The 72,089-nt window shown below is 43.3% G+C and overlaps 3 protein-coding genes and 1 non-coding gene across 7 annotated transcripts; 3 read left to right on the forward strand and 1 right to left on the reverse strand.

Annotated features, from left to right (window-relative positions):
• The first annotated feature begins 22,285 nt into the window (after nucleotides 1-22,285).
• Nucleotides 22,286-25,646, forward strand: LOC125544894 (factor of DNA methylation 1-like). Of its 4 annotated transcripts, none has more exons than XM_048708680.2 (8): nucleotides 22,286-22,477; nucleotides 22,673-22,860; nucleotides 23,169-23,323; nucleotides 23,809-23,991; nucleotides 24,109-24,324; nucleotides 24,416-24,675; nucleotides 25,029-25,080; nucleotides 25,332-25,646. In XM_048708680.2, exons 2-7 carry the CDS (start codon nucleotides 22,686-22,688, stop codon nucleotides 25,057-25,059), a joined length of 1,020 nt encoding a protein of 339 aa, XP_048564637.2. In that variant the 5' UTR covers nucleotides 22,286-22,477; nucleotides 22,673-22,685; the 3' UTR covers nucleotides 25,060-25,080; nucleotides 25,332-25,646. The 4 variants fall into 4 exon arrangements, with proteins under 4 accessions (XP_048564637.2, XP_048564638.2, XP_087403740.1 ...); XM_048708681.2 differs by having other exon boundaries at nucleotides 23,812-23,991; XM_087547614.1 differs by having other exon boundaries at nucleotides 22,287-22,477; nucleotides 22,651-22,860; nucleotides 23,806-23,991.
• Nucleotides 25,647-29,247: 3,601 nt separating this feature from the next.
• LOC125544892 (uncharacterized) lies at nucleotides 29,248-34,497 on the forward strand. The gene is made up of 9 exons (XM_048708678.2): nucleotides 29,248-29,434; nucleotides 30,732-30,895; nucleotides 32,340-32,428; nucleotides 32,518-32,653; nucleotides 32,744-32,818; nucleotides 32,946-33,067; nucleotides 33,161-33,236; nucleotides 33,867-33,926; nucleotides 34,016-34,497. Exons 2-9 carry the CDS (start codon nucleotides 30,758-30,760, stop codon nucleotides 34,142-34,144), a joined length of 825 nt encoding a protein of 274 aa, XP_048564635.2. The 5' UTR covers nucleotides 29,248-29,434; nucleotides 30,732-30,757; the 3' UTR covers nucleotides 34,145-34,497.
• A 271-nt stretch (nucleotides 34,498-34,768) lies between these two features.
• LOC125544891 (uncharacterized protein At4g15545) lies at nucleotides 34,769-37,014 on the reverse strand. Its single transcript, XM_048708677.2, has 9 exons — nucleotides 36,565-37,014; nucleotides 36,403-36,471; nucleotides 36,264-36,317; nucleotides 36,058-36,121; nucleotides 35,865-35,951; nucleotides 35,441-35,761; nucleotides 35,274-35,319; nucleotides 35,091-35,169; nucleotides 34,769-34,997 (listed from the first exon to the last, which is right to left on the reverse strand). Exons 1-9 carry the CDS (start codon nucleotides 36,871-36,873, stop codon nucleotides 34,905-34,907), a joined length of 1,122 nt encoding a protein of 373 aa, XP_048564634.2. The 5' UTR covers nucleotides 36,874-37,014; the 3' UTR covers nucleotides 34,769-34,904.
• Nucleotides 37,015-37,755: 741 nt separating this feature from the next.
• TRNAD-GUC (transfer RNA aspartic acid (anticodon GUC)) lies at nucleotides 37,756-37,827 on the forward strand. The gene has a single exon. It is a non-coding gene; the product is annotated as a tRNA-Asp (tRNA).
• Nucleotides 37,828-72,089: the final 34,262 nt, after the last annotated feature.

A 72,089-nucleotide genomic window follows, 5' to 3' on the forward strand; every position in this document is an offset into this window, starting at 1 on the left:
TTGTTCATGGCTCGATTGGCGAAGCATCTGAAGACATCCTGCAATTCAGTCTTGTAGAGGATTATATGCACCCAAGTATATCTTGAATAATCATCAACAATGACAAAGCCATAGAGATAAGCACTAGTAGTAAGAGTTGAGTAATGAGTGGGACCGAAAAGGTCCATGTGGAGCAGTTCGAAGGGTTGAGTCATTGTCATGATTGTCTTCGAGGGATGCTTGGCCCTCGTCATCTTTCCTGCTTCACAGGCACCGCATAAGTGATCCTTCTTGAACTTGACGCCCTCGATGCCTATGACACGCTTCTTCTTTGCAAGGGTGTGCAGGTTCCTCATGCCAGCATGCCCTAGCCTCTGATGCCAGAGCCAGCATTCAGAAGCTTTTGCTAGAAGACATACGGCAAGTTGAGGTCCTGCTGAGAAATCTACCACGTACAAATAATCTTTCCGATACCCTTCAGAGACTTGCTTTTACCAGTGTCGGCAAATGTGATGTGACTTTTGTCTGATGGACGTAAGGTTGAGTCCATGAGAAGACTTCGCTTGCCAGTCATATGATTAGTACACCCACTATCAATAACCCATTCTGAAGCAGCTGGTGTCGTACCCTACAGTGTAGTTAGGGGGATAGGCTTCACGAAGAGAATTGTGAAGCATAAACATTTGACGAGCAAGTGGATTATGAAAGCTTAGATCGAGGTTAGGACTGATAGGGCAAGTAGCAAGCGACTCAGGAACAAAATACATAATAAGACTATTTGGGCATTTGATCTTGCGCCCTACAAGATGTTTAAGGTCCCCAGCAATAGCTTCAGACGAATTTGATTGTCGGTTGGAGACCTTTCCCTGCAAAAGAGAGTTAAGCTTTCTTAGCCACCCACATCTTCAAGGGTGGCTTCGAAGCAATGAGTCTAAGTGCAGCATCTGAGAATTTTGGCTTTGGAGCCCTAGCAAAAAGTCTTGCAGGTGGACAATAGTACTCATAAGTATAAGCAGAGTAGTTCTTGGTCTTATGAACATGGCGGTTTGTTGAAACGCGCTCATATTCATAGGCTTGAGTATGGCTTCCCTGCAAAACATTTGCATTAGTGCGACTCAGGTGAGTCCTTTGTCTGTATGAAGCCTTTGGACCATATGAAGCCTGTGGTCTGGGGTTTGTCTTCTTCACTTGTGGTGTCATGATGACATTCATAGGAAGATTCTCCAGCAACCTTTTCGGCACCCAGACTTTCTTCACAGGTGGCCCATTCCTGCAGTTAGTACCAATATACCTGGCAAACACTTCACCATTCTGACTCTTAAACAGTTTATAGTTTGCATCAAAGGATTCATCAATAACAATGGGATTAGCACAATTGAAGCCTGACAGGGTGGATGGATACACTGAGGGTTCCTTTGCAGCAACCCATGTGGTTTTGGGGTACTGCTTAGGTTTCCAGTAAGAGCCATCGGCATTCATTTTCCTTTCGAACCCAAGACCCTCTTTCCTAGGGTTTCGGTTCAGGATCTGCCTTTTGAGAACATCACATAGTGTCTGATGCCCTTTGAGACTTTTGTACATCCCTGTTTCAAGCAATGTCTTCAACCTTGCATTTTCATCAGCAATAGCAGTGGTATCCTCAGCAGAGGGGTTAGTTACCACATCAACAGTTGAAGATATTGCAATAGTAGCAGCAGTAGAACATCTAGGAACAGAAGTAGCGTTGTCACGCTCAATGCATTTAAGACATGGTGGTTCAAATCCTTCCTGAGCGGGACTGATCTGTTTGGCCCGAAGTGACTCATTTTCCTTTTGAAGATCTTCATGAGCCGCTCTCAATTTCTCAAGATCTTGCTTCCTTTGAAGATAATCATAGGAAAGCTTTTCATGAGTTGTTGAGAGCGATTCATGATGACTTTCAAGTTCCTCATACTTAACATGAAGATTTTTTATGTCTTCAATTAAGGACTGAGATCGAGTCATTTCAGCGTCTAACAGGTCATCGCTTTTGTCTAATAGTTTTTGAATATGTTCCATAGCTTTCTGTTGTTCAGTTGCAATTTTAGCAAGTGTTTTGTAGCTGGGTTTGGAAACACAATCAGAGTCATCTTCACTGGATGTTTGATAGTGAGTAGTGCGTGTGTTTACCTTGGCACCGCGTGCCATGAAGCAGTAGGTGGGAGCGGAGTAGTCCTTGTCATTTGCAATGGTGTCGGTGATGAAGTCATTGTCTTCAGTGTTGAAGATGGACTTGGCAACGTATGTTGTAGCCAGACTTGCGACGCCTGAATCGGACTCCTCCCCAGACTCCACCTCCGCCTCCTCAGAAGCGGACTCCTCCTCTGAATCCATTTCCTTGCCAACAAACGCACGTGCCTTGCCAGATGAGCTCTTCTTGTGTGATGAAGACTTTGAGGAAGACTTGGAAGAAGACTTTGAGTATTTCTTCTTCTTCTTGTCGTCAGAGTCATATTCCTTGCTCTTCTTCTTTTTGTTCTCATTGTCCCACTGTGGACACTCAGAGATGTAGTGGCCAGGTTTCTTGCACTTGTGGCATGTTCTCTTCTTGTAGTCATGAGTAGAAGCTTCATCATTCCTTGAGCTTGATCGTGAAGACTTTCTGAAGCCTTTCTTCTTGGTGAATTTTTGGAACTTCTTCACAAGCATAGCAAGCTCCTTTCCGATGTCTTCGGGATCATCAAAACTGCTGTCAGATTCTTCTTCAGATGAGGAGACAACCTTTGCCTTCAAGGCACGAGTTCTCCCATAGTTGGGACCGTAGATGTCTCTTTTCCCAGAAAGCTGAAACTCATGTGTGTTGAGCCTCTCAAGTATGTCAGAAAGATCGAGTGTCTTGAAGTCAGGACGTTCTTGAATCATCAGGGCTAGGGTGTTAAACGAGCTGTCAAGTGATCTCAGGAGTGTCTTGATGACTTCATGCTTGGTGATCTCAGTAGCGCCGAGGGCTTGAAGCTCATTTGTGATGTCAGTGAGTCGATCAAACGTGAGCTGGACATTGTCATTGTCATTTCTCTTGAAGCGGTTGAAGAGGTTGCGAAGGACACTGATTCTCTGATCTCTCTGGGTTGAGACGCCTTCGTTGACCTTGTAGAGCCAGTCCCAGACTAGCTTAGATGTTTCCAAAGCACTCACACGGCCATACTGTCCTTTGGTCAGATGACCACAGATGATGTTCTTGGCAGTGGAGTCCAGTTGAACGAACTTCTTGACATCAGCAGCGGTGACACCTTCACCAGCCTTGGGAACGCCATTCTTGACGACATACCATAGGTCCGCATCAATGGCTTCAAGATGCATGCGCATCTTATTCTTCCAGTAGGGATATTCAGTTCCATCGAAGACTGGGCACGCAGCGGAGACTTTGATTATCCCTGCAGTCGACATAGCTAAAACTCCAGGTGGTTAAACCGAATCACACAGAACAAGGGAGTACCATGCTTTGATACCAATTGAAAGTGCTAGTGATCGACTAGAGGGGGGGGTGAATAGGTGATTTTTATGGAAGTCTTCAAAACATGGAAGTTTCAAAGACAAACGATAGAAATAAACCTATTATCATGCAGCGGAAGATAGACTACCCTAAGCAAGCCATAGTCAAGTATTCAATGAAGTGAAAGCACAACGACTAATAGCAGATAGGCAGTATAGATCAGGTAGGAAGATAGTGTGAAGCCAATCAGAACAAGCGGTCACTCAGTGAAGACAAAAGATAATGCAATCATACAATGACTTCACTAGAGCCAACAGTAAGTAAAGGAATGAGAAGGATGAAACCAGTGACTTGTTGAAGATAATGATTTGTTGGACTAGTTCCAGTTGCTGTGACAACTGTACGTCTGGTTAGGGAGGCTGAGATTCAACTCAAAAGACCATGTCTTCACCTTATTCCCCTTGGGCTAAGGACACCCAGTCCTCGCCCAATCACTCTGGTAAGTCTTCAAGGTAGACTTCCAAACCTTCACAGACTTCGTTCATCGGCGATCCACAATGACTCTTGGATGCTCAGAACGTGACGCCTAACCGGCTGGAGGATTCACAGTCCTCAAGTGTAATAAGTCTTCAGATCACACAGACAGGAAGACTTCAGTGATGCCTAACACTCTTTGGCTCTGGGTGTTTAGGGCTTGGTCCTCGCAAGGAATTCTCTCTCAAAGGCTTCGAGGTGGGTTGCTCTCAAATGACAAAAGCCGTACACTAACTCTGAGCAGCCTACCGTTTATGGTTGTAGGGGGTGGGCTATTTATAGCCACTAGGCAATCCGACCTGATTTGTCCGAAATGACCCTGGGTCACTAAGGAACTGACACGTGTTCCAACGGTCAGATTTCAAACACAAGGCAACTTTACTTGGGCTACAAGCAAAGCTGACTTACCCAGCTCTGGATAAGATTTTCTCTCATTGTCTTCGCTCGAAGACATAGGATTTTTGGTTAAGCATCACTTCAGTCATTCTGACTGGTTCACTTGGACCCCACTTAATAGTACGGTGGTTCCTATGACTCAACAAAGAAGAAAAAGAACGACGAAACAACTAAGTCTTCGCGCTCCATAGTCTTCACACGTTGTCTTCTCTTGTCATAGACTTCAATGTGAATGTCTTCACATCCCACCTTTGACTTCAATGTCTTCATACATTTTTAGGGGTCATCTCTGGTAGGAAAACCGAATCAATGAGGGACTTCTACCTATGTTATCCTGCAATTCTCACAAACACATTAGTCCCTCAACCAGGTTTGTCGTCAATACTCCAAAACCAACTAGGGGTGGCACTAGGTGCACTTACACTCCTTGGCCGAGTTCTTGGCAAACTGAAAGTTGCGCTTGAACAGATTGTCATCCCGACACCATAGCAGAGATGTGGGATGAGCATCAGTAGGTTGAGGTCCACGAACCATGCAAGGGAAGAAACCCTAAGCAATGGCTTCAGTTCTGGTCTTGGGTTGAAGATTTTTATAGAGAATATCTCCCTAGGGACGCTTGATAGCATTCTTCTTAGCATACTCCTTGGTGACGAATCTGTACTTAAACCATTGCTCGGCCCAATATCTTCGAATCCATTGGATTCGAGTTTTGCGTTCATTATAGGTTTCTTCAGGATCAGTTTTGTACAGTTCATGCAGATCAGCTGACAAAGGCTTCTTGGTCAGACAAGAACTGGCTTCGGGAGAGTTGATATGATGTTGTAAGAATTCTGCAAATGAATGCAGACTATGAGAACCAAGGGATTCTCCCATGGACATGTGTCTGTGACAGCAGTAAAGATGTGAGGGAAGGGGAAGAGGTCATATGCATTCTCAGAAGATTTTGAAGATAAATCAGCTTGAAGACATTGACCTCATAACGCGAAGACATTCACTTATGTGTTTGAAGTTGGTTCCTGATTTGTACGAATCCAAGAATAGGTACAAGTGAGGAATCTAACTAGTTTAGATGCATAAGTGAAGATGCTAGGCACAATATGAGATGCAGAACTAGATAGATCCAAGTTTGTAGTCACAGAAACCACTTTTGGTGAAGAAGGATGAATCGATTAGATCAAAAGACGGTAAAAAGTGAGATTTTAATTACCACACGATGAACTGCTAGATGGGAGGAGTAGGAGACCGAGCAGTTCGATCCACCGTGCCCTAACTTGGCGACGGAGGACACCTACGGCGACAGCGGAGAAGACGATGTCCGCGGCCGGCGTGAGGACGGCGTCGGTGAAGTCGCGACAGCTAAGCGCTTCGTCGCCGGCGTCGTCGAGGGTTAGCCGTGGCGCTAGGGTTTGTGCGAGAGTGGAAGAAGAGATAATGACTGGGGTGAGGCGTGTATTTATAGGGATAGGGACGGCACAGTGTTATTACACAGGTGCCCCTGGCGGTTCACATCTGAAGGACACGTGGCGATCATGCACCACATTGAAAGCAGTTCCATGTTCCCACGCCCGTCTGGATTGTCGAGCGGTCGTTCCGGCTTCTCCGGGTTTCAGGCAATAAGGATTAAGCATTTAAAACAGATTAAATGTTTGTCTCTGTGTCTTCTGCTGACAAGGACGCAGAGAAGACATTCGACAGTTTCAATAGAATGCATATGATTTGGATAGATAGATTTGAGGGAGAAGCATAGAGAGGTTAGGGTCCGATCACATTCACTTAGATCAAAAGATTCAAATGAAAAGACATAGCTATAAGTGAATGCTGTAGAGGACAGAACACTTAATATATGCATATACCAAGTCAACATTGTGAAAATAATCAAGAAAGCAAATCAATGTTGAAGACAAATCAAGTGTGAAGACTTTGCAAAAGTAACGCCATGAGAAAAACACTTCTAAAGGAAGAATTTGGTGGTGGCATTACCCACCGTATAGGAAGTATTAGACCCAGACACGGCGCACAATTATCGTGGCGCTCCGAAGTCAAATTCCACGTTAATGTATTCACACTCAGAATGTAAGTCTTCATTGATTGAAGATATACTTTACTTCGTGTGTTGCACATCTAAGTCATCAACATGCATAAGTGTTAGGATGTGTGCCTGATCACAGGACATTTGAGGATTCCAAGATATTTAGCTCACACTGTAAATTGCAAAATCTTTTCTCATCCAAGGGCTTTGTGAAGATATCTGCCAGTTGCTCTTCAGTGTTGACGTGTATGATATCAATATCTTCCTTCATGACATGATCTCTGAGAAAGTGATGACGAATTTCAATGTGCTTTGTCTTCAAGTGCCGAACTGGGTTGTTGGAAATCTTGATGGCGCTTTCGTTGTCGCAGTAGAGTGGCACTTGCTTCAGATGAATGCATAGTCTTTGAGTGTTTGCTTCATCCATAGAAGTTGAGCGCAGCAAGACCCAGCATCAATGTATTCAGATTCAACAGTGGAGAGAGATACACAGTTCTGCTTTGAAGACCAACATACAAGTGATCGTCACAGAAAGTGACATGTGCCTGATGTAGACTTGCGATCCACCTTGTCACCAGCATAATCAGCATCCGAGAATCCAACTAGATCAAACTCTGAGCCCTTTGGATACCATAATCCTAGTGTTGGGGTGTGAGCCAAATATCGAAGAATTCGCTTCACCGCTAAGTGATGCGATTCCTTTGGTGCCGCTTGGAATCGGGCACACATACAAACACTAAGCATGATATCTAGCCTAGATGCACATAAATAAAACAAAGAACCAATCATGGAGCGGTATACCTTTTGATCGAACTCTTTACCGTTGGCGTCAGAATCTAGATGACTCTTGGTAGGCATTGGCGTCGTGTAACCTTTGCAATCTTGCATTCCAAACTTCTTCAGGCAATCTTTGAGGTATTTCTCTTGAGATATGAAGATGCCATTTCTTTGCTGACGAATTTGAAAACCAAGGAAGAACTTCAGCTCACCCATCATGGACATCTGATATTGCTCTTGCATCATGTGTCCAAACTCATCACTATATTTCTGGTTGGTGCAGCCGAAGATAATGTCATCCACATATATTTGGCACACAAACAGTTCACCATCATATGTCTTTGTGAAGACTGTGGGATCCAGGGAACCAGGTTTGAAGCCTTTGCTCTTCAGGAAGTCTATGAGAGTATCATACCAAGCGTGAGGAGCTTGTTTGAGGCCATACAGTGCTTTGTTTAGCTTGTACACCATATCAGGATGTTTCAGATCTTCAAAGCCAGGAGGTTGTGCGACGTATACTTCTTCTTCAATCTTGCCATTGAGAAATGCACTTTTCACATCCATTTGATATAGCAAGATGGTGTGATGGTTAGCATAGGCTAGCAGTATGCGTATAGCTTTAAGCCTAGCCACATGAGCAAATGTTTCATCGAAGTCAATTCCTTCAACTTGAGTGTATCCTTGAGCAACGAGACTTTCCTTATTTCTGACAACTTGACCATGCTCATCTTGCTTGTTGCGATATATCCATTTAGTGCCTATGATATTGTGCTTACGAGGATCAGGACGCTTGACCAGTTCCCATACATTATTCAGCTCAAATTGTTGAAGCTCTTCTTGCATAGCTTGAATCCATTCAGGTTCCATGAAGGCTTCATCAACTTTCTTGGGTTCAGATATTGAGACGAATTTGAAGTGCCCATAGAAATTTGCTAGTTGTGTTGCCCTTGAACGAGTGAGTGGACCAGGTGCATTGATGCTATCAATTATTTTCTGAACTCGTACTTCATTTGCAACACGAGGATGAACAGGACGAAGATTTTGCTCTTGCTGATCATTGTCATCGTTACAAGGATTGTCTTCAGGCTGAGCATTGTCTTCGGGTTGATCAGGTGCAGAAATGATGAGCTCCTCTTTGGGCTGTGCTTCAGACAGTATGATTTCTCCAGTTCCCATAAGCTTGATGGATTCACTGGATGGAACTTCATCTAGCACATTTGGCAGGTGCTCTCTTTGCGAGCCGTTAGTCTCATCAAACCGCACATCCACAGTTTCAACCACTTTATAGTGAAAGAGGTTGAAGACTCTGTAGGAGTGCGAATCCTTTCCGTATCCAAGCATAAAACCTTCATGTGCTTTCGGTGCAAATTTTGAAGTGTGATGTGGATCCTTGATCCAGCACCTGGCACCAAATACTCTGAAGTAACTGACATATGGCTTCTTACCAGTGAGGAGCTCATAGGATGTTTTGTTCAGAAGCTTGTGAAGATAAACACGATTGATGATATGGCATGCAGTATCAATGGCTTCAGGCCAGAACTTTCTTGGAGTCTTGTATTCATCGAGCATCGTCCGGGCCATCTCAATGAGTGTTCTGTTCTTGCATTCCACGATGCCATTCTGCTGCGGCGTGTACGGAGCTGAGAACTCATGAGTGATGCCCAAAGTATCAAGATAAATGTCGAGGCCGGTGTTCTTGAATTCAGTGTCATTGTCACTTCTGATGTGCTTGATCTTGACGCCATAGTTGTTCATGGCTCGATTGGTGAAGCGTCTGAAGAGATCCTGCACTTCAGTCTTGTAGAGGATTATATGCACCCATGTATATCTTGAATAGTCATCAACAATGATGAAGCCATAGAGACAAGCAGTAGTAGTAAGAGTTGAGTAGTGAGTGGGACCGAAGAGGTCCATGTGTAGCAGTTCGAAGGGTTGAGTCGTTGTCATGATTGTCTTCGAGGGATGCTTGGCCCTCGTCATCTTTCCAGCTTCGCAGGCACCGCATAAGTGATCCTTCTTGAACTTGACACCCTCGATGCCTATGATATGCTTCTTCTTTGCAAGAGTGTGCAAATTCCTCATGCCAGCATGCCCTAGCCTCTGATGCTAGAGCCAGCATTCTGAAGCTTTTGCAAGAAGACATACGGCAAGCTGTGGTCCTGCTCAGAAATCTACCATGTACAAATCATCTTTCCGATACCCTTCAAAGACTAGAGACTTGTCAGATTCCATTAGAACAAGGCAACGATATTTTCCAAACATCACAATCATGTTTAAATCGCAAAGCATTGAGACAGACATTAAGTTGAAACCAAGGGATTCAACAAGCATCACTTTATCCATGTGCTGATCCCTTGAGATTGCAACTCTACCTAGACCCAATACCTTGCTTTTATCAGTATCAGCAAATGTGATGTGACTCTTGTCAGATGGACGTAAGGTTGAGTCCATGAGAAGACTTCGCTTGCCAGTCATGTGATTAGTACATCCACTATCAATAATCCATTCTGAAGCAGCTGGTGTCATACCCTTGGCACCGCGTGCCATGAAGCAGTAGGTGGGAGCGGAGTTGTCCTTGTCATTAGCATCGGCGTTAGTGATGAAGTCATTGTCTTCAATGTTGAAGATGGACTTGGCAACGTAGGCTGTAGCCAGACTTGCAACGCCAGAATCGGACTCCTCCTCAGACTCCACCTCCGCCTCCTCGGAAGCAGACTCCTCCTCTGAATCCATTTCCTTGCCAACAAACGCACGGGCCTGTTGGGGAACGTAGTAATTTCAAAAAAATTCCTACGCACACGCAAGATCATGGTGATGCATAGCAACGAGAGGGGAGAGTGTGATCTACGTACCCTTGTAGATCGACAGCGGAAGCATTAGCACAATGCGGTTGATGTAGTCGTATGTCTTCACGGCCCGACCGATCAAGCACCGAAACTACGGCACCTTCGAGTTCTAGCACACGTTCAGCTCGATGACGATCCCCGGACTCCGATCCAGCAAAGTGTCGGGGAAGAGTTCTGTCAGCACGACGGCGTGGTGACGATCTTAATGTACTACCGTCGCAGGGCTTCGCCTAAGCACCGCTACAATATTATCGAGGATTATGGTGGAAGGGGGCACCGCACACGGCTAAGAATATGATCACGTGGATCAACTTGTGTCTAGGGGTGCCCCCTGCCCCCGTATATAAAGGAGCAGGGGGAGGTGCGGCCGGCCAGGAGGAGGGCGCACCAGGAGGAGTCCTACTCCCACCGGGAGTAGGATTCCCCCCTTTCCTAGTTGGAATAGGATTCGGGAGGGGGAAAGAGGAGAGAGAGAAGGAAGGGGGGGGGGGCGCCGCCCCCCTCTCCTTGTCCTATTCGGACTAGGGGGGAGGGGCGTGCGGCCCAGCCCTGGACACCTCTCCTCTCTTCCACTAAAGCCCACTAAGGCCCATATACCTCCCGGGGGGGTTCCGGTAACCTCCCGGTACTCCGGTAAAATCCTGATTTCACTCGGAACACTTCCGATATCCAAATATAGGCTTCCAATATATCAATCTTTATGTATCGACCATTTCGATACTCCTCGTCATGTCCGTGATCACATCCGGGACTCCGAACAAACTTCGGTACATCAAAATGCATAAACTCATAATATAACTGTCATCAAAACCTTAAGCGTGCGGACCCTACGGGTTCGAGAACAATGTAGACATGACCGAGATACGTCTCCGATCAATAACCAATAGCGGAACCTGGATGCTCATATTGGCTCCCACATATTCTACGAAGATCTTTATCGGTCAGACCGCATAACAACATACGTTGTTCCCTTTGTCATCGGTATGTTACTTGCCCGAGATTCGATCGTCGGTATCTCAATACCTAGTTCAATCTCGTTACCGGCAAGTCTCTTTACTTGTTTCGTAATACATCATCTTGCAACTAACTCATTAGTTGTAATGCTTGCAAGGCTTATGTGATGTGCATTACCGAGAGGGCCCAGAGATACCTCTCCGACAATCGGAGTGACAAATCCTAATCTCGAAATACGCCAACCCAACATGTACCTTTGGAGACACCTGTAGAGCTCCTTTATAATCACCCAGTTACGTTGTGACGTTTGGTAGCACACAAAGTGTTCCTCCGGCAAACGGGAGTTGCATAATCTCATAGTCATAGGAACATGTATAAGTCATGAAGAAAGCAATAGCAACATACTAAACGATCGGGTGCTAAGCTAATGGAATGGGTCATGTCAATCATATCATTCTCCTAATGATGTGATCCCATTAATCAAATGACAACACATGTCTATGGTTAGGAAACATAACCATCTTCGATTAACGAGCTAGTCAAGTAGAGGCATACTAGTGACGTTTGGTTTGTCTATGTATTCACACAAGTATTATGTTTCCGGATAATACAATTCTAGCATGAATAATAAACATTTATCATGATATAAGGAAATAAAATAATAACATTATTATTGCCTCTAGGGCATATTTCCTTCAGTCTCCCACTTGCACTAGAGTCAATAATCTAGATTACACAGTAATGATTCTAACACTCATGGAGCTTTGGTGCTGATCATGTTTTGCTCGTGGAAGAGGCTTAGTCAACGGGTCTGCTATATTCAGATCCTTATGTATCTTGCAAATCTCTATGTCTCCCACCTGGACTAGATCCCGGATGGAATTGAAGCGTCTCTTGATGTGCTTGGTTCTCTTGTGAAATCTGGATTCCTTTGCCAAGGCAATTGCACCAGTATTGTCACAAAAGATTTTCATTGGACCCGATGCACTAGGTATGACACCTAGATCGGATATGAACTCCTTCATCCAGACTCCTTCGTTTGCTGCTTCCGAAGCAGCTATGTACTCCGCTTCACATGTATATCCCGCCACAACGCTTTGTTTAGAACTGCATCAACTGAAAGCTCCACCGTTTAATGTAAACACGTATCCGGTTTGCGATTTAGAATCGTCCGGATTAGTGTCAAAGCTTGCATCAACGTAACCATTTACGATGAGCTCTTTGTCACCTCCATATATGAGAAACATATCCCTAGTCCTTTTCAGGTATTTCAGGATGTTCTTGACCGCTGTCCAGTGATCCACTCCTGGATTACTTTGGTACCTCCTTGCTAGACTTATAGCAAGACACACATCAAGTCTTGTACACAGCATTGCATACATGATAGAGCCTATGGCTGAAGCATAGGGAACATCTTTCATTTTCTCTCTATCTTCTGCATTGGTCAAGGATTGAGTCTTACTCAATTTCACACCTTGTAACACAGGCAAGAATCCTTTCTTTGCTTGATCCATTTTGAACTTCTTCAAAACTTTGTCAAGGTATGTGCTTTGTGAAAGTCCAATTAAGCGTCTTGATCTATCTCTATAGATCTTAATGCCTAATATGTAAGCAGCTTCACCGAGGTCTTTCATTGAAAAACTCTTATTCAAGTATCCTTTTATGCTATCCAGAAATTCTATATCATTTCCGATTAGTAATATGTCATCTACATATAATATCAGAAATGCTACAGAGCTCCCACTCACTTTCTTGTAAATACAGGCTTCTCCAAAAGTCTGTACAAAACCAAATGCTTTGATCACACTATCAAAGCGTTTATTCCAACTCCGAGAGGTTTGCACCAGTCCATAAATGGATCGCTGAAGCTTGCACACTTTGTTAGCTCCCTTTGGATCGACAAAACCTTCCGGCTGCATCATATACAACTCTTCTTGCAGAAATCCATTCAGGAATGCAGTTTTGACATCCATTTGCCAAATTTCATAATCATAAAATGCGGCAATTGCTAACATGATTTGGACAGGCTTAAGCATCGCTACGGGTGAGAAGGTCTCATCATAGTCAATCCCTTGAACTTGCCGAAAACCTTTTGCGACAAGTCGAGCTTTGTAGACAGTAATATTACCGTCAGCGTCAGTCTTCTTCTTGAAGATCCATTTATTCTCGATTGCTTGCCGATCATTGGGCAAGTCAACCAAAGTCCATACTTTGTTCTCATACATGGATCCCATCTCAGATTTCATGGCTTCAAGCCATTTTGCGGAATCTGGGCACACCATCGCTTCTTCATAGTTCGTAGGTTCATCATGATCTAGTAGCATGACTTCCAGAACAGGATTACCGTACCACTCTGGCGCGGATCTTACTCTGCTTGATCTACGAGGTTCAGTAGTATTTTGTTCTGAAGTTTCATGATCATTATCATTGGCTTCCTCACTAATTGGTGTAGGTATCACAGAAACTGGTTTCTGTGATGTACTACTTTCCAATAAGGGAGCACGTACAGTTACCTCGTCAAGTTCTACTTTCCTCCCACTCACTTCTTTCGAGAGAAATTCCTTCTCTAGAAAGTTTTCGAATTTAGCAACAAAAGTCTTGCCTTCGGATCTGTGATAGAAGGTGTATCCAATAGTTTCCTTTGGATATCCTATGAAGACACATTTCTCCGATTTGGGTTCGAGCGTATCAGGTTGAAGTTTTTTCACATAAGCATCGCAGCCCCAAACTTTTAGAAACGAAAACTTTGGTTTCTTGCCAAACCACAGTTCATATGGCGTCGTCTCAACGGATTTTGATGGTGCCCTATTTAACGTGAATGTGGCCGTCTCTAGAGCATATCCCCAAAACGATAGTGGCAAATCAGTAAGAGACATCATAGATCGCACCATATCTAGTAAAGTATGATTACGACGTTCGGACACACCATTACGCTGTGGTGTTCCGGGTGGCGTGAGTTGCGAAACTATTCCACAATTTTTCAAATGTACACCAAACTCGTAACTCAAATATTCTCCTCCATGATCAGATCGTAGAAACTTTATTTTCTTGTTACGATGATTTTCAACTTCACTCTGAAATTCCTTGAACTTTTCAAATGTTTCAGACTTATGTTTCATTAAGTAGATATACCCATATCTGCTTAAATCATCTGTGAAGGTGAGAAAATAACGATATCCGCCACGAGCCTCAATATTCATCGGACCACATACATCTGTATGTATGATTTCCAACAAATCTGTTGCTCTCTCCATAGTACCGGAGAACGGTGTTTTGGTCATCTTGCCCATGAGGCACGGTTCGCAAGTACCAAGTGATTCATAATCAAGTGGTTCCAAAATTCCATCAGAATGGAGTTTCTTCATGCGCTTTACACCGATATGACCTAAACGGCAGTGCCACAAATAAGTTGCACTCTCATTATCAACTCTGCATCTTTTGGCTTCAACATTATGAATATGTGTGTTACTACTATCGAGATTCAACAAGAATAGACCACTCTTCAAGGGTGCATGACCATAAAAGATATTACTCATATAAATAGAACAACCATTATTCTCTGATTTAAATGAATAACCGTCTCGCATCAAACAAGATCCAGATATAATGTTCATGCTTAACGCTGGCACCAAATAACAATTATTTAGGTCTAATACTAATCCCGAAGGTAGATGTAGAGGTAGCGTGCCGACCGCGATCACATCGACTTTGGAACCATTTCCCACGTGCATCGTCACCTCGTCCTTAGCCAATCTTCGCTTAATCTGTAGTCCCTGTTTCGAGTTGCAAATGTTAGCAACAGAACCAGTATCAAATACCCAGGTGCTACTGCGAGCATTAGTAAGGTACACATCAATAACATGTATATCACATATACCTTTGTTCACCTTTCCATCCTTCTTATCCGCCAAATACTTGGTGCAGTTCCGCTTCCAGTGACCAGTCTGCTTGCAGTAGAAGCACTCAGTTTCAGGCTTAGGTCCAGGTTTGGGTTTCTTCTCTTGAGTAGCAACTTGCTTGCTGTTCTTTTTGAAGTTCCCCTTCTTCTTCCCTTTGCCCTTTTTCTTGAAACTAGTGGTCTTGTTGACCATCAACACTTGATGCTCCTTCTTGATTTCTACCTCCGCAGCTTTTAGCATTGCGAAGAGCTCGGGAATAGTCTTATTCATCCCTTGCATATTATAGTTCATCACGAAGCTCTTGTAGCTTGGTGGAAGTGATTGGAGAATTCTGTCAATGACGCAATCATCTGGAAGATTAACTCCCAATTGAATCAAGTGATTATTATACCCAGACATTTTGAGTATATGCTCACTGACAGAACTGTTCTCCTCCATCTTGCAGCTATAGAACTTATTGGAGACTTCATATCTCTCAATCCGAGCATTTGCTTGAAATATTAACTTCAACTCCTGGAACATCTCATATGCTCCATGACGTTCAAAACGTCGTTGAAGTCCCGATTCTAAGCCGTAAAGCATGGCACACTGAACTATCGAGTAGTCATCAGCTTTGCTCTGCCAGACGTTCATAACATCTGGTGTTGCTCCAGCAGTAGGCCTGGCACCTAGCGGTGCTTCCAGGACGTAATTCTTCTGTGCAGCAATGAGGATAATCCTCAAGTTACGGACCCAGTCCGTGTAATTGCCACCATCATCTTTCAACTTTGCTTTCTCAAGGAACGCATTAAAATTCAACGGAACAACAGCACGGGCCATCTATCTACAATCAAACATAAACAAGCAAGATACTATCAGGTACTAAGTTTCATGATAAATTTAGGTTCAATTAATCATATTACTTAAAGAACTCCCACTTAGATAGACATCCCTCTAATCCTCTAAGTGATTACGTGATCCAAATCAACTAAACCATGTCCGATCATCACGTGAGATGGAGTAGTTTCATTGGTGAACATCACTATGTTGATCATATCTACTATATGATTCACGCTCGACCTTTCGGTCTCCGTGTTCCGAGGCCATATCTGTATATGCTTGGCTCGTCAAGTATAACCTGAGTACTCCGTGTGTGCAACTGTTTTGCACCCGTTGTATTTGAACGTAGAGCCTATCACACCCGATCATCACGTGGTGTCTCAGCACGAAGAACTTTCGCAACAGTGCATACTCAGGGAGAACACTTCTTGATAATTAGTGAGAGACCATCTTATAATGCTACCGTCAATCAAAGCAAGATAAGATGCATAAAATATAAACATCAAATGCAATCAATATAAGTGATATGATATGGCCATCATCATCTTGTGCTTGTGATCTTCATCTTCGAAGCACCGTCGTGATCACCATCGTCACCGGCGCGACACCTTGATCTCTATCGTAGCATCGTTGTCGTCTCGCCAATTTTATGCTTCCACGACTATCGCTACCGCTTAGTGATAAAGTAAAGCATTACAGCGCGATTGCATTGCATACAATAAAGCGACAACCATATGGCTCTTGCCAGTTGCCGATAACTCGGTTACAAAACATGATCATCTCATACAATAAAATTTAGCATCATGTCTTGACCATATCACATCACAACATGCCCTGCAAAAACAAGTTAGACGTCCTCTACTTTGTTGTTGCAAGTTTTATGTGGCTGCTACGGGCTTAAGCAAGAACCAATCTTACTTACGCATCAAAACCACAACGATAGTTTGTCAAGTTGGTGCTGTTTTAACCTTCGCAAGGACCGGGCATAGCCACACTCAGTTCAACTAAAGTTGGAGAAACTGTCACCCGCTAGCCACCTTTGTGCAAAGCACGTCGGGAGAACCGGTCTCGCGTAAGCGTACGCGTAATGTCGGTCTGGGCCGCTTCGTCCAACAATACCGCCGAACCAAAGTATGACATGCTGGTAAGCAGTATGACTTATATCGCCCACAACTCACTTGCGTTCTACTCGTGCATATAACATCAACACATAAAACCTAGGCTCGGATGCCACTGTTGGGGAACGTAGTAATTTTAAAAAAATTCCTACGCACACGCAAGATCATGGTGATGCATAGCAACGAGAGGGGAGAGTGTGATCTACGTACCCTTGTAGATCGACATTGGAAGCGTTAGCACAACGCGGTTGATGTAGTCGTACGTCTTCATGGCCCGACCGATCAAGTACCGAAACTACGGCACCTCCGAGTTCTAGCACACGTTCAGCTCGATGACGATCCCCGGACTCCGATCCAGAAAAGTGTCGGGGAAGAGTTCCGTCAGCACGACGGCGTGGTGACGATCTTAATGTACTACCGTCGCAGGGCTTCGCCTAAGCACCGCTACAATATTATCGAGGATTATGGTGGAAGGGGGCACCGCACACGGCTAAGAATATGATCACGTGGATCAACTTGTGTCTAGGGGTGCCCCCTGCCCCCGTATATAAAGGAGCAGGGGGAGGTGCGGCCGGCCAGGAGGAGGGCGCGCCAGGAGGAGTCCTACTCCCACCGGGAGTAGGATTCCCCCCTTTCCTAGTTGGAATAGGATTCGGGAGGGGGAAAGAGGAGAGAGAGAAGGAAGGGGGGGCGCCGCCCCCCTCTCCTTGTCCTATTCGGACTAGGGGGGAGGGGCGCGCGGCCCAGCCTTGGCCACCTCTCCTCCCTTCCACTAAAGCCCACTAAGGCCCATATACCTCCCGGGAGGGTTCCGGTAACCTCCCGGTACTCCGGTAAAATCCCGATTTCACTCGGAACACTTTCGATATCCAAATATAGGCTTCCAATATATCAATCTTTATGTCTCGACCATTTTGAGATTCCTCGTCATGTCCGTGATCACATCCGGGACTCCGAACAAACTTCGGTACATCAAAATGCATAAACTCATAATATAACTGTCATCAAAACCTTAAGCGTGCGGACCCTACGGGTTCGAGAACAATGTAGACATGACCGAGACACGTCTCTGATCAATAACCAATAGAGGAACCTGGATGCTCATATTGGCTCCCACATATTCTACGAAGATCTTCATCGGTCAGACCGCATAACAACATACGTTGTTCCCTTTGTCATCGGTATGTTACTTGCCCGAGATTCGATCGTCGGTATCTCAATACCTAGTTCAATCTCGTTACCGGCAAGTCTCTTTACTCGTTTCATAATACATCATCTTGCAACTAACTCATTAGTTGTAATGCTTGCAAGGCTTATGTGATGTGCATTACCGAGAGGGCCCAGAGATACCTCTCCGACAATCGGAGTGACAAATCCTAATCTCGAAATACGCCAACCCAACATGTACCTTTGGAGACACCTGTAGAGCTCCTTTATAATCACCCAGTTACGTTGTGACGTTTGGTAGCACACAAAGTGTTCCTCCGGCAAACGGGAGTTGCATAATCTCATAGTCATAGGAACATGTATAAGCCATGAAGAAAGCAATAGCAACATACTAAACGATCGGGTACTAAGATAATGGAATGGGTCATGTCAATCATATCATTCTCCTAATGGTGTGATCCCATTAATCAAATGACAACACATGTCTATGGTTAGGAAACATAACCATCTTCGATTAACGAGCTAGTCAAGTAGAGGCATACTAGTGACGTTTGGTTTGTCTATGTATTCACACAAGTATTATGTTTCCGGATAATACAATTCTAGCATGAATAATAAACATTTATCATGATATAAGGAAATAAAATAATAACATTATTATTGCCTCTAGGGCATATTTCCTTCAGGGCCTTGCCAGATGAGCTCTTCTTGTGTGATGAAGACTTGGAAGAAGACTTTGAGTATTTCTTCTTCTTGTTGTCGTCAGAATCATATTCCTTGCTCTTCTTCTTCTTGTTGTTCTCATTGTCCCACTACAGACACTCAGAGATGTAGTGACCAGATTTTTTGCACTTGTGCCATGTTCTCTTCTTGTAGTCATGAGCAGAAGCTTCATCATTCCTTCAGCTGGATCGTGAGGACTTTCTGAAGCCTTTCTTCTTGGTGAATTTCTGGAACTTCTTCACAAGCTCCTTTCCAATGTCTTCATGATCATCAGAACTGCAATCAGATTCTTCTTCAGATGGGGAAACAGCTTTTGCCTTCAAAGCACAAGTTCGCCCATAGTTGGGACCGTAGATGTCTCTTTTCTCAGAAAGCTGAAACTCATGTGTGTTGAGCCTTTCAAGTATGTCAGACGGATCGAGTGTCTTGAAGTCAGGGCGTTCTTGAATCATCAGAGCTAGGGTGTCAAACGAGCTGTCAAGTGATCTCAGGAGTGTCTTGACGACTTCATGCTTGGTGATCTCAGTAGCGCCGAGGGCTTGAAGCTCATTTGTGATGTCAGTGAGTCGATCAAACGTGAGTTGAACATTCTCATTGTCGTTTCTCTTGAAGCGGTTGAAGAGGTTGCGAAGGACACTGATTCTTTGATCTCTCTGGGTTGAGACGCCTTCATTGACCTTGTAGAGCCAATCCCAAACTAGCTTGGATGTTTCCAGAGCACTCACACGGCCATACTGTCCTTTGGTCAGATGACCACAGATGATGTTCTTGGCAGTGGAATCCAGTTGAACGAACTTCTTGACATCAGCAGCGGTGACACCTTCACCAGCCTTGGGGACGCCATTCTTGACGACATACCAGAGGTCGACATCAATGGCTTCCAAATGCATGTGCATCTTATTCTTCCAGTAGGGATATTCAGTTCCATCGAAGACTGGGCACACAGTGCAGACTTTGATTATCCCTGCAGTCGACATAGCTAAAACTCCAGGTGGTTAAACCGAATCACACAGAACGGTACCTTGCTCTGATACCAATTGAAAGTGCTAGTGATCGACTAGAGGGGGGGTGAATAGGCGATTTTTATGAAAGTCTTCAAAACATGGAGGTTTCGAAGACAAACGATAGAAATAAACCTATTACCATGCAGCGGAAGGTAGACTACACTAAGCAAGCCATAGTCAAGTATTCAATGAAATGAAAGCACAAAGGCTAATAGCAGCTAGGCAGTATAGATCAGGATGGAAGATAGCATGAAGCCAATCAGAACAAGCAATCACACAGTGAAGACAAATAGATAATGCAAACAGGCAATGACTTCACAAGGACCAATCTGCAAATAAAGAGATGGGAAGGATAGAACCAGTGGCTTGTTGAAGACAATGATTTGTTGGACCAGTTCCAGTTGCTGTGACAACTGTATGTCTGGTTAGGGAGGCTGAGATTCAACTCAGAAAACCGCGTCTTCATCTTATTGCCCTTGAGCTAAGGACACCCAGTGCTCGCCCAATTACTCTGGTAAGTCTTCAAGGTAGACTTCCAAACCTTCACAAACTTCGTTCACCAGCGATCCACAATGACTCTTGGATGCTCAAAACGCGACGCCTAACCGGCTGGAGGATTCACAGTCCTCAAGTGTAATAAGTCTTCAGATCACACAGACAAGAAGACTTAAGTGATGCCTAACACTCTTTGGCTCTGGGTGTTTAGGGCTTTGTCCTCGCAAGGATTTCTCTCTCAAAGGCTTCGAGGTGGGTTGCTCTCAAACGACAAAAGCCATGCACTAACTCTGAGCAGCCAACCAATTTATGGTGTAGGGGGTGGGCTATTTATAGCCACTAGGCAACCCGACCTGATTTGTCCGAAATGACCCTGGGTCACTAAGGAACTGACACGTGTTCCAACCGTCAGATTTCAAACACACACGACAACTTTACTTGAGCTACAAGCAAAGCTAACTTTATCCAGCTCTGGATAAGATTTTCTCTCATTGTCTTCGCTCGAAGACATAGGATTTTGGTTAAGCGTCACTTCAGTCATTCTGACTGGTTTACTTGGACCCCACTTAACAGTACGGTGGTTCCTATGACTCAACAAAGAAGAAAAAGAACGACGAAACAACTAAGTCTTCACGCTCCATAGTCTTCACGCGATGTCTTGTCTTGTCATAGTCTTCAATGTGAATGTCTTCACATACCACCTTTGACTTCAATGTCTTCATACATTTTTAGGGGTCATCTCTGGTAGGAAAACCGAATCAATGAGGGACTTCTACCTGTGTTATCCTGCAATTCTCACAAACACATTAGTCCTTCAACCAGGTTTGTCGTCAATACTCCAAAATCAACTAGGAGTGGCACTAGATGCACTTACAATATCAAAGAGTCGTGTGCAAATAAAAGATGAGAAATAGAGGGGGCACATTTATGCAAACTTTTATACCTTCAATCCCCCCAACTTCCTCCTCATGGGAAAGCATACTTGAAAGGCCTTTCGAACTCAACAAGAACAGATACGGGGAGAGTGGGTCTCCCTTCTCAGTCCTCTTGTTGGGAGGAATTCCTCAGTCTCGGCATCATTAAATCTAACTCCGTAGCTGACCGAGGAAACACACTCCATAATTAGGTCCGCCCATTGCACATGAAGTTCCATCCTCATCATCATGGCCTTCAAAAATCTCCATTCTACTCTGCCATAAGCTTTCGTCATATCCAACTTCATTGGCCATGTTTGGATACATGAGTAGAGTTAGTTTGAGCTAGTTTGAGCTCGAACAGCCCTAAAGTACCCAAACACGAGGGCTAGTTTGAGCTAGTTACATCTAACCCACCTCTTTGAGTAGAGTTAGTTTAGGGTTAGTCATGAGCTAGAAACTAACTCTAACCTCTAGCTAAGTTAGAGTATCCAAACGGGATCGTTGCACTGTAGCCATTAGAACCATGGATTTTCTTCTTTATTGCATGAAAGCACTCGTATGCTACCAACACTTTATCTGTGATAAGGCAGGCACAAAAGCACTATGTGTTAGAGAAATCACCCCAAGAAGATTTTTTAAGCCTATTTGCTATCATCCTAGAGATAATCTTATACACCGCATTGCAAAGATCTATGTGTGGTCAGACACTAACCAAACACATCATCGTCAGGCTGAATTTTTTCTCATCTCATGTCCACACCAGGCGGCAGCGGACTACCAGCATGAGGCCGAGGACTCTGATCCAATCACACCCTACATCTCATGCTACACACTTGAGTTATCCCCGATGAATGCTGAGAACATGTCGAAGTTGTGAGTTGTGGCTACTGAAAGTTTCTTGTTCTTTCTGTTTGAATAATACTCTTCTCGTCTAATAATATAAGAACGTTTTTGACACTAGCGTTACTCTTGTGCTGCACAGGTGTACAACATTGAAAGCGTTGTGAATATGGGTGGTGACGTTCGTAGTGCTCCTTTGTTGGGTGTGGTAAAAACAACAACATCCGAGGCTGCCAGTTGTTTCTCTGACTGACATGTGGGTCCCCAACGACTACGAGCGCCACTTCCGGGAAGGCGAGCCGGAAGCTCACCCCACGTTTACACGCACGCGCTTCTCCCTCTTCTCCCCCTCGAGGAAAGAAACAAGAACCCAACCCCGAGCAGCGAGTACCAAACGCAGGCACAATGCAGTGAGCAATCAATCATCCTCCCTCCCTCCCGGCGCCGTAGAGGAAGCAGAATAATAAGCAGGAGCGTCCGTCCTTCCGGCGAAGCCACGCGGCCTCCACCGGGCCGGTTTCTTCTCTTGGTACGGAAGCCCTAACCTTTTCCCCCCTCCCTTGAAAAAATCGCAAGAACCTGCATTTCCCCCCTCTTTTCACTAGGAATCTTGGGGGTTCCCGCGTTTGGTCATTTGCTGAAGCGAGACAGTCGATTTCTACTCTATCCAGTGGATAAAACTCGAATTAATCTTTGCCGTAGTACTATGCCCGTGCACCTACAGACTATCGGCGCTCATGGCAGAGACCGGAGATGCAAGCAGCGACTGGCTTGCGCGCCTCTCTGGACTCGGTTCATATGTTTGCTCCAAGATGAACTACCACGAGTACTGCAGCCATGAATACAACGGCATCCACAGCGCGCTTCACAGAGTCCTCGAAGAAAAGGAGAAGGTGGAGCAAGAACACAAGGGTAACCGCTGCTCTGTTTGCTTAGGATCCTCATATATTGTTTGCCCTGTAACACCATTTCTCTGAAGGCAAAGTTTTAATCCTAGCCATCAAATCGAACAGCCAACGTTGCTCCAATGATGTTTATTCCAATCAGTTATCTGTTATCTGAAGCCCCCAAATAGTTACCAGTCAATCCTACCAATCTGTAATTACTCGCATGTTTAGAAATCTCCTGTCACACACGCAAACAAAACTGTGCATTGCACTTGCACTAGTGATAAGAAAACCGTGGCATCATTCGTACCATTTTGATAATATCATGGACAGCAAGGCTTCAACTCGTCGCTGCAAAGGAGGAGCTCGTTAAAAGGAATGAAGAGCAGGAAGCAGAGATTCAATCTCTAAAGAGAAAGCTCCAAGCAAGTGAGGCAAGCCATACGCCGGCACAGGGGAGTGGTCGTGAACATAACCAGTCTGGAAGGGTAAGTAAATACTTATCTGTGAATGTGATAATTCTAAGTCAATGTGTTCAGTGATCTGATTTGTTATCATACTAGGGATAGTGTGTTACTGGTCTTTACTGCTTCGGAAGAATGTGATGCCATGAATGCTTATAGATTTCGGATGCAGAGGCCGGGGGAAATCCTCCTTTTCCAAAAAAAAAAGAATGGTTATAGATCCTTTGCAAGATAGTTCTGCTCATCTGATTACAGCAACTATTTTGCAAAGCAATTATTCTGCACATTTTGAGTTGCACTTTTATGCCTTGTTGGCTCCCTCGTGTCTATGCTCTTTTAGAAGTGTTCTTCATTTTACTGATTGCGACTATCATCTTGTTGGATATTTATGTGAAGTACTGTAAAAATGAGTGCATTTTGGGTCACTCATTGCTAGACTAGTATAGTGAGTGGCCATTCTCTTGCTTTTCCTATTCTGCCATACTTACCCCGCTACATTGCTATAGAAGCAGGTGCAAAGAATGTCAGTGCAGAAAAGAAAACGGCAATCTGAGGGACAAGCTGGTGAAGATGCTGAGGATCATCAGGCTGCGGAAATTCTGTGTGCTATGAACAATCTTGAACAAGGTTTGAGTGCGGAGCTTCGCGATGTTAGAGAAGAGACTTCAAATATCAACGCTGAGCTCATCAAGGTTCAGTCATATCCATATCATTTTCACCCTTTAATCAACATTAGATGCTACATGCATTCCTGTCACACCATGCGAAAGATTATAAAATTAAAATTGACATCATAAGTTGATGTCCAGGGGTTTCTTGATATGGGTGGTGTTGGTAGACAGAATATCGCAGTAAAGTACATGGGGCAGTTGAGTGAGAGGCCATTCCTACTGGCATGCCTTCAGAAGTTTCTCCGCAAAGAAGCCGAGGCAGAAGCTTCTCGGCTGTGCAAATTTTGGCAGGAGCAGCTCATGAACCCAGAGTGGTATCCCTTCAAGACTGACACGGTTGGAGGCATTTCTGAGGTACGCTGAGTTCCTGTACAGACTATAGCTTATGGTACGTCGATTCTCGTAGGTGACAAGTTATGTGCTACACTGCTACGTGTGTGATTAGGGGACTATTAATGACGATGACATTAAGCTACAAGAGCTGCGGGCTACATGGGGGGAAGAGTCTTACAAGGCTTTGGTGAAGGCTTTGGTGAATAGTTTCTTGGAGTTAAAGGAATGTGGCAAGCTGAGTGACAGAACCATTGTAGCCCAGCTTTGGAATTTCGAAGAGGACAGGAAGGCCACTCTCAGTGAGAGTGTTGAGTACGTGTGCAACAAAGTGAAGAGCCTCAGCAATGAGAATGTCAGGACCTCGACTCGCGGGTATGTATGATTGTATAAGATTCAGTTTGTTAAGTGCGCCTTTTGCTAGAATCATACAGGCATACAGCGCCACTGGTCCTGATTCGATTGGAGCATTAAAATCGTAGTTGTAGGTTTCTGTATCTATATAATCAGCTAAATGAAACAAACATCCTACTGATCCAGTATATTCAATGGCCTTTTTAAAGGCATGGTAGTGGTACAGAGACTTTATTATATGGCCAAGGAAACACATACTTTCTTGGGTGTATATACCGGGAAATGGGACTTGATGATGCATGCAAACTTGGTTATAACTAATACTAATGTGAATTCACACAAAAAATCATTGGAACTTGTTTCTGTATGTGCAGGAAAAGGGGCCGTTGTGTTGGACGAGCATGAAGACACTAACGAAAAGAATAGGTGCTCTACTTTGAACTTTTAAAGACGCTATTATGAGTCATTGTACCTTTTAAGAAAGTATTTTCTGTATAAAAAATGATCTTAAGCTGAGTCCAGAAAGAACATTTCAACTGAAATTTTGGTGTCCATCTCATGGTAACCTCAGTAGCAATGCAGGCACAAGTGCCTTAGTTGATGCTGTCGTATCTTGCCGATAGATTGTCCCTGTCCAATGAATTATCACCATGCCAATTTTATTTTAAATTGTGCAGGGAACTTACTCAGGCCGGCGGTATCTGGATACAAAACGTAGAAACACTAACTCATGGTGAAGAAACTGAAGACTAAAGAACCTGACCTTAGCAAGGAAGGAAACCCCCAAAGACCATATCGCAGAGCTATGGTTTTGATGTTTTCTTCTATCCGTTTCAAACTATCTAGAATGACCTTGTTCCTTGTGGTACTCGGCATGTTTTGAATCTCATCTCAGCTTCAGTATTGTGTTAAGCTCGAACTAACTATGGATTTTCACATGAACGGCTGAATGTCGGTTGCATAATAGATTTCATCTGCCTTTCATCAGTAAACCTGAATAGCATAATAGTACTCCCTCCGATCCAAAATAAGTGTCTCAGCTTCGAACTAAGGTTAGTTCAATCCTAGTTCAAAGCTGCAACACTTATTTTGGATCGGAGGGAGTACGATATATCATTGGACGACTATTGGTTGCGAACACGTGCTGTTTTCCAGGGAAAACGTCAGGGTAGTTGCATGTTGCAGAAGTTGTGGTGTTTTCCTTTTCGTGGTAGTTTTGCCTGTCCCTGTCGTGTTTTTTTAGATGAACACGGAGCAGATCGTCGTGTTTGTCAAAGTGGTTGCTGGAGTTTATTGCACAGATGCTATAAAAATGTTGCACCCCGAACTTCTGGGTATTCGACTCAGATGGGAAATATCGACCCAACTAAGCAGTGGCCGCATTTTTTCTCACGAACAGCCCTGGTGATTGCCTTGCCCCCTGTCCTTCTAGTGCACATTTCCTGAAAACGACTAGCGATTGAAAATGACAGAGAGCTGATAGCATCCAATTCTTACAGGAGAGGTGTAGTTGCACAAGTCAGAACTCCAATTAGATACCACGACAGAGAGGAAAGCGAGGCACATCTTCTCGAATCTCCAATGCTTTAGCTTGAAGCGAAGATCCTAACCAGGGAAGTTTACTGACGGAAGCCTACTGACTTATGTGTCCCCATAAAAAAAAAGACCCGAATAACGCGCCAACAGCAGCTCAGGGAGGTTATCCGAGCGAATCCGCGTTCAGCGTTTGTACCCTCAAAAAACCACTTTCACTCATGCTAAAACAGATATATTTGCCATGCTATTGTATAAAGATGTGTCGTGTTGTAAAGAAAAAATTGCCATGCTAGCAGAAAAATTATCGGGATTTATTTTCAGGGAATTGCAACAATGCAACATGGAGAATTGTCAGTCTAAAAAGAAAAATTTCAACTTGTTCCGATATGCCATGCTGGCAGAAGGAAATTTTCATCCTACATCTAAGAAAAACTGGTGGAGATTTTCATGCTCTAAAAACAGAATTTATCATCTCGAATGTGTTCGCTAAAATCGTCATCTTGAGCGAACCCTTTAGTGTCGCCAGCTTGTAGTTTACTCAGAAGGATGCATGTGAGCGAACAATGACTAACACATATCATGCTTAGTTGCTTTGATATTCGTACATGGGAAATGAACGGGCAGCATGTTCGCTCACAAAAAAGAAACCTTAGCTCACGTCTCACTTAGGAAAAAGAAAAGACTTATGTGTCCTTTCCCCATTAATCCCACCTGATTTCCACGCAGAGCCCTCCTCCCTTAAAAATGACATATCCCTCTACCCGAGCCTCTAATATATTTCTGTAGAAAATATTCTGTAGGTGTAGCACATCTCAATTTGAAGAATGTAATGATTTGCTACGACATTGTAGCCAATTCATAAATATGAATAATACTATGACGTGGCCCCCATGGTGCCATGTTGAATGAGTGCCAATACCACTAAAAAAACTTTAACCTTTAGAGGCAGCGTTAGCCACAGAGCATGCAAGTTCCAACTATTTACAAATACACTATGAAGTCTGATTCTATGATTTCCCCATTGTGAATGAACCACTAGATAGCCCATCTCTTGTAAGGCTTGATTTTACTGACTATAGTGATTGTTGGGCTTTAATTTATTGAATAATTAAAGCCCAGCAACCACTAGTCAGTACCCGCCCCACTCCCCTCCCCCCTTCAACTTTGTTTGAGCCTTTGAATCTTTGGTAGGATGGAGTTGTGCCGTCTGATTTGGGCCATGTGTCGAGTAATTCTTTTTCTTATAATGAAATTTCTCCAGTCTGTGAGTACGTTGGTCCCGCATAGTACTGGTTCCATAGGGACACTGACAGAGAATGCCGCAGTGGCCTCTAGACCTAGGTGATTGTGGCGGGAGTGACGTAAAATGAGGAGATGGCCATTGGGGGACCTTCAGACCTGGTCAATGGCGGTAGAAGTCAATTGTTAGGGATGTGCAGGGATAAAGTAGGCCACAGAGAGCTCGATAACTAGGTGGTGGCCGACATATAATTGACAGTACAAATGGCAGCCCGCTGTAGAAGGGAGAAAAGAGAGAGAGAGGATGGCGGGTTGTGGCAGGGAGAGTTGGTGTACGAGGTGGTGATGGCATCCATCCATGGTGGGCGCCATGAAGCGATTTTGGAGAGAGGAGGGTTAATCAAGGAGTACATATGTATGTCAAGATTATACAAAGAAAGATTATACAAAGAAATGCATATCCTGGATGTATTTTTCATCAATTCGCGGGTGATGGTGAAATGGCCAGGAGTATGCAACTTACAATTAAAAGGTCCTGGATTCATCTAAGCTAAAGAGGAAGGGTCATGATAATGTTGTTGAGGAGCTTAACCACCCACTGTTACAATCTGCCATACAATTCCACCCACTTATTAATGTTCCTCCTTAACATCGCAAAATCATCCCTGCACCCTCGGCCAAGTTCGTTATACTGTAAAAAAAATTAGGGCAATGCTACATCCACGCAAAGTTACACATGTTTACAGGGGATTGCTCAGTTGGCGTTTTTTCATTGGAAATGAGAGGGAAGGAGGGACCCCATCCCAGTTGAAATTGGGGGGGGGGGGGATTAGAAGGAACGTTACGTAGCTTATTCGTAACAAGTTTCGTAGGTGGAGCTAAGGATGGCAATGGGCCAGATTTGGATCGGATTGAACAATATCAAATCCATATCCATATCCATGAAGACAGTCTTTGCCCGTTCATGAAAAATTCCACGGGTGAAAAATTGTATCCATGTCCAAACCCGATGGATATTCATTGGGTCCTTCTCGAGACATATAAATAAGACATAACACAACGTTAACATAAGCTCCACTAGGCTTCATTTATGGTAAATCAATGTCCAATAACAACCTAAGATCATTTAGTATTTTTCTAACAGATGAAAATGACGAGTCATTTAACAAGGTGATAAAATAAGGGAAGGGGCGTTAGAGTATGTTACGGAGGGGATTGAATGTCAACTAATAAAAGTTACGGCGAGGATTGTGTATTTACTTTTGCATGTTTTAGATAACAAAGTGTAAAATTACAGTGGGACATGTGACTATGGGGTAGGGATAGCAAATTTTAGCCCATTAAGTCATACTATCGGGTCGACTTTGGGTATACCCACGGGTACACGATTATATTCATGCCCTAGCCACGAGCAATTGGGTCGGGTTTAGGCACCGCCCATGGACACAAAAGCATATCCAAATTCTATTCATTTGGGTCGGATATCCATGCCCATGGATAAAATTGTCATCCTTAGGCGGAGCATTATTAGAAAAGTTATTATGATGCTAACTTACTGGTTTATATTATATAAAAAGACCATTTGTTTGAAAATATACAAAAAAAATCATTCAATTACGTCCGTCTCATTTTTTATCGCAGGTCATTTTTAGTTTCCACCGATACTATTTTTAATTAACTTTTAACGCGCCCCCTTTGCGCAGGCATCTGGTAACACTCCTTGCCCCCTCGGCTCAGTTCGAAATTATTTCTCTCCCCCTTTCCATGGCAGGGCAGGGCAGGGCATCCTAAATATAAATTGGCCATTATAATCCCGTCAGGCCATCTCCCTCTCGCCCCCGTCATTCTCCTTTTCCTTTGTGGCTTGCGCAACGGGCGAGGCGAGGCGAGGCGTGGTGCCGGAGGAGGCGAAATATAGCCACCCTCTCCATCCAACCCACCCCGCCCCCGATTGCTTTGCACCGCCGGAACCTCGCCCCTCCCCGCCGACCGCCATAACCGCAAGGTACTAATGCCTCCTCCCGCTCCCGCTCCCGCTCTGTTCCTCCGTGCCCGCCCGCCCGCCGCTCGTCGAATTTTCCCCGCCGATCGGTCCTGCCCCGCCGCAAAAATCGTGGGGCGCGACGTGGCTCCGAGGCGCGCCTCGCTTTCGTCCCGGCTCCTGCTTCGGGTTGCCACGTTCGGGATACGGCGAGGTCTGGGGGTCGGTCGTGGCGGCGTAGGCCTGTTCGTCGGTGGGATTGATGGCTCCGATGATGGAGTTTCGGGCGTCGATCGCGTGCCTCCGCCGCCCGTGCGCAATGCGACGGCGGGAGGTTTCGCCTGTTTTTTTCGCCGTTTCCTCGGATTTTTGGTTTCGGTTATTATCGGTCGCGCGCGGCGGCGTGCCTGCCTTCCGGGACTCGGGGCTGTTTCCTTTTGATCGCTGTGGTGTTTTCTTCCGGGCGACGGCGCGCGCCATTGTCGTCCGGGCATCGATTCGGTGCCCCAATTGGTCGCAACGTGCGGATGTTTTTTTTCCGAGCTGGCGGTTTGAATGACGCCTCAAAAGGTTGCCCCTCTTGCGCACCTTTTCCGACCCCCATCCCCTGTATTCATCTTGACTCCTTCGTGCGCTTTGTGCGTTGCCTTATTTAGTCAGGTTTGTGGACGTATCTTCTCCGTGTTACTCATCTTCGAGTACCATTTTCCTGCGAGTTGTGCGCGTGATTACAAGTGCCACACGCTGTTATGAGTTGTTTTGGATTCGATACATTCTCCAATATAGTACCTGAATTTTAGTGTTTAGAGGGATGGCTGTCAAGCATGCAATTAGCTGCTATCGTTTTGGATTCGTAGCTGTTTATGGGGACCTCAATGACTATCTTACTTAAACTGTGGCTCTAGCAATTGTTAATAGGATCCATTCATTGGCTTCGGCACTACGTCGTTGCTTTATTCACAGCTTCCAGTCTTCCAGTATAGAGTATAGACTCAATCTTTGGTGCATGCTTCTGCTTGCTATTTTATTCCGGTGAAAGTGACACATGACAGGGATTGATTATTTATTTGGCTTCAGCTTCTTCATGTGGTCGGATTCGTGTACTTTACCATTATGCATTCAAGTGACAGTTGGGTGTTGTACTTCATGGAATGGAAGACTATTCCGAGTACTGTTTAGCAATGACCCATATCTTGGTTCTTCTTCTACGGTCAACTGGATGTCACAAAAACTATCTTTAATCTTAGCGTGGGCATTTTATAATTCTGGCTTCTCTATGGCTCAAAATGTACCTTGTTATGTGACTTGTCTCTTTCGTCAGGCTGCTGAGTCAAGATATAGGAATTGATGGATCTGTCCACAATCTCTGTTATGGCGGCTAAGGCCTACTCGTACAAAGCAGAGTCACTGGTTAAGGAATACCTTCTTGCAGATGCATATGTTTCGTACACTGCTATGCTTGGTGGGATCCTGATGTGCAAGATGGTATTATTTTGCCCCCCTCTTATTTGTTGACATTTATGATCATGTCACCAGTGAATTTAGTGATGCTCACATGATTCATGTATTTAGATGGAAGAAACAAATAGATGTTAGTTTTATTGCATTTTTGCTTAACTTCACTATGTGAAAATTGTGGACTACCGAACACCATTTGTACTATATATGGCTGTTAGTATAAGCAGGTTTCTGTAAAGAACTAATGTAGGATATGCAAATTCTCAGTTTAGCCTGAGATCTAATTAGGAATATGTCGATGGCTACCCACCACATCCGATCCTAAGCCGCGGATGCATCTGAAATCGGTTGAAGTAATGTAAGGTTTAAACTCACATACAAGCTGTGATGAATTTTCAGATTAGAGTCATGCAATAGATTTAACAGTTTGTTTTGGCTTGTAACGTTTTTGTTTTTGTTTAGTATGAGCAGTTAAATTCGGATACTCAATACAAGATTTTCAAAACCAAGCATGTTACGGTTTAGCAAACAAAAATTAACCTAATCCTATCAATATATTAACCATTTTTAGTCAATATTTGGCTACCATGGGAAACAGAAGTTGAATCACAATGTATATTTGTTTTTAATCTGTATTATACAGGTTGGCCTCAGTGTATTACCATATATGTTTAATACCGCAATAATTTCCTATTATTTGCCCTTTGTGTGTGTCTGTGTATGCCAGGATCCCTTACAATACCTTGTGTACCATTTGTATCCTTTAGGCAATAGTGGTATGTATATGTAGTAAGTTATTAACTATTCTGCGAGAATGGCGTTTTGGCTTTCGGCCTCCAAGGAGGCCGATTTAAAAAAAATCAAAAAATTACGTATGTGCGACGTATGTGCGTAAATTTTTTTTGTACAAGTAAACAAGGATGTGAGACGTATGTGCGTAAAATTTCAGGATGAAATACGTTGAAAAGCGACCTGTACAAAAAAGACAAATTCATGGTCTGAGAAGATGAATAGTACCATGTTTAAAAAGCCCCAGATTTGTCTATTTTGCACAGCCCTCATTTCAACGTATTTCATCCTGAAAATTTACACACTTGTGCACTATGCCTTCATCTATCTCTGTATTGTTTTCAAAAAAATTTGAAATGTAAAAATATGAATTTTCATGATTTTTGAATTTTGCATTTGGAGGCCTCCATGGAGCTTGGCCTCCAAAAGCAATTTTCACTATTCTGCGATGTAACAAAGTAGATAGCAGCATGCAGATGATAATCATCACTTCTAGCATTGTTTTCAGAGTTTGACTTTTCAAAACCCTTTGCACTATCCACACTGCAACCTATGATTTTCTCTTGTTTTATTTTACATTTATGTTAACCCTGAAATTCTTGCATGGAACAAGTTATGATTGATCTCTATGTACCAGAACTCTAGCTACTTTCTTGGCTACAAATTTCCTTTTGGTTTGCAGATCTATGACATCACACACTTAGTCAGTTCATTCTTCTACAAGTGTTATGCTTCTCTTACAAAAGCCCAAAAGCTTGAGTGGAACAACAGGTGAAGCCATCTGTCTGCAAAATTTATGTCCAATTTCACCATGTGCTTATTGACATATCTACTCACGACCGATCTTTCACCTATTCTAGGGGCATCTCCACTGTCCATGCAATTTTCATCACATTCATGTCAGTGTACCTAGTATTCTTTTCCGACCTATACTCTGATAAGCTGGATGGACCAGTAACTTTCCGGAGTTCAAACCTCTCTAATATTACACTAGCGGTAAAGTACTATTTTGTTCCCATTCAAGAAATGACTATGTTGGCATGCATTGTCTATTTGCCTCATATCGGCTTAATTTCATTTGTCCAGGTATCTGTTGGGTACTTCATCACTGACATTGCAATGATATTTTGGGTTTATCCTTCTCTAGGTGGAATGGAGTATGTAAGTGCCCTTATGTGATATTTCTGGGTTGCATCCTTGACACACGTGTTAATATTCATTGTATTTGTTCAATTATCATTGCTGCATTTTTTGTATGTATTATTCATTACGGGTTGATCATTGCCAGGTTCTTCATCACTTCCTGTCACTTGTTTCCATAGTCTATTCTGTGAATTCTGGGGAAGGCCAGTTGTATACATACATGGTTCTCATCTCTGAAGGAACCACACCTGGAATCAACCTCCGCTGGTATTTGATTTGATTCAATGAATGCACAATATTTCTGGGTCATTATTGTTATTTCATTCGATCTGATCTTTCCTGTTACCTTCTGTTATGAAGGTATCTTGATACTGCTGGACTGAAAAGATCCAAGGCCTATGTTGTGAACGGTAGCTTAATGGTTGTTGCATGGCTGGTAAGTGGAAGTTTCTACAAAGTAGTTATAGAATGCACGTTATTTTTCACGCAACTGACCACAAGTTAATTAGTCCTCACTCTTCAGTATGCCTCAATGTGTGCATACATGAATGAGCATTTCAAATTGTATACCCAGATCAAAAAAATAATTTTGTTGAATTTGCTTCAAGCTAAGGTTTGTCAACTGTTTTATACACTCTATTCCACTATTCCCTTTTAAAAATTGCAGCTAGTGGAATACCTCAAGCTTTGTAATAGATGGTTTTTTGTATTATGTTTGTGTTCTGTATAACTCACATTGGACATTTGCTAACTCGGCTTGGGGAATGGGATACAGTATTAGCAATTGGTCTTGTGATTTACAGAAACTTATCGTACAAGTTGAAATATTAATGCTATTATACCCCCAGATGTTTCTGTGCCGAGGCCATGCTGTAATTTTAGTTTAACTATGCTCTCTTCAGTAGGTTATCCCTAGGTTCTTTGGTTTTGTCTTTGGTTTTTGTTTCTTGCTAGGCCCTTGTGTGTTCCTGTTTCTGATTCCATTTTTTTCTTTTGGCTTGCTTTACTTTGGTCATGCTTTACCACAGTTTTCTCTCTAACATAGTCAACCATTTGTGTAATACAGGTGGCACGGATAATTCTCTTCATCTACTTGTTCTACCACATCTACTTCCACTATGATGACGTAATTCCTACTTCTGTTCCAGCACATAACTATGTGGCAAATATCACATCGATGATTCTGACACTAAGTTTGATCTGAATTATTGACAGGTGATGCAGATGCGGACCTTCAGCCGCGTTCTGATATTTGGCGTGCCCACAATACTACTCATCATGAACACGATATGGTTTGCAAAGATCTTGAGAGGCCTTAAAAAGACGCTAACCAAGAGGGAGTGAAGAGGAGAAGAATAGCAGATGCAAGCTCATGGCGGCCCATCTACAAAAACCATCATCCTGCCTTACAGTCACATAAAACTACATATACTCCCCGAGCAAAACTAGATAGTGCGACTCGCAGCACAAGCTAAAATCCCATGTACATAATCCAGAAGTATGCTTGAGCACGGCCTCAAATTTTCCACGGATATTCTCCGTCTTGTACATATACCGGTCTGGATATTGCTTAGGAAGCTTCAAACTGCATGTGCATTGGATGCTTCTAAGCCCCCCTCGACCACTGACACTGAGATAGTCGTCGGTCATCAAAAGTGACATTTGAAAGGTTGAAATCTGGCATCTGTTTTTAGTTACGACTTACGACTCTCAGGAATGTGAAAGCTGGTATTGTTCTTGACTTCTGAATCTGAATTGTAATGTTTCATTCTCTTATCATTGCAAGGAAACCCTGCTCAATCTTGGTGTGCAGCAGCAGCTCTGTAGCTGACTGTTTGTGATCACTACCATGTGTGACCCCCTTTGATCTTTTTTCTATTCATAGGGCAAAATCGTGTCAATTACAACAAGGAGCGCAAAACACAACCTATCTGGATTGCAGAAGAGCTGCTCCAGTTCTTTGTGTGATGAAGAAATGACGATTATTTCTTTACTTTTGCGATGAACAGATGATTATTCTGCATACAAAGTGCACATAATTTTCACTTTCTGCATTGCATTCAGGTGGTATAAAATTGCCTGTGGGTGTGTGTGTGTGTGTGTGTTACGTGAGGCTACGGCTAAGCAGGCCCTGAAATGAGAGGAGGAGGTCCTTGTTTTCTGCGCCGAAGATCTGGTCTGCCTTTTCGAGGGTCTCCTGCACCACCACACCAATATAGTATAAGTATACCTCAAGATCTGTATCCGAAAGAAACCACAAATACAGCTGGAAACTGAAAGTGAGGGTTACCTCTTGGGATTGCCTGTGAGCGTTGAGCTCCTTGATGTTGGCGAGGAAAGCAGCAAACTGTTCGTACGACAGACGGCTCCTGCGGATGAAGAAAAAAGGAGACAAATAAATTGATGACATGTTTTCGTACCAAGAATCCAATGTTTTGCAGGCTATGGTATACCAAAAGGAAACGAGAGCTACCTCGCTTGACGGAAGAACTCCTTGCCATCTATCCTCGTCGTGCGCCCTGAAACCAAAAACAGAAGAACAACTACGTACTTAGCGGAGAGAATGAAGAGCAATCTCCAGATGAATGAGCTAGCTCCTGTGAATGCTGATGAACTCTTGTGTCGAACAAAAAGGACTACCTGAGACTGAGTGACCGCGAGGGGGCGAGTTGGCCGCAGAGGACATCTTGCTGGAGGGGAGCCACGCCGACATCGCCATGTGGCCTTCGAGCCGCGGGGAAGTGGCGGCGCCGGCGCCGCTGCTGCCTGACGACAGCTTCGGCGACACGGCCGTGGAGTACCGTCGAGGGGAAGAGGCGCGGGACGCCAGCTTCGGGGACACGGCGGTGGAGTATCTCCGGGCGGAGGCCGCGGAGGAGGACCTCTGCTTCGGCGCCGGGTCGGCGATGAGGCGCGGGGTCATGTGCGTGATGGTGAGCTTCTGCTCGAACGGCCTTGCCACTGTCAACGTGCACACAACAGAAGCATTGTTCAGAATCCTGTAGTTGTGCTGCACTGCAGATACGTATTATTGGAATGTTGTTGATCGTGACTGAGCGCATACCTTCCTGGTTCACGCTTTCGGCTTCCGAAGATCCGTCGGCTCGGGTGGTGGATGCAGGAGCAGGATTATTGCTCGCGGACGCGTCGTCTTCGGGGTGGTCGCGAGAAGAATTAGTTAACACAGATGGAGCACAATGAGCTGCTAGAGATGAACATTGTCCAAGAGGGAGAGCAGTGATCAAAAGAATATATACCTCTCCAGGAACTTGCTTTGGCGACCGATTGCTCGCAGGTCCTGATGTCCACTGTCTCCTGACTCTGCAGAGCACGAGACACGTAATGATTCATGACTAAATACTAGCAATGCATACACTGGTCTTCGGTTACAGAGGACGGCAACAGTGGCCATTGCCCGACAGAAACAGGGGACAGAGGATCGGTTTAAACTGGAGGAGCTTACTGAAGAATTGTCGTCCCCCAGTGTCTGCATCAGGTGTCTCTTGAACGTCTCCAGCTGCAAGCGGAAACCCACCAGAAAAGTTAGTGATAGTAAACGCGAGGAGAACAGCCGTGTGATCGCAGATCACAAATGGCGTCACCTTGGCGAGGTCCCTGGCCAGCTTCCTGGACGTCTGGACGAGCGAGTCCCTCTCCTTCACCAGCTTAGCCTACACGACAAGAAGAAGAAGACCAACGACAAAATCTCAGCACCAGCTAGCAACCGGCAAAACCGAGGCGGCGAGGCGGTCGAGGTCACGTACGTTGTCATCGAGGACGGCGCGGAGGCGGGCGTCGGCGTCGCGGAGGGCCTGGTCGAGCTCCTCGGCCCTGTCGGCGAGCTCGGCGGCGAGGCGGTCCTTGTCGGCCAGCTTCTGGCGGAGGCGCGCGGCCTCGTGCTCCAGGCGGGAGGCGCGCGCGGCCACGGCCACGGCGGTGATCTTGCGGGCCACCTCCAGCTGGTCGTACGGGTCCGGCGGCAGCGCGGCCACGATGGCCTCGGACAGCCCGGCGCCCTCGGCGGGAGGTTGAGGCGCCGGCGTGGCGGCGTGGGCGCTGGGGGTCTGCGTCATCGGGCGACTGGGGTTGGAATGGAGTGCCGGATCGGACGTGGTGGTGGTGGTGAGATCCGAAGCGGGGAGGAGGAGGTTATCGGGGGGCGGGAAGGAAGGAATGTGGTGCTGCTGCTAGTGGAGGTGGCGATCGAGGAGAGGGGCGCGGCCGTCAGCTTGCGTTTGAATATATGCGTCGCGCACGTCGAGTTCCGTCTTGGCTCTTGGAAAGCGCCTGCCACGTCCCATCCGGGGAAGATACGAAAAATCCCTACGAAACAGCTACGGGAACAGGGTCGGCCCTCCGTGGTCCCAGCCTGTACTCTAGTCTGTAGACATTCTTTTTGTGTTTCAATCAGAGAGATTTATTCAACCAATGAATTCCTGGCATCATTACTAACAAGCTGGTGAGCAGGAAAGAGGGTCTCGAACCAGTTCAACTTTCGGTAATCGTCAAAGTGCATGCATGTTTTGCACAAAGATGGACCGATACATTAGCTGGTCGGTTTACATGTTGAATATCAAAAAAAAAAACGAGGAAGCTAGCTCTTCAATTTCTAGTAATACTGATGCCACCACAGACAAGCTATAATGCCGAGTCTTTCAAAAATTAACAATCTCTAGATAATCTGTTTCCATGATCACACCGGAGAATCCACGTAGCTTTGTAAATATCACCCCATCTCACAACGCCATCGTCTCACCAATGAACGGATCAAAGACCCTGTAGACATCTTCCCGGCCGTACGTTTGGCATTTCCGCTCGTAGTCGTAGTACGATCGATGAAGGCTCGGTATGCGCTGGTGCTGAACTCCACCGGCGACCGTGGCTGCTACGATGTAGTAATTGATTTCTGCGGGAATATTTATAACTAAGGAGTAATTGAAAACTTACACAATTCAGTCGTTGTAGTATAGTGGTAAGTATTCCCGCCTGTCACGCGGGTGACCCGGGTTCGATCCCCGGCAACGGCGTGAAACTATTTTTCCGCTTTATGGCGGTTTAGTTCATTTTTGTCCGCTCGGTCTTTCTTTTTTTGCCTGCTCGGTCGATGTGGGCTCATTGCTCACTGGGCCATACACCGGACCCGGGTACTCCTTATATGACTTCCTCAAAACCTGAATTTGTCCTTTTGCTATATAAAAATTTCCCCTGAAAATACTACATAAAAAACCCTTAAGAAGTACAAATTTATTTCACTAATTTTATATAATCAGTTTAATTATTTGTAAAGTCTTAGTGTGCTGTAAAATATATACTTTAGAGAAAAGTTATTGTATGTGAAAAGAAATTATACTCACATACATCAAAATAATATCCGTGCATTTGAATATGATGTTCATATATTTAAAATTATTCTCGTGAAATGTCCATATAATTCAAAGAGATGTTCGTGTTTAAAAAATAATAAAGGTTAACATGTTCCAAACAAGTGGTCATGTAAAATAGTACCCCCCTCCGATCCAAAATAAGTATCGCAACTTTGAACTAAGGTTAAGGGAGTATGTTTTAAAATGTGGGGCCTAGCAAAGGAGAAATCACCACAGCGACGTATTGCAAACATCTAGTGTGACTTTTGTTCTTTGTTAGTCAGATTTTATTAAGGCAAATCATTAGCAACACAAAAGCTACGAGAAAAAAGGATTTGCCGCACACACAAAAAAGATGAGAATATGCCAAGGAGTAGGTTCACCTGCAACCTGTCTCACGGGTGGGATCTCAATATAAACAATTAATACAAGTATGATAACCCCGCAAAAAAACACAAGTATATAAATAAAATAAAATACTTTGCAAGTGATAAGCGGACAATTGTATCCAAAAAGTCAAGCAACTTATGAACAACATGTTTTATGAATGATTCGCATGAGGTTGAACGTAAAGACCAACGGCAGCCAACAAGCAAAGCGGCATATGTGCAACATGTTTTACGAAGGATTCAGGAAGGTCTTGTGGCACTCTACATGGCTTTGAATATCTGCAAATACAACCATGAAAAGAAACATATGTGTAACCACATTAACAAATTTATATATGTACATTCATAATAATGGCGGAGATGTACGCACAAGTACACAATTGCTGGCATGGTAGTCAAGCACGAACATGATAACAAACAGGGTTATCTCTGTGTCAGAAAGGTCAAACACAATGACCCGGAGTCCTCGAAATTATCCTTAGCCAGGACATTGAAGTTAAGGAAGTACGTGCTACAACTTACCTAAAAATGTGTGTTCATTAATTTCCTGCCGCATGTCTAGTCATGATGGTCTTCTCTAAAAAAATAGTGTGAAATGGGGAGGGGTTGGGACACATGGGGCACGTGGGCCTCGGTTTCCCAACCGAATCCTCTATATACATGCAGCCTTAGGGCTGGGCATAAAACAAAAAGAAAAGAATAAAAAACCAAACCGAACCCAAAATAAATAAACTAAATTCATCTTTTTTGAGTTAGCAACAGAAAAATTGGTTTCTAGATCTAGCTACCCGATTTAGTAAATTGGATTTGGTTTATAGCCTCGGTTAGCCGTAAAACTGAAGAATCTCGTGTGTGCCCACATGAGCGGGCTTTCAGTCTGTTGATCGTATAGGACTTGAGGCCCAATACTCCAATAGATCTAGTCCATCCCCAAATATGAATTTGACCTAGAAGTAATTAGAAAAGCTATTGTTGAAATGATCATCGAAGACGAGCATCCCTTTGCTCATACGAAAAGGTTGAGTTTTCGAAAATGGTGGAAAAGACCTGTTCACGTTTCTATGTGCCCTCTAGAAGAACCACCACTAGAGATGGTGTATGCAGTTATTTTGGAGAGAAGCCAAGCACAAACTGTTTTTTCATGAAATCATGTGAAAGAGTGTGCCTCGCAACGGTTTGTTGGACTTCTCAATAACAAGATAGCTACATGGTAGTCACAACACATTTTATTGATGGTGATTGGAACTACACAAGAAGGTTATTAGTTTATTCCTAATAAAGGTCATAAGGGAGACATACCCGAAGATAAAACAAACAGATCCTCAAGTCGCTCCTCCCTCGTCCTTAAAGAAAGAAAGCTAGGGTTCCTACCTCTCGCCGGCGCCGGCGCAGGTCCGCGTCGTCTCCGGTGGCCCTAGGGCCATGGAGGTGCGATGGATCCTGGCAAGGGCCGGCGGGAGGGCTCCGTTTTTAGTCTTTTTTCCTGTCTTGTTAGGGTTTGTGTCCTGCTCAGGAAGGCGAGAAGGCGGCGACTCCCTGAAGATGGAATAAAGGTCTCCCCGCCTAGCCCCCGTTCCGGCGGTGCGTCTAGCATCATTGGTGGGCGTGTGGAAGTGTGTCTCTGGCGGATCTATCTTTGGTGGATTAGCTCGGATCTTGTCGTTGTTCGTCTACGTTCGTGTGTCGGGTTGAATCCTTCCAGCCTACGTTATTCTTCATCGGTGGCGGTTGCTATTATGGTGCGCCGGTCCTATGGGGCCTTAGCACGACGACTTCCCGACTGTCTACTACAACAAGTTGTGCCCGACCCGGCGATGGAGGGGTGATGACGGCGGCGCGTCTTTGGCTCGCTTCAGTGCTTATAGTCGTCGCTAGATGGTCTACGGACCCGGATGTAATTTTTATTTCTGGTGTTCGTTGTACTATCATGATTGAAGATGAATAGATTGGAAGTTTTTCCGCAAAAAAGGTCATAAGGGAGAATATATTGAGAAATCCTTAGAGAAAATGCTTGATGGAGTGGGGTATTGACAAGGTTATGACAATAACAATTGATAATCATAGCGCTAATGATGGTGGTCTAACTTACATCCGAAAGAAAATGAGCAAATCAAAAGAAACATAGCCAATGGTAATTCTCCAATTGAGGTGTGTTGCCCATATTATTAATTTAATTGTTTCTGCTGGTCTTAAAGACTCAGATGACTCAATTAAGCGTGTGTGTGGTTGCTACCTCTTGAGCACTGCGTTGGTTTTCCCTTGAAGAGGAAAGGGTGATACAGCAAAGTAGGGTAAGTATTTCCCTTAGTTTTTGAGAACCAAGGTATCAATCCAGTGGGAGACTACACGCAAGTCCCTCGTACTTACACAAACAAATAAGTACCTCGCAACCAACATGATAAAGGGGTTGTCAATCCCTTCACGGTCACTTACGAGAGTGAGATCTGATAGAGATAACAATAATAAGATAAATATTTTTGGTATTTTTATGATATAGATTGAAAGTAAAGATTGCAAAATAAAATAAATTGGAAACTTATATGATAAAAGATAGAACCGGAGGCCATATGTTTCACTAGTGGCTTCTCTCAAGATAGCATACGTATCACGGTGGGTGAACAAATTACTGTCGAACAATTGATAGAAAAGCGAATAATTATGAGAATATCTAGGCATGATCATGTATATAGGCATCACGTCCGCGACAAGTAGACCGAAACGATTCTGCATCTACTACTATTACTCCACACATCGACCGCTATCCGGCATGCATCTAGAGTATTAAGTTCATAAGAACAGAGTAACGCATTAGGCAAGATGACATGATGTAGAGGGATAAACTCAAGCAATATGATATAAACCCCATCTTTTTATCCTCGATGGCAATAATACAATACGTGCCTTGCTGCCCCTGCTATCACTGGGAAAGGACACCGTAAGATTGAACCCAAAGCTAAGAACTTCTCCCATTGCAAGAAAGATCAATCTAGTAGGCCAAATCAAACTGATAATTCGAAGAGACTTGCAAAGATAACCAATCATACATAAAAGATTTAAGAAAAGAATCAAATATTGTTTATAGATAAACTTGATCATAAACCCACAATTCATCGGATCTCGACAAACACACCGCAAAAAAGTTACATCAAATAGATCTCCAAGAAGATCGAGGAGAACATCGTATTGAGATCCAAAGAGAGAGAAGAAGCCATCTAGCTAATAACTATGGACACGAAGGTCTGTGGTAAACTACTCACACATCATCGGAGAGGCTATGGTGTTGATGTAGAAGCCTTCCGTGATCGATTCCCCCTCCGGCGGAGTTCCGGAAAAGGCCCCAAGATGGGATCTCTTGGGTACATAATGTTGTGGCGGTGGAAATAGGGTTCCGTGGTGCTCCTGGATGTTTTCGGGGTATATGGACATATATAGGAGGAAGAAGTAGGTCGGTGGAGCTACGAGGGGCCCATGAGGGTGGAGGGCGCGCCCAGGGGGCAGGCTCGCCTCCTTGCCTCATGGCCTCCTTGTTGATTTCTTGACGTCTACTCCAAATCCCCTGGATCACGTTTGTTCCAAAAGTAACTCTCCCGAAGGTTTCATTCCATTTGGATTCCGTTTGATATTCCTTTTCTGGAAACACTAAAATAGGCAAAAAACAGCAATTTTCACTAGGCGTTGGGTTAGTAGGTTAGTCCCAAAAATAATATAAAAGTGAATAAATAAGCCCATTAACATCCAAAACAGGTAATATAATAGAATGGAACAATAAAAAATTATAGATACGTTGGAGACGTATCAAGCATCCCCAAGCTTAATTCCTGCTCGTCCTCGAGTAGGTAAATGATAGAAACAGAATTTTTGATGTGGAATGCTACCTAGCGTAATTCTCAATGTAATTTTCTTTATTGTGACATGAATGTTCAGATCCGAAAGATTCAAGACAAAAGTTTAATATTGACATAAAAATAATAATACTTCAAGCATACTAACTAAGCAATTATGTCTTCTCAAAATAACATGGCCAAAGAAAGTTATCCCTACAAAATCATATAGTTTGGCTGTGCTCTATCTTCACCATACAAAATATTTAAATCATGCACAACCCCGATGACAAGCCAAGCAATTGTTTCAAACTTTTGATGTTCTCAAAAATTTTCAATCTTCACGCAATACATGAGCATGAGCCATGGACATAACACTATTGGTGGAATAGAATGGTGGTTGTGGAGAAGACAAAAAGGAGAAGATAGTCTCACATCAACTAGGCGTATCAATGGGCTATGGAGATGCCCATCAATAGATATCAATGTGAGTGAGTAGGGATTGCCATGCAACGGACGCACTAGAGCTATAAGTGTATGAAAGCTCAACAAAACAAACTAAGTGGGTGTTCATCCAACTTGCTTGCTCATGAAGACCTAGGGCATTTTGAGGAAGCCCATCATTGGAATATACAAGCCAAGTTCTATAAAAATTCCCACTAGTATATGAAAGTGACAACATAGGAGACTCTCTATCACGAAGATCATGGTGCTACTTTGAAGCACAAGTGTGGTAAAAGGATAGTGTCCCTTCTCTCTTTTTTTCTTATTTTTTTATTTGGGCCTTTACTCCTCTTTTTTATGGCCTCCTTTTCCCTTTTTTTTGTCCGGAGTCTCATCCCGACTTGTGGGGGAATCATAGTCTCCATCATACTTTCCTCACATGGGACAATGCTCTAATAATGATGATCATCACACTTTATTTACTTACAACTCAAGAATTACAACTCAATTCTTAGAACAAAATATGACTCTATGTGAATGCCTCTGGCGGTGTACTGGGATGTGCAATGACTCATGCGTGACATGTATGAAAGAATTATAAAGGTGGCTTTGCCACAAATACGATGTCATCTACATGATCATGCACGACAATATGACAATGATGAAGCGTGTCATAATAAACGGAACGGTGAAAAGTTGCATGGCAATATATCTTGGAATGGCTATGGAAATGCAACAATAGGTAGGTATGGTGGCTGTTTTGAGGAAGGTATATGGTGGATTTATGGTACCGGCGAAAGTTGCGTGGTACTAGAGAGGCTAGCAATGGTGGAAGGGTGAGAGTGCGTATAATCCATGGACTCAACATTAGTCATAAAGAACTCACATACTTATTGCAAAAAAAAATTAATTATCGAAACAAAGTACGCGCATGCTCCTAGGGGATAGATTGGTAGGAAAAGACCATCGCTCGTCCCCGACCGCCACTCATAAGGAAGACAATCAATAAATAAATCATGCTCCGACTTCATCACATAACGGTTCACCATACGTGCATGCTACGGAAATCACAAACTTTGGCACAAGTATTTCTCAAATTCACAACTACTCAACTAGCATGACTCTAATATCAACATCTTCATATCTCAAAACAATAATCAAGTAGCAAACTTCTCATAGTATTCAATGCACTTTTTATGATAGTTTGTATTATACCCATCTTGGATGCCCATCATATTAGGACTAATTTTATAACCAAAGAAAATTACCATGCTGTTCCAAAAGACTCTCAAAATAATATGAGTGAAGCATGAGAGATCAATAATTTCTATAAAATAAAACCACCACCGTGCTCTAAAAAGATATAAGTGAAGCACTAGAGCAAAATTATCTAGATCAAAAGATATAAGTGAAGCACATAGAGTGTTCTAATAAATTCCAATTCATATGTGTCTCTCCCAAAAGGTGTGTACAACAAGGATGATTGTGGTAAACTAAAAAGAAAAGGCTCAAATCATACAAGACGCTCTAAGAAAAACACATATCATGTGATAAATAAAAATATAGCCTCAAGTAAAGTTACCGATGGAAGAAGACGAAAGAGGGGATGCCTTCGGGGGCATCCCCAAGCTTAGGATTTTGGTTGTCCTTGAATTTTACCTTGGGGTGCCTTGGGCATCCTCAAGCTTAGGCTCTTTCCACTCCTTATTCCATAATCCATCAAATCTTTATACAAAACTTGAAAACTTCACAACACAAAACTCAACAGAAATTCTCATGATCTCCGTTAGTATAAGAAAACAAATAACCACTTAATGTACTGTAATGAACTCATTCTTCATTTATATTGGTGTTAAACCTACTATATTCCAACTTCTCTATGATTCATACCCTCCGATACTAGCCATTGATGCATCAAAATAAGCAAACAACACACGAAAAACAGACCAATCTATAGTAATCTGTAGGTTTCGAATACTTCTGTAACCCCAAAAATTCTGAAATAAATTGCTGGACGTGAGGAATTTATCTATTAATCATCTGCAAAAAGAATCAACCTAATCACTGTTGGAAATATGCCCTAGAGGCAATAATAAATAAGTTATTATTATATTTCCTTGTTCATGATAATCGTTTATTATCCATGCTATAATTGTATTGATAGGAAACTCAGATACATGTGTGGATACATAGACAACACCATGTCCCTAGTAAGCCTCTAGTTGACTAGCTCGTTGATCAATAGATGGTTACGGTTTCCTGACCATGGACATTGGATGTCATTGATAACGGGATCACATCATTAGGAGAATGATGTGATGGACAAGACCCAATCCTAAGCCTAGCACAAAGATCGTGTAGTTCGTATGCTAAAGCTTTTCTAATGTCAAGTATCATTTCCTTAGACCATGAGATTGTGCAACTCCCGGATACCGTAGGAATGCTTTGGGTGTATCAAACGTCACAACGTAACTGGGTGACTATAAAGGTGCACTACAGGTATCTCCGAAAGTGTCTGTTGGGTTGGCACGAATCGAGACTGGGATTTGTCACTCCGTCTAAGCGGAGAGGTATCTCTGGGCCCACTCGGTAGGACATCATCATATGCGCAATGTGACCAAGGAGTTGATCACGGGATGATGTGTTACGGAACGAGTAAAGAGACTTGCCGGTAACGAGATTGAACAAGGTATAGGGATACCGACGATCGAATCTCGGGCAAGTACAATACCGCTAGACAAAGGGAATTGCATACGGGATTGATTAAGTCCTTGACATCGTGGTTCATCCGATGAGATCATCGTGGAACATGTGGGAGACAACATGGGTATCCAGATCCCGCTGTTGGTTATTGACCGGAGAACGTCTCGGTCATGTCTGCATGTCTCCCGAACCCGTAGGGTCTACACACTTAAGGTTCGATGACGCTAGGGTTATAAAGGAAGTTTGTATGTGGTTACCGAATGTTGTTCGGAGTCCCGAATGAGATCCCAGACGTCACGAGGAGTTCTGGAATGGTCCGAAGGTAAAGATTAATATATAGGAAGTCCTATTTCGGCCATCGGGACAAGTTTTGGGGTCATCGGTATTGTACCGGGACCACCGGAAGGGTCCCGGGGGCCCACCGGGTGGGGCCACCTATCCCGGAGGGTCCCATGGGCTGAAGTGGGAAGGGATCCAGCCCAAAGTGGGCTGGGGCGCCACTTCCCTTATGGCCCATGCGCCTAGGGTGAAAGGGGAACCCTAAGGAAGAGTCCCAAGGAGGGAAGGCACCTCCTAGGTGCCTTGGGGGGGGGAGGGAAACCTCCCCTGGCCGCCGCCCCCTAGGAGATTGGATCTCCTAGGGCTGTCGCACCCCCCCTTGGGATCCCTATATATAGTGAGGGTAGGAGGGCCTCTTGAGACACCCCTTTGCCTTTGTGCGGCCCTCTCCTCTCTCCCAAGTACTTCTCCTCTCCCGCGGTGCTTGGTGAAGCCCTGCAGGATTGCCACGCTCCTCCACCACCACCACGCCGTTGTGCTGCTGCTGGATGGAGTCTTCCTCAACCTCTCCCTCTCTCCTTACTGGATCAAGGCGTGGGAGACGTCACCGGGCTGTACGTGTGTTGAACGCGGAGGTGCCGTGCGTTCGGCACTTGGTCATCGGTGATTTGAATCACGACGAGTACGACTCCATCAACCCCGTTCACTTGAACGCTTCCGCTTAGCAATCTACAAGGGTATGTAGATGCACTCTCCTTCCCCTCGTTGCTAGTCTCTCCATAGATAGATCTTGGTGACACGTAGGAAAATTTTGAATTTCTGCTACGTTCCCCAAAGTGGTTTCAGAGCTAGGTCTATGCGTAGTTTCTATGCACGAGTAGAACACAAAGTAGTTGTGGGCATTGATTTTGTTCAATATGCTTACCGTTACTAGTCCAATCTTGATTCGGCGGTATTGTGGGATGAAGCGGCCCGGACCGACCTTACACGTACTCTTACGTGAGACAGGTTCCACCGACTGACATGCACAAGTTGCATAAGGTGGCTGGCGGGTGTCTGTCTCTCCCACTTTAGTCGGATCGGATTCGATGAAAAGGGTCCTTATGAAGGGTAAATAGCAATTGGCATATCACGTTGTGGTCTTTGCGTAGGTGAGAAACGTTCTTGCTAGAAACCCATAGCAGCCACGTAAAACATGCAAACAACAATTAGAGGACGTCTAACTTGTTTTTGCAGGGTATGCCATGTGATGTGATATGGCCAAAAGGATGTGATGAATGATATATGTGATGTATGAGATTGATCATGTTCTTGTAATAGATGATCATGGAGCCCCAAGATGGAGATCAAAGGAGCTATATGATATTGGCCATATCATGTCACTATTATTTGATTGCATGTGATGTTTATCATGTTTATACATCTTATTTGCTTAGAACGACGGTAGTAAATAAGATGATCCCTCATTAAAATTTCAAGAAGTGTTCTCCCCTAACTGTGCACCGTTGCTACAGTTCGTCGTTTCGAAGCACCACGTGTTGATCGGGTGTGATAGATCCTTACGTCCACATACAATGGGTGTAAGACAGTTTTACACATGCAAAAACACTTAGGGTTAACTTGACGAGCCTAGCATGTACAGACATGGCCTCGGAACACAGAAGACCATAAGGTCGAGCATGAGTCGTATAGAAGATACGATCAACATGAAGATGTTCACCGACGTTGACTAGTCCGTCTCACGTGTTGATCGGACACGGCCTAGTTGACTCGGATCATGTAATCACTTAGATGACTAGAGGGATGTCTATCTGAGTGGGAGTTCATAAGATGAACTTAATTATCCTGAACATAGTCAAAAAGGATTTTGCAAATTATGTCGTAGCTCGCGTTTCAGTTCTACTGTTTAGATATGTTCCTAGAGAAAAATTAGTTGAAAGTTGATAGTAGCAATTATGCGGACTAGGTCCGTAAACTGAGGATTGTCCTCATTGCTTCTTAGAAGGCTTATGTCCTTAATGCACCGCTCAGTGTGCTAAACCTCGAACGTTGTCTGTGGATGTTGCGAACATCTGACATACACGTTTTGATAACTACATGATAGTTCAGTTAAACGGTTTAGAGTTGAGGCACCAAAGACGTTTTTGAAACGTCACGAAACATATGAGATGTTTTGAGGGCTGAAATTGGAATTTCAGGCTCGTGCCCACGTCAAGAGGTATAAGACCTCCGACGATTTTCTTAACCTGCAAACTAAGGAGAAAAGCTCAATTGTTGAGCTTGTGCTCGGATTGTCTGAGTACAACAATCATTTGAATCAAGTGGGAGTTGATCTTCCAGATAAGATAGTGATGTTTCTCCGAAGTCATTACCACCAAGCTGCTAGAGCTTCGTGATGAACTATAATATATCGGGGACATGTATGATGATCCTTGAGATGTTCGTGATGTTTGACACCACAAAAGTAGAAATCAAGAAGGAGCATCAATTGTTGATGGTTGGTGAAACCACTAGTTTTCAAGAAGGGCAAGGGCACGAAGGGATACTTCATAAAACGGCAATTCAGCTGCTGCTCTAGTGAAGAAACCCAAGGTTGAACCCAAACCCGAGACTAAGTGCTTCTGTAATAAAGGGAACAGCCACTGGAGCAGAATTACCCTAGATACTTGGTAGATTAGAAGGCTGGCAAGGTCGATAGAAGTATATTGGATATACATTATGTTAATGTGTACTTTACTAGTACTCCTAGTAGCACCAGGGTATTAGATACCGGTTCGGTTGCTAAGTGTTAGTAACTCGAAATAAAAGCTACGGAATAAACGGAGACTAGCTAAAGGTGAGCTGACGATATGTGTTGGAAGTGTTCTCAATGTTGATATGATCAAGCATCGCACGCTCCCTCTACCATCGAGATTGGTGTTTGCGTTGAGCATAGACATGATTGGATTATGTCTATCGCAATACGGTTATTCATTTAAGGAGAATAATGGTTACTCTGTTTATTTGAATAATACCTTCAATGGTCTTACACCTAAAATGAATGGTTTATTGAATCTCGATCGTAGTGATACACATGTTCATGCCAAAAGATAGTAATGATAGTACCACCTACTTGTGGCACTGCCACGTAAGTCATATCGGTATAAAACACATGAAGAAGCTCCATGTTGATGGATCTTTGGGCTCACTCGTTTTTGAAAAGTTTGGGACATGCGAACCATGTCTATTGGTATATATGCATGAAGAAACTCCATGCAAATGGACCGTTTTGTACTCGCTTGATTTTGAATCACTTGAGACATGCAAATCATACCACATGGGCAAGATGACTGAAAGCCTCGTTTTCAGTAAAATGGAACAAGAAAGCAACTTGTTGGAAGTAATACATTTTTGATGTGTGCAGTCCAATGAGTGCTGAGGCATGTAGTGGATATCGTTATGTTCTTACTTCACAGATGATTTGAGTAGATGTTGAGTATATTTACTTGATGAATCACGAGTCTGAATTATTGAAAGGTTCAAGTAATTTCAGGGTGAAGTTGAAAGATCGTTGTGACAAGAGGATAAAATATCTATGATATGATCATAGAGATGAATATCTGAATTACAAGTTTGGCACAGAATTAAGACATTGTGGAAATTGTTTCACAACTGATACAGCCTGGAACACTATAGTGTGATGGTGTGTCCGAACATCATAACTGCACCCTATTGGCTATGATGCATACCATGATGTCTCTTATCAAATTACCATAATAGTTTATGGGTTAGGCATTAGAGACAACCACATTCACTTTAAATAGGGCACCACGTAATTCCGATGAGATGACACCGTATGAACTATGGTTTAGAGAAACCTAAGCTGTCATTTCTTAAAAGTTTGGGACTGCGACGCTTATGTGAAAAAGTTTCAGGCTGATAAGCTCGAACCTAAAGCGGATAAATGCATCTTCATAGGACACCCGAAACAGTTGGGTATACCTCCTGTCTCAGATTCGAAAGCAATAAGGGATTGTTTCTAGAATCAGGTCCTTTCTCGAGGAAAAGTTTCTCTCGAAAGAATTGAGTGGGAGGATGGTGGAGATTTGATGAGGTTATTGAACCGTTACTTCAACTAGTGTATAGCAGGGCACAAAGAGTTGTTCCTGTGGCACCTACACCAATTGAAGTGGAAGCTTATGATATTGATCATGAGACTTCAGATCAAGTCACTACCAAACATCGTAGGATGACAAGGATGCGTACTACTTCAGAGTGGTACGTAACCCTGTCTTGAAAGTCATGTTGCTAGACAACAATGAACCTACGAGCTATGGAGAAGCGATGGTGGGCCCGGATTCCGATAAATGGCTCGAGGCCATATAATCCGAGAGAGGATCCATATATGAAAAAAAGTGCAGACTTTGGAAGAACTAGATGGTCGTAAGGCTGTTAGGTACATATGGATTTTAAAAGGAAGACGGACAATGATGGTAAATGTCACCATTAAGAAAGCTCGACTTGTCGTTAAGATGTTTTCCGACAAGTTCAAGGAGTTGACTATGATGAGACTTTCTCACTCGTAGCGATGCTAAGAGTCTGTTGGAATTATGTTAGCGATCACTGCATTATTTATGAAATCTTGCAGATAGGATGTCAAAACATTGTTTCCTCGACGATTTTTGAGGAAAGGTTGTATGTGATACAACCGGAAGGTTTTGTCAATCCTGAAAGATGCTAATAAGTATGCAAAGCTCCAGCAATCCTTCTGAGGGCTGGAGTAAGCATCTCGGAGTTGGAATGTACGCATTGATGAGATGATCAAAGATTTTGGGTTTATATAAAGTTTATGAGAAACTTGTATTTCCAAAGAAGTGAGTGGGAGCACTATAGAATTTCTGATAAGTATATGTTGACATATTGTTGATCAGAAATGATGTAGAATTTCTAGAAAGCATGTAGGGTTATTTGGAAAGTGTTTTTCAATGGAAAGCCTGGATTAAGCTACTTGAACATTGAGCATCAAGATCTATAAGGATAGATCAAAACGCTTAATGATACTTTCAAATGAGCACATACCTTGACATGATCTTGAAGGTGTTCAAGATGGATCAGTCAAAGAAGGAGTTCTTGCCTGAGTTGTAAGGTATGAAGTTAAGACTTAAAGCTCGACCATGGCAGAATAGAGAGAAAGGACGAAGGTCGTCCCCTATGCTTAAGACATAGGCTCTACAGTATGCTATGCTGTGTACCGCACCTGAAATGTGCCTTGCCATGAGTCAGTCAAGGGGTACAAGAGTGATCCAAGAATGGATCACAAGACAGCGGTCAAAGTTATCCTTAGTAACTAGTGGACTAAGGAATTTTCTCGATTATGGAGGTGGTAAAAGAGTTCGTCATAAAGGGTTACGTCGATGCAAGCTTAACACCTATCCGGATAGCTCTGAGTAGAGATACCGGATACATATAATGGAGCAACAATTTAGAATAGCTCCAAGTAGAATAGTTATTTGGAATAGCTCCAAATAGAACGTGGTGGCTACATCTAGGAGATGACATAGAGATTTGTAAAGCACACACGGATCTGAAAGGTTCAGACCCGTTGACTAAAACCTCTCTCACAAGCAACATGATCAAACCCAGAACTCATTGAGTGCTAATCACATAGTGATGTGAACTAGATTATTGACTCTAGTAAACTCTTTGGATGTTGGCCACATGGCGATGTGACCTGTGAGTGTTAATCACATGGCGATGTGAACTAGATTATTGACTCTAGTGCAAGTGGGAGACTGTTGGAAATATGCCCTAGAGGCAATAATAAATAAGTTATTATTATATTTCCTTGTTCATGATAATCGTTTATTATCCATGCTATAATTGTATTGATAGGAAACTCAGATACATGTGTGGATACATAGACAACACCATGGACATTGGATGGACATGTGTGGATTATTGACTCTAGTAAGCCTCTAGTTGACTAGCTCGTTGATCAATAGATGGTTACGGTTTCCTGACCATGGACATTGGATGTCATTGATAATGGGATCACATCATTAGGAGAATGATGTGATGGACAAGACCCAATCCTAAGCCTAGCACAAAGATCGTGTAGTTCGTATGCTAAAGCTTTTCTAATGTCAAGTATCATTTCCTTAGACCATGAGATTGTGCAACTCCCGGATACCGTAGGAATGCTTTGGGTGTATCAAACGTCACAACGTAACTGGGTGACTATAAAGGTGCACTACAGGTATCTCCGAAAGTGTCTGTTGGGTTGGCACGAATCGAGACTGGGATTTGTCACTCCGTCTAAGCGGAGAGGTATCTCTGGGCCCACTCGGTAGGACATCATCATATGCGCAATGTGACCAAGGAGTTGATCACGGGATGATGTGTTACGGAATGAGTAAAGAGACTTGCCGGTAACGAGATTGAACAAGGTATAGGGATACCGACGATCGAATCTCGGGCAAGTACAATACCGCTAGACAAAGGGAATTGCATACGGGATTGATTAAGTCCTTGACATCGTGGTTCATCCGATGAGATCATCGTGGAACATGTGGGAGCCAACATGGGTATCCAGATCCCGCTGTTGGTTATTGACCGGAGAACGTCTCGGTCATGTCTGCATGTCTCCCGAACCCGTAGGGTCTACACACTTAAGGTTCGATGACGCTAGGGTTATAAAGGAAGTTTGTATGTGGTTACCGAATGTTGTTCGGAGTCCCGGATGAGATCCCGGACATCACGAGGAGTTCCGGAGGTAAATATTAATATATAGGAAGTCCTATTTCGGCCATCGGGACAAGTTTCGGGGTCATCGGTATTGTACCGGGACCACTGGAAGGGTCCCGGGGGCCCACCGGGTGGGGCCACCTATCCCGGAGGGTCCCATGGGCTGAAGTGGGAAGGGATCCAGCCCAAAGTGGGCTGGGGCGCCACTTCCCTTATGGCCCATGCGCCTAGGGTGAAAGGGGAACCCTAAGGAAGAGTCCCAAGGAGGGAAGGCACCTCCTAGGTGCCTTGGGGGGGGGGAGGGAAACCTCCCCTGGCCGCCGCCCCCTAGGAGATTGGATCTCCTAGGGCTGGCGCACCCCCCCTTGGGATCCCTATATATAGTGAGGGTAGGAGGGCCTCTTGAGACACCCCTTTGCCTTTGTGCAGCCCTCTCCTCTCTCCCAAGTACTTCTCCTCTCCCGCGGTGCTTGGTGAAGCCCTGCAGGATTGCCACGCTCCTCCACCACCACCACGCCGTTGTGCTGCTACTGGATGGAGTCTTCCTCAACCTCTCCCTCTCTCCTTGCTGGATCAAGGCGTGGGAGACGTCACCGGGCTGTACGTGTGTTGAACGCGGAGGTGCCGTGCGTTCGGCACTTGGTCATCGGTGATTTGAATCACGACGAGTACGACTCCATCAACCCCGTTCACTTGAACGCTTCCGCTTAGCGATCTACAAGGGTATGTAGATGCACTCTCCTTCCCCTCGTTGCTAGTCTCTCCATAGATAGATCTTGGTGACACGTAGGAAAATTTTGAATTTCTGCTACGTTCCCCAACACTTTCCAGTAAAAAATGGCAGCAAATCTCGTGAGCGCTAAAGTTTCTATTTTTTTTACAGCAAGATCACTAAAACTTCCCCCAGGTCTTCCCAAAGGTTCTACTTGGCACGAACACGAATTAAAAGCATAAACCCACATCTAAACAGAGGCTATATGAATTATTTATTAGTAAACAGAACCAAAAAGCAAGGAACAAAAATAAAATTGGGTTGCCTCCCAACAAGCGCTATCGTTTAACGCCCCTAGCTAGGCATTGATAATTTCAATGATGCTCACATGAAAAACAAGAATTTAAGCACAAAGAGAGCATCATGAAACACGTGAAAAATGTTGGGGAACATAATAATTTAAAAAAAACCTACGCACACGCAAGATCATAATGATGCATAGCAACGAGAGGGGAAAGTGTCGTCCACGTACCCTCGTAGACTATAAGCGGAAGCGTTATGACAACACGGTTGATGTAGTCATACGTCTTCACGATCGATCGATCCTAGTACCGAACATACAGCACCTCTGCGATCTGCACACGTTGACGTCCCACGAACTCACGATCCAGTAGAGCTTCGAGGGAGAGTTCCGTCAGCACGGCGGCGTGATGACGGTGTTGATGAAGCTACCGACATAGGGCTTCGCCTAAGCACTGCTACGATATGACCGAGGTGGATTATGGTGGAGGGGGGAACCGCACACGGCTAAAAGATCAATGATCAACTTGTGTGTCTATGGGGTTCCCCCCTCCCCGGTATATAAAGGACTGGAGGAGGGGGAGGGGGCCGGCCTCCTAGGCGCGCCCCAAGGAGAGTCCTACTCCCACCGGGAGTAGGACTCCAACCCTTCCAAGAGTAGGAGTAGGAGGGAAGGAAGGAGGAGAGAGGGGGAAGGAAAAAGGGGGGCGCCGCCCCCCCTTCCTTGTCGTATTCGGACTAGAGGGGGAGGGGGCGCGCGGCCTGCCCTGGTCGCCCCTCCTCTTCTCCACCAAGGCCCATGAGGCCCATTACACTCCCCGGGGGGTTCCGGTAACCCTCCAGTACTCCGGTATTCATCCGAACTTGCTCAGAACCCTTCCGAAGTCCAAACATAGTCATCCAATATATCGATCTTTATGTCTCAACCATTTCGAGACTCCTCGTCATGTCTGTGATCATATCCGAGACTCCGAACTACCTTCGGTACATCAAACCACATAAACTCTTAATACCGATCGTCACCGAATGTTAAGTGTGCGGACCCTACGGGTTCGAGAACTATGTAGACATGACCGAGACACATCTCCGGTCAATAATCAATAGCGGAACCTGGATGCTCATATTGGTTCCTACATATTCTACCAAGATCTTTATCGGTCAAACCGCATAACAACATACATTGTTCCCTTTGTCATCGATATTTTACTTGCCCAAGATTCGATCGTCGGTATCTCAATACCTTGCTCAATCTCGTTACTGGAAAGTCTCTTTACTTGTTCCGTAATACATCATCCCGCAACTAACTCATTAGTTGCATTTCTTGCAAGGCTTATAGTGATGTGCATTACCGAGAGGGACCAGAGATATCCCTCCGACAATCGGAGTGACAAATCCTAATCTCGATCTATGCCAACTCAACAAGTACCATTGGAGACACCTGTAGAGCACCTTTATAATCACCCAGTTACGTTGTGACGTTTGGTAGCACACAAAGTGTTCCTCCGGTATTCAGGAGTTGCATAATCTCATAGTCATAGGAACATGTATAAGTCATGAAGAAAGCAATAACAATATACTAAACAGTCAAATGATAAGCTAACGGAATGGGTCAAGTCAATCACATCATTCTCTAATGATGTGATCCTGTTAATCAAATGACAACTCATGTCTATGGCTAGGAAACTTAACCATCTTTGATTCAACGAGCTAGTCAAGTAGAGGCATACTAGTGACGCTCTGTTTGTCTATGTATCCACACATGTACTAAGTTTCCGGTTAATACAATTCTAGCATGAATAATAAACATTTATCATGATATAAGGAAATATAAATAACAACTTTATTATTGTCTCTAGGGCATATTTCCTTCAGGCTCCCACTTGCACTAGAGTCAATAATCTAGATTACAAAGTAATGATTCTAACACCCATGGAGTCTTGGTGCTGATCATGTTTTGCTCGTGAGAGAGGCTTAGTCAACGGGTCTGCAACATTCAGATCCGTATGTATCTTGCAAATCTCTATGTCTCCCTCCTTGACTTGATCGCGGATGGAATTGAAGCGTCTCTTGATGTGCTTGGTTCTCTTGTGAAATCTGGATTCCTTTGCCAAGGCAATTGCACCAGTATTGTCACAAAAGATTTTCATTGGACCCGATGCACTAGGTATGACACCTAGATCGGATATGAACTCATTCATCCAGACTCCTTCATTTGCTGCTTCCGAAGCAGCTATGTATTCCGCTTCACAGGTAGATCTCGCCACGACGCTTTGCTTAGAACTGCACCAACTGACAGCTCCACCATTTAATATAAACACGTATCCGTTTTGTGACTTAGAGTCATCCGGATCAGTGTCAAAGCTTGCATCGACGTAATCATTTACGACGAGCTCTTTGTCACCTCCATAAACGAGAAACATATCCTTAGTCCTTTTTAGGTATTTCAGGATGTTCTTGACCGTTGTCCAGTGATCCACTCCTGGATTACTTTGGTACCTCCCTGCTAAACTAATAGCAAGGCACACATCAGGTCTGGTACACAACATTGCATACATGATAGAACCTATGGCTGAAGCATAGGGAACACCTTCCATTTTCTCTCTATCTTCTGCAATGGTCGGGCATTGAGTCTTACTCAACTTCACACCTTGTAACACAGGCAAGAACCCTTTCTTTGCTTGATCCATTTTGAACTTCTTCAAAACTTTATCAAGGTATGTGCTTTGTGAAAGTCCAATTAAGCGTCTTGATCTATCTCTATAGATCTTCATGCCCAATATATAAGCAGCTTCACCGAGGTCTTTCATTGAAAAACTCTTATTCAAGTATCCTTTTATGTTGTCTAGAAATTCTATATCATTTCCAATCAACAATATGTCATCCACATATAATATTAGAAATGCTATAGAGCCCCCACTCACTTTCTTGTAAATACAGACTTCTCCAAAAGTTTGTATAAAACCATATGCTTTGATCACACTATCAAAACGTTTATTCCAACTCCAAGAGGCTTGCACCAGTCCATAAATGGATCGCTGGAGCTTGCACACTTTGTTAGCTCCCTTTGGATCGATAAAACCTTCCTGTTGCATCATATACAACTCTTCTTCTAGAAATCCATTCAGGAATGCAGTTTTGACATCCATTTGCCAAATTTCATAATAATAAAATGCGGCAATTGCTAACATGATTTGGACAGACTTAAGCATTGCTACGGGTGAGAAAGTCTCATCGTAGTCAACTCCTTGAACTTGTCGAAAACCTTTCGCAACAAGTCGAGCTTTGTAGACAGTAACATTACCGTCAGCGTCAGTCTTCTTCTTGAAGATCCATTTATTCTCGATGGCTTGCCGATCATCGGGCAACTCAACCAAAGTCCACACTTTGTTCTCATACATGGATCCCATCTCAGATTTCATGGCCTCAAGCCACTTTGCGGAATCTGGGCTCATCATCGCTTCCTCATAGTTCGTAGGTTCGTCATGGTCAAGTAAGATGGCCTCTAGAACAGGATTACCGTACCACTCTGGTGTGGATCTTACTCTGGTTGACCTACGAGTTTCGGTAGTAACTTGATCTGAAGTTACATGATCATCATCATTAGCTTCCTCACTAATTGGTGTAGGAGTCACAGGAACAGATTTCTGTGATGAACTACTTTCCAATAAGGGAGCAGGTACAGTTACCTCATCAAGTTCTACTTTTCTCCCACTCACTTCTTTCGAGAGAAACTCCTTATCTAGAAAGGATCCATTCTTAGCAACGAATGTCTTGCCTTCGGATCTGTGATAGAAGGTGTACCCAATAGTCTCCTTTGCGTATCCTATGAAGACACATTTCTTCGATTTGGCTTCAAGCTTATCAGGTTGAAGCTTTTTCACATAAGCATCGCAGCCCCAAACTTTCAGAAACGAAAACTTTGTTTTCTTGCCAAACCACAGTTCATAAGGCGTCGTCTCAATGGATTTAGATGCAATGGTGCCCTATTTAACATGAATGCAGCCGTCTCTAAAGCATAACCCCAAAACGATAGCAGTAAATCAGTAAGAGACATCATAGATCGTACCATATCTAGTAAAGTACAATTACGACGTTCGGACACACCATTACACTGTGGTGTTCCGGGTGGTGTGAGTTGCGAAACTATTCTGCAATGTTCAAATGAAGACCAAACTCGTAACTCAAATATTCTCCTCCACGATCAGATCGCAGAAACTTTATTTTCTTGTTACGATGATTTTCCACTTTGAAAATCTTTGAACTTTTCAAATGTTTTAGACTTATGTTTCATCAAGTAGATATACCCATATCTGCTCAAATCATTTGTGAAGGTGAGAAAATAACGATACCCGCCGTGAGCCTCAACATTCATCGGACCACATACATCAGTATGTATGATTTCCAACAAATCTGTTGCTCGCTGCATTGTTCCGGAGAACGGCGTTTTAGTCATCTTGCCCATGAGGCATGGTTCGCAAGTACCAAGTGATTCATAATCAAGTGATTCCAAAAGTCCATCAGAATGGAGTTTCTTCATGCGCTTTACACCAATATGACCTAAACGGCAGTGTCACAAATAAGTTGCACTATCATTATCAACTCTGCATCTTTTGGCTTCAATATTATGAATATGTGTATCACTACTATCGAGATTCATAAAAAATAGACCACTCTTCAAGGGTGCATGACCATAAAAGATATTACTCATATAAATAGAACAACCATTATTCTCATATTTAAATGAATAACCGTCTCACATCAAACAAGATCCAGATATAATGTTCATGCTCAACGCTGGCACCAAATAATAATTATTCAGGTCTAAAACTAATCTCGAAGGTAGATGTAGAGGCAGCGTGCCGACCGCGATCACATCGACTTTGAACCATTTCCCACGCGCATCGTCACCTCGTCCTTAGCCAATTTTCGCTCAATCCGTAGTCCCTGTTTCGAGTTGCAGATATTAGCAACAGAACGAGTATCAAATACCCAGGTGCTACTGCGAGCATTAGTAAGGTACACATCAATAACATGTATATCACATATACCTTTGTTCATGTTGCCATCCTTCTTATCCGCCAAATACTTGGGGCACTTCCGCTTCTAGTGACTAGTCCCTTTGCAGTAGAAGCACTCAGTCTCAGGCTTAGGTCCAGACTTGGGTTTCTTCACTTGAGCAGCAACTTGCTTGTCGTTCTTCTTGAAGTTCCCCTTCTTCCCTTTACCCTTTTTCTTGAAACTGGTGGTCTTGTTGACCATCAACACTTGATGCTCCTTCTTGATTTCTACCTCCGCAGCGTTTAGCATCGCGAAGAGCTCGGGAGTTGTCTTATCCATCCCTTGCATATTATAGTTCATCATGAAGCTCTTATAGTTTGGTGGCAGTGATTGAAGAATTCTGTCAACAACACTATTATCCACAAGATTAACTCCCAGTTGAATCAAGTGATTGTTATACCCAGACATTTTGAGTATATGCTCACTGACAGAACTATTCTCCTCCATCTTGCAGCTGTAGAACTTATTGGAGACTTCATGTCTCTCAATCTGGGCATTTGCTTGAAATATTAACTTCAACTCCTAGAACATCTCATATGCTCCATGACGTTCAAAACGTCGTTGAAGTCCCGGTTCTAAGCCGTAAAGCATGGCACACTGAACTATCGAGTAGTCATCAGCTTTGCTCTGCCAGACGTTCATAACATCTGGCGTTGCTCCTGTAGCGGGTTTGGCACCTAGCGGTGCTTCCAGGACATAATTCTTCTATGCAAAAATGAGGATAATCCTCAAGTTATGGACCCAGTCCGTGTAATTGCTACCATCATCTTTCAACTTTGCTTTCTCAATGAACGCATTAAAATTCAACGGAACAACAGCACGGGTCATCTATCTACAACAACATAGACATGCAAAATACTATCAGGTACTGAGTTCATGATAAATTAAAGTTCAATTAATCAAATTACTTAAGAACTCCCACTTAGACAGACATCCCTCTAATCATCTAAGTGATCACATGATCCATATCAAATAAACCATGTCCGATCATCACGTGAGATGGAGTAGTTTTCAATGGTGAACATCACTATGTTGATCATATCTACTATATGATTCACGCTTGACCTTTCGATCTCAGTATTCCGAGGCCATATCTGCATATGCTAGGCTCGTCAAGTTTAACCCGAGTATTCTGCGTGTGCAAAACTGGCTTGCACCCGTTGTATGTGAACGTAGAGCTTATCACACCCGATCATCACGTGGTGTCTCAGCACGATGAACTTTCGCAATGGTGCATACTCAGGGAGAACACTTATACGTTGAAATTTAGTGAGAGATCATCTTATAGTGCTATCGCCGATCTAAGCAAAATAAGATGCATAAAAGATAAACATCACATGCAATCAATATAAGTGATATGATATGGCCATCATCATCTTGTGCCTTTCATCTCCATCTCCAAAGCACCGTCATGATCACCATCGTCACCGGCATGACACCTTGATCTCCATCGTAGCATCATTGTCGTCTCGCCAACTATTGCTTCTATGACTATCGCTACCGCTTAGTGATAAAGTAAAGCAATTACATGGCGATTGCATTTCATACAATAAAGTGACAACCATATGGCTCCTGCCAGTTGCCGATAACTCTGTTACAAAACATGATCATCTCGTACAATAAAATTTAGCATCATGTCTTAACCATATCACATCATAGCATGCCCTGCAAAAACAAGTTGGGCGTCCTCTACTTTGTTGTTGCAAGTTTTACGTGGCTGCTATGGCTGAGCAAGAACCGTTCTTACCTACGCATCAAAACCACAACGATATTTCGCCAAGGATGTGTTGTTTTAACCTTCACAAGGACCGGGCCGCTTCATCCAACAATATCGCCGAATCAAATTATGACATGCTGGTAAGCAGTATGACTTGTATTGCCCACAACTCACTTGTGTTCTACTCATGCATATAAAATCTACGCATGAACCTGGCTTGGATGCCACTATTGGGGAACATAGTAATTTCAACAAAAATCTTACGCACACGCAAGATCATGGTGATGCATAGCAACGAGAGGGGAGAGTGTCGTCCACGTATCCTCGTAGACCGTAAGCAGCAGCGTTATGACAACACGGTTGATGTAGTCGTACGTCTTCACAATCAACCGATCCTAGTACCGAACGTACGGCACCTCCGCGATCTGCACACGTTCAGCTCGGTGACGTCCCATCAACTCATGATCCAGTCGAGCTTCGAGGGAGAGTTCTGTCAGCACGACGGCGTGATGACGGTGTTGATGAAGCTACCGACGCAGGGCTTCGCCTAAGCACCGCTACGATATGACCGAGGTGGATTATTGTGGAGGGGGGCACCGCACACGGCTAAAAGATCAATGATCAACTTGTGTGTCTATGGGGCGCCCCCCTCCCGGCATATAAAGAAGTGGAGGAGGGGGAGGGGGCCGACTTCCTAGGCGTGCCCCAAGGGGAGTCCTACTCCCACCGGGAGTAGGACTCCAACCCTTCCAAGAGTAGGAGTAGGAGGGAAGGAAGGAGGAGACAGGGGGAGGAAAAAGGGGGGGCGTCGCCCCCCTTCCTTGTCCAATTCGGACTAGAGGGGAGGGGGTGCGCGGCCTGCCCTGACCGCCCCTCCTCTTCTCCACTAAGGCCCATGAGGCCCATTACACTCCCCGGGGGTTCTGGTAACCCCCAGGTACTCCGATATTCATCTGAACTTGCCTGAAACCCTTCTGAAGTCCAAACATAGTCATCCAATATATCGATCTTTATGTCTCAACCATCTCGAGACTCCTCGTCATGTCCGTGATCATATCCGGGACTCCGAACTACCTTCGGTACATCAAAACACATAAACTCTTAATACCGATCGTCACCGAACGTTAAGCGTGCGGACCCTACGGGTTCGAGAACTATGTAGACATGACCGAGACACGTCTCCGGTCAATAACCAATAGCAGAACTGGGATGCTCATATTGGTTCCTACATATTCTACGAAGATCTTTATCAGTCAAACCGCATAACAACATACATTGTTCCCTTTGTCATCGATATTTTACTTGCCCAAGATTCGATCGTCGGTATCTCAATACCTAGCTCAATCTCGTTACTGGCAAGTCTCTTTACTCGTTCCATAATACATCATCCCGCAACTAACTCATTAGTTGCATTGCTTGCAAGGCTTATAGTGATGTGCATTACCGAGAGGGCCTAGAGATATCTCTCCGACAATCGGAGTGACAAATCCTAATCTCGATCTATGCCAACTCAACAAGTACCATCGGAGACACCTGTAGAGCACCTTTATAATCACCCAGTTACGTTGTGACGTTTGGTAGCACACAAAATGTTCCTTCAGTATTCGGGAGTTGCATAATCTCATAGTCATAGGAACATGTATAAGTCATGAAAAAAGCAATATCAATACATTAAATGATCAAATGCTAAGCTAACAGAATGGGTCAAGTCAATCACACCATTCTCTAATGATGTGATCCCGTTAATCAAATGACAACTCATGTCTATGGCTAGGAAACTTAACCATCTTTGATTCAACGAGCTAGTCAAGTAGAGGCATACTAGTGACGCTCTGTTTGTCTATGTATTCACACATGTACTAAGTTTCCGGGTAATACAATTCTAGCATGAATAATAAACATTTATCATGATATAAGGAAATATAAATAACAACTTTATTATTGTCTCTAGGGCATATTTCCTTCAAAAACACATCTAACTCTAACATACTTCCTATGCATAGGCATCTTATAGGCAAACAAATTATCAAGGCAAGCAAAAACTAGCATATGCAAGGAAGCGGAACGAAACAATATCAATCTCAACATAACGAGAGGCAATCTAGTAACATGAAATTTTATACAACCATATTTTCCTCTCTCATAATAATTACATGTAGGATAATAAGCGAATTCAACAATATAGCTATCACAAAACATATTCTTAACAAGATCCACATGTATGCAAAGTTGACACTCTTCCAAAATAGTGGGATTAACATTAATTAAAGTCATGACCTCTCCAAACCCACTTTTATTTAAAACTTCATAAGATTGAACATTCTCCAAATTCGGTCTACCCCGACCTCTCTTGACATTCTCCATTGAAGGAAATATACCCTTGAGGCAATAATAAAGTTGTTATTTATATTTCCTTATATCATGATAAATGTTTATTATTCATGCTAGAATTTTATTAACCGGAAACTTAGTACATGTGTCAATACATACACAAACAGAGTGTCACTAGTATGCCTCTACTTGACTAGCTCGTTGAATCAAAGATGGTTAAGTTTCCTAGCCATAGACATGAGTTGTCATTTGATTAACGGGATCACATCATTAGAGAATGATGTGATTGACTTGACCCATTCCGTTAGCTTAGCATTCGATCGTTTAGTATATTGCTATTGCTTTATTCATAACTTATACATGTTCCTATGACTATGAGATTATGCAACTCCCGATTACCGGAGGAACACTTTGTGTGCTACCAAACATCACAACGTAACTGGGTGATTATAAAGGTGCCCTACAGGTGTCTCCGATGGTACTTGTTGAGTTGGCATAGATCAAGATTAGGATTTGTCACTCCGATTGTCGGAGAGGTATCTCTGGGCCCTCTCGGTGATGCACATCAGTATAAGCCTTGCAAGCAATGCAACTAATGAGTTAGTTGCGGGATAGTGCATTAAGGAACGAGTAAAGAGACTTTCTGGTAACGAGATTAAACTAGGTATTGAGATACCGACGATTGAATCTTGGGCAAGTAACATACGATGACAAAGGGAACGACGTATGTTGTTATGCGGTTTGACCGATAAAGATCTTTGTAGAATATGTAGGAGCCAATATGAACATCCAGGTTCCGCTATTGGTTATTGACCGGAGACGTGTCTCGGTCATGTCTACATAGTTATCGAACCCGTAGGGTCCGCACACTTAACGTTCGGTGATGATCGGTATTATGAATTTATGTGATTTGATGTACCAAAGGTAGTTCGGAGTCCCACATGAGATCGGGACATGACGAGGAGTCTCTAAATGGCCGAGACGTAAAGATTGATATATTGGACGACTATATTCAGACATCGGAAAGGTTCCGAGTGATTCGGGTATTTTTCGGAGTACCGGGGAGTTACGGGAATACGGGGAAGAAGTATTGGGCCTCATGGGCCAAGTGGTGGAAGAGAGGAGGCAGGGCGCGCGCCCCCCTAGCCCAAACCGAATTGGACTAGGGGGGCCGGGCCGCCTTTCCTCCTTTCCTCCCTCTCCTTCCTTCTCCCCTTCCCCCTTCCTTTCCTCCTCCTAGTAGGAGTAGGAAAGGGGAGTCCTACTCCTACTAAGAGGAGGACTCCTCCTCCTGGCATGCCCTACAGGGGCCGGCCGGCCTCCCCCCTTTCTCCTTTATAAACGGGGGCAGGGGGCACCCTAGAACACACAAGTTGATTGTTCCAAGCCTTGTGCGGTGCCCCCCTCCACCATAATCCACCTCGATCATATCGTAGCGGTGCTTAGGCGAAGCCCTGCGTCGGTAGCAACATCATCACCGTCATCACGCCGTCGTGCTGACGGAACTCTCCCGTGAAGCTCTGCTGGATCGGAGTTCATGGGACATCATCGAGTTGAACGTGTGCTGAACTCAGAGGTGCCGTGCGTTCGGTACTTGGATCGGTCGGATCGTGAAGACGTTCGACTACATCAACCGCGTTCTCATAACGCTTCCACTTATGGTCTACGAGGGTACATGGATGATACTCTTCCCTCTCGTTGCTATGCATCACCATGATATTGCGTGTGTGTAGGATTTTTTTTTAAATTACTACGTTCCCCAACAGTGGTATCAGAGCCAGGTTTATGCGTAGATGTTATATGCATGAGTAGAACACAAAGGAGTTGTGGGCGTGGGTATATACATATTGCTTGCCATCACTAGTTGATTCTTGATTCAGCGACATTGTTGGATGAAGCGGCCCGGACCGACATTACGCGTACGCTTACGAGACTGGTTCTACCGACGTGCTTCGCACACATGTGGCTAGTGGGTGTCTCTTTCTCCAGCTTTAGTTGAATCAGATTCAATGAACAAGATTCTTTCTGAAGATCAAAAAGCAATCACTATAACGCGTTGTGGTTTTTAATGCGTAGGTAAGAAACGGTTCTTGCTCAGCCCATAGCAGCCATGTAAAACTTGCAACAACAAAGTAGAGGACGTCTAACTTGTTTTTGCAGGGCATGTTGTGATATGATATGGTCAAGACGTGATGATATATAAATTGTTGTATGAGATGATCATGTTTTGTTAAAGTTATCGGCAACTGGCAGAAGCCTTATGGTTGTCTCTTTATTGCATAAGATGCAAGTGCCATGTAATTGCTTTACTTTATCACTATGCGATAGCAATAGTTGCAAAAGAAATAGTTGGCGAGACGACCATATGACGACACATTGATAGAGATCAAGATGATGGAGATCATGGTGTCATGCCGGTGACGATAGAGATCATGACGATACTTTGGAGATGGAGATCAAAGGTGCAAGATGATCATGGCCATATCATGTCACATACTTTGATTGCATGTGATGTTTATCCTTTATGCATCTTATTTTGCTTAGTTCGACGGTAGCATTATAAGATGATCTCTCACTAAATTTCAAATTACAAGTGTTCTCCCTGAGTATGCACCGTTGCCAAAGTTCGTCGTGCCGAGACACCACGTGATGATCGGGTGTGATAAGCTCTACGTTCATATACAACGGGTGCAAGCTAGTTTTGCGCACGCAGAAATACTCGGGTTAAACTTGACGAGCCTAGGATATGTAGATATGGCCTCGAAACACTGGAGACCGAAAGGTCGAGCGTGAATCATATAGTAGATATGATCAACATAGTGATGTTCACCATTGAAAACTAATCCATCTCACGTGATGATCGGACATGGTTTAGTTGATTTGGATCACGTGATCATTTATATGACTAGATGGATGTCTATGTAAGTGGGAGTTCTTAAGTAATATGATTAATTGAACTTTAATTTATCATGAACTTAGTCCTGGTAGTATTTGCATAACTATGTTGTAGATCAATAGCTCGCGATGTAGCTCCCTGTTTATTTTGATATGTTCCTAGAGAAAAACTAAGTTGAAAGATGTTAGTAGCAATGATGCGGATTGGATCCGTGATCCGAGGATTATCCTCATTGCTGCACAGAAGAATTATGTCCTTGATGCACCGCTAGGTGACAGACCGATTGCAGGAGCAGATGCAGACGTTATGAACGTTTGGCGAGCTCAATATGATGACTACTTGATAGTTTAGTGCACCATGCTTTACGGCTTAGAATCGGGGCTTCAAAGACGATTTTAACGCCACGGAGTATATGAGATGTTCCAAGAGTTGAAATTAGTATTTCAGACTCATGCCCATGTCAAAAGGTATGAGACCTTTGACAAGCACTTTGCCTACAAGATGGAGGAGAATAGCTCAGCTAGTGAGCATGTGCTCAGAATGTCTGAGTACTACAATCACTTGAATCAAGTGGGAGTTAATCTTCCAGATAATATAGTGATTGACAGAGTTCTCTAGTCACTATCACCAAGTTACTGGAACTTCGTGATAAACTATATTATGCAAGGGATAACAGAAATGATTCCTAAGCTCGTCGTGATGTTGAAATCGACGAAGGTAGAAATCAAGAAAAGCATCAAGTGTTGATGGTTGACAAGACCACTAGTTTCAAGAAAAGGGCAAAGGTAAGAAGGGGAACTTCAAGAAGAACGGAAAGCAAGTTGCTGCTCAAGTGAAGAAGCCCAAGTTTAGACTTAAGCCTGAGACTAAGTGCTTCTACTACAAAGGGACTGGTCACTGGAAGCAGAACTGCCCCAAGTATTTGGCGGATAAGAAGGATGGCAAAGTGAACAAAGGTATATTTGATATACATGTTATTGTTGTGTACTTTACTAGTGTTTATAGCAACCCCTCAGTATTTGATACTAGTTTAGTTGCTGAGATTAGTAACTCGAAACAGGAGTTGCAGAATGAACAGAGACTAGTTAAGGGTGAAGTGACGATGTGTGTTGGAAGTGGTTCCAAGATTGATATGATCATCATCGCACACTCCCTATACTTTCGGGATTAGTGTTGAACCTAAATAAATGTTATTTGGTGTTTGCGTTAAGCATGAATATGATTTGATCATGTTTATTGCAATATGGTTATTCATTTAAAGTCAGAGAATAATTGTTGTTCTGTTTACATGAATAAAACCTTCGATGGTCTTACACCCAAGGTGAATGGTTTATTGAATCTCGATTGTAGTGATACACATATTCATAATATTGAAGCCAAAAGATGCAAAGTTAATAATGATAGTGCAACTTATTTGTGGCACTACCGTTTAGGTCATATTGGTGTAAAGCGCATGAAGAAAATCCATGTTGATGGGCTTTTGGAATCACTTGATTATGACTCAGTTGATGCTTGTGAACCATGCCACATGGGCAAGATGACTAAGACTCCATTCTCCGGAACAATGGAGTGAGCAACATACTTGTTGGAAATAATACATACTGATGTATGCAGTCCGATGAGTGTTGAGGCTCGCGGCAGGTATCGTTATTTTCTGACCTTCACGGATGATTTGATTAAGATATGGGTATATCTTCTTGCTGAAACATAAATCTAAAATATTTGAAAAGCTCAAATAATTTCAGAGTGAAGTGGAAAATCATCATAACAAGAAAAATAAAGTTTCTACGATCTGATCGTGGAGGAGAATATTTGAGTTACGAGTTTGGTCTTCATTTGAAACAATGCGGAATAGTTTCGCAACTCACACCACCTGGAACGCCACAGCGTAATGGTGTGTTCGAACATCATAACTGTACTTTATTAGATATGGTGCAATCTATGATGTCTCTTACCGATTTACCACTATCGTTTTGGGGTTATGCATTAGAGACAACTGCATTCATGTTAAATAGGGCACCATCTAAATCCGTTGAGATGGCACCATATGAACTATGGTTTGGCTCGAAACCTAAATTGTCGTTTCTTAAAGTTTGGGGTTGTGATGCTTATGTGAAAAAAAATCAGCCTGATAAACTCAAACCCATATTGGAAAAGTGCGTCTTCATAGGATACCCAAAAGAAACTGTTGGGTACACCTTCTATCACAGATCCGAAGGCAAGATATTCGTTGCTAAGAATGGATCCTTTCTAGAGAAGGAGTTTCTCTTGAAAGAAGTGAGTTGGAGGAAAGTAGAACTTGACGAGGTAATTGTACCTTCTCCCTTATTGGAAAGTAGTTCATCACTGAAATCAGTTCTGGTGATTCCTACAGCAGTAAGAGAGGAAGTTAATGATGATGATGATCATGAAACTTCTGATCAAGTTACTACCGAACCTCGTAGGTCAACCAGAGTAAGTGATACGTCTCCGTCGTATCTAATTTTCCAAACACTTTTGCCCTTGTTTTGGACTCTAACTTGCATGATTTGAATGGAACTAACCCGGATTGACGCTATTTTCAGCAGAATTGCCATGGTGTTATTTTTGTGCAGAAATAAAAGTTCTTGGAATGACCTAAAAATCAACATAGAATTATTTTGGAATATATAAAAAATACTGGAAGAAAGATCCACGCCAGGGGGGCCATACCCTGTCCACGAGGGTGGGGGGCGCGCCCCCTGCCACATGGGCCCCCTGGAGCTCCACCGACCTCAACTCGAACTCCATATATTCGTGTTCGGGGAGAAAAAAATCAGAGAGAAGGATTCATCGCGTTTTACGATACGGAGCCGCCGCCAAGCCCTAAACTCTCTCGGGAGGGTTGATCTGGAGTTCGTTCGGGGCTCCAGAGAGGGGAATCCGTTGCCATCATCATCATCAACCTTCCTCCATCACCAATTCATGATGCTCACCACCACGCGTGAGTAATTCCATCGCAGGCTTGCTGGACGGTGATGGGTTGGATGAGATTTATCTTGTAATCGAGTTAGTTTTGTTAGGGTTTGATCCCTAGTATCCACTATGTTCTGAGATTGATGTTGCTATGACTTTGCTATGCTTAATGCTTGTCACTAGGGCCCAAGTGCCATGATTTCAGATCTGAACCTATTATGTTTTCATCAATATATGAGAGTTCTTGATCCTATCTTGCAAGTCTATAGTCACCTACTATGTGTTATGATCCGTCAACCCCGAAGTGACAACAGTCGGGACCACTCCCGGTGATGATCGTAGTTTGAGGAGTTCATGTATTCACTATGTGTTAATGCTTTGGTCCAGTACTCTATTAAAAGGAGGCCTTAATATCCCTTAGTTTCCAATAGGACCCCGCTACCACGGGAGGGTAGGACAAAATATGCCATGCAAGTTCTTTTCCATAAGCACGTATGACTATATTCGGAATACATGCCTACATTACATTGATGAACTGGAGCTAGTTCTGTGTCACCCTAGGTTATGACTGTTACATGATCGATCGCATCCGGCATAATTCTCTATCACCGAACCATTGCCTACGAGCTTTCCATATATTGTTCTTTGCTTATTTACTTTTCCGTTGCTGCTGTTACAATCACTATAAAACCAAAACTACTACCATTACTTTTACCACTGTTACCACTACTATCATATTACTTTGCTACTAAATACCTTGCTGCAGATATTAAGTTTCCAGGTGTAGTTGAATTGACAACTCATCTGCTAATACTTGGAATATTCTTTGGCTCCCCTTGTGTCGAATCAATAAATTTGGGTTGAATACTCTACCCTCGAAAACTGTTGCGATCGCCTATACTTGTGGGTTATCAAGACTATTTTCTGGCACCCTTGCCGGGGAGCATAGCTCTATTCTTTGAGTCACTTGGGATTTATATCTGTTGGTCACTATGAAGAACTTGAAAGACGCGAAAACAAAAATTTATCCCTCAACTACGAGGGGAGGTAAGGAACTGCCATCTAGCTCTGCACTTGATTCACCTTCTGTTTTGAGTAAGCTTGCGACACCTAAACCTGCTTCTGCTATTAATTCTGATATGTCGCATGTTATTGATGATGCCACTTCTGCTATGCATGATACTTATGACGAAACTACTTCTATGCTTGATACTACTGTGCCACTTGGTAAATTTCTTGATGAGCAACTTGCTAGGGCTAGAGAGAATTAAATTATTGAAACTGGTAATATTGATGAAAGTGATGATGAAGATTCCTCCCCTAGATATGAATTACCTGTTGTTCCTGAGGGTTATGTTATGGATGAAGAAACTGCTAGAGACTTTCTTGCTTGTAATGATAGGAGTGATCTTAAGAAATTATTAGCTAAGCTGAAACAAAAACTCTGAATGCTAGAATGAAATATGATCCTGCTTATGCTACTTCACCTATCTTTGTTACTGATAAGGATTATGAATTCTCTGTCGCCCCTGATATTACTTTGGTTGAATCTGATCCTTTCTATGGCTATGAATCTGAAACTGTTGTGGCACATTTTACTAAATTAAATGATATAGCCACCCTGTTCACTAATGATGAAAAAACTCGCTACTATTATATCCTTAAGATATTTCCGTTCTCATTAAAGGGTGATGCTAAGATATGGTTTAATTTTCTTGATCCTGGTTGTGTGCGTAGACCCCAGGATATGATTTATTACTTCTCTACTAAATATTTCCCTGCTCATAAGAAACAAGCTGCTTTAAGGGAAATATATAATTCTGTGCAAATTGAAGAAGAGAGTCTCCCACAAGCTTGGGGGAGGCTTCTCCAATTACTTAATGCTTTGCCCGATCATCTTGATAGTTGTGCTGGTTGTGTTTTCAAGGAAAGAACACCAGATGAAGCTGAAATTTTATTGAATAATATGTTGACCAATGAAAATAATTGGACACTTCCTGAGCCAACTCCTAAGCCAACTCTGAAGAAAAGGGGTATTCTATTTCTAAGTCCTGAAGATATGCAAGAGGCAAAGAAATATATGAAAGAAAAAGGTATTAAAGCTGAAGATATTAAGAATTTACCTCCTATTGAAGAAATACATGGTCTTAGTTCATCCCATATTGAAGAAACACACGGTCTCGATAACCCGACACGGGTAGTAAAGGTAAATTCTCTCTATAGATATGATAAAGCTGAAATACCTCCTACTAAGTTTGCTAGCCAATGCTTGGATGAATTTGATAACTTTATGGTTAAGCAAGAAGATTTTAATGCTTATTTTGGTAGATAATTGAAACATAATGCTTATATGATTGAACACTTGAGTGATTATATGGCTAATGTTAAAGGTGAACTTAAACTTATTAGTAAACATTCTTGTATGGTTACCACTCAAGTAGAACAAGTACTTAAAGCTCAGAATGATTTGCTCAATGAATTAAATAATAAGAATGATAATGCTGTTAGAGTTATTACTAGAGTTGGTAAAATGACTCAGGAACCTTTGTATCTTGAGGGCCATCCTAAGATAATTGAGCAAGATTCTCAGAGAAATGATGTAGATGCACCTAGTCCTTCTAAGAGGAAGAAAAAGAAAAATGATAGGACTTTGCATGCTTCTAGTGAACCTGTTGTAGACACACCTGAGAATCCTAATGATATTTCTATTTTTGATGCTGAAACACAATCTGGTAATGAACATGAACCTAGTGATAATGTTAATGATGATGTTCATGTTGATGCGCAACCTAGCAGTGATAATGATGTAGAAACTGAACCTGCTATTGATCTTGATAACCCACAATCAAAGAATCAATGTTATGATAAGACAGACTTTGTTGCTAGGAAGCACGGTAAGGAAAGAGAACCATGGGTTCAGAAACCCATGCCTTTTCCTCCCAAACCATCCAAGAAAAAGGATGATGAGGATTTTGAGCGCTTTGCTGAAATGATTAGACCTATCTTTTTGCGTATGTGTTTGACTGATATGCTTAAAATGAATCCTTATGCTAAGTACATGAAAGATATTTTTACTAATAAAAGAAAGGTACCGGAAGCTGAAATTTCCACCATGCTTGCTAATTATACTTTTAAGGGTGGAATACCTAAGAAACTAGGAGATCCCGGAGTACCAACTATACCATGCTCCATTAAAAGAAACTATGTTAAAACTGCTTTATGTGATCTTGGAGCTTGTGTTAGTGTTATGCCTCTCTCTTTATATCGTAGACTTGATTTGAATAAGTTGACACCTACTGAAATATCTTTGCAAATGGCTGATAAATCAACTGCTATACATGTCGGTATTTGTGAGGATGTGCCTATTGTGGTTGCAAACATTACTATTTTAACGGACTTTGTTATTCTTGATATTCCCGAGGACTATAGTATGTCTATTATTCTTGGAAGACCCTTTTTGAATACTGCAGGGGCTGTTATTGATTGCACCAAAGGCAATGTCACTTTTCATGTTAATGGTAATGAGCATGCGGTACACTTTCCAAGGAAACAACCTCAAGTCCACAGTATCAATTCTATTGGAAAAATTTCAACTATTACTATTGGAGGTTTTGAATTT

Source organism: Triticum urartu, chromosome 3A (genome assembly GCF_056163025.1).
Source record: "Triticum urartu cultivar PI428250 chromosome 3A, HENAU_Tu73, whole genome shotgun sequence".
In the NCBI taxonomy this organism is placed as follows: Eukaryota; Viridiplantae; Streptophyta; class Magnoliopsida; order Poales; family Poaceae; genus Triticum; species Triticum urartu.

Bases quoted from the DNA above. Each gene is read 5' to 3' on its own strand.
- LOC125544894 (XM_087547614.1), top strand. From the start codon at position 22,686: ATGGCAGAGACCGGAGATGCAAGCAGCGACTGGCTTGCGCGCCTCTCT. The intron at 23,324-23,805 runs GTAAGTAAATAC...ACATTGCTATAG, and splicing joins AACATAACCAGTCTGGAAGG to AAGCAGGTGCAAAGAATGTC. The intron at 24,325-24,415 runs GTACGCTGAGTT...GTGTGTGATTAG, and splicing joins CGGTTGGAGGCATTTCTGAG to GGGACTATTAATGACGATGA.
- LOC125544892 (XM_048708678.2), top strand. From the start codon at position 30,758: ATGGATCTGTCCACAATCTCTGTTATGGCGGCTAAGGCCTACTCGTAC. The intron at 32,654-32,743 runs GTAAAGTACTAT...TCATTTGTCCAG, and splicing joins TCTCTAATATTACACTAGCG to GTATCTGTTGGGTACTTCAT. The intron at 33,068-33,160 runs GTATTTGATTTG...TCTGTTATGAAG, and splicing joins CCTGGAATCAACCTCCGCTG to GTATCTTGATACTGCTGGAC.
- LOC125544891 (XM_048708677.2), bottom strand. From the start codon at position 36,873: ATGACGCAGACCCCCAGCGCCCACGCCGCCACGCCGGCGCCTCAACCT. The intron at 36,472-36,564 runs GTACGTGACCTC...CTTGTCGTGTAG, and splicing joins GCGCCGTCCTCGATGACAAC to GCTAAGCTGGTGAAGGAGAG. The intron at 36,318-36,402 runs GTGACGCCATTT...TTCCGCTTGCAG, and splicing joins TGGCCAGGGACCTCGCCAAG to CTGGAGACGTTCAAGAGACA.